General features: G+C 53.4%; 2 protein-coding genes, 1 long non-coding RNA gene and 1 pseudogene across 4 annotated transcripts; 2 read left to right on the top strand and 2 right to left on the bottom strand.

The window, feature by feature from the left end:
* Window positions 1-7979: 7979 nt before the first annotated feature.
* LOC119111672 (TBC1 domain family member 12-like) lies at window positions 7980-18956 on the bottom strand. Its single transcript, XM_037235478.1, is given in 8 exon segments — window positions 7980-8365; window positions 8826-9039; window positions 9696-9896; window positions 12404-12536; window positions 14448-14521; window positions 14523-14582; window positions 14890-15005; window positions 18926-18956. Coding segments are annotated over 8 exon segments (1029 nt in total). The 3' UTR covers window positions 7980-8165.
* Window positions 18957-23493: 4537 nt separating this feature from the next.
* LOC119112413 (ADP-ribosylation factor-like protein 6) lies at window positions 23494-29129 on the bottom strand (annotated as a pseudogene).
* A 665-nt stretch (window positions 29130-29794) lies between these two features.
* LOC119112725 (uncharacterized) lies at window positions 29795-32161 on the top strand. Of its 2 annotated transcripts, XR_005095769.1 has the most exons (4): window positions 29795-30015; window positions 30279-30554; window positions 31193-31367; window positions 32100-32161. It is a non-coding gene; the product is annotated as an uncharacterized LOC119112725 (long non-coding RNA). The 2 variants fall into 2 exon arrangements; XR_005095768.1 differs by lacking the exon at window positions 29795-30015 and having other exon boundaries at window positions 30074-30554.
* Window positions 32162-34403: 2242 nt separating this feature from the next.
* LOC119112427 (uncharacterized) lies at window positions 34404-55564 on the top strand. Its single transcript, XM_037236613.1, has 3 exons — window positions 34404-34583; window positions 35947-36081; window positions 54869-55564. The coding sequence occupies exons 1-3, from the start codon at window positions 34553-34555 to the stop codon at window positions 55024-55026; spliced, it is 324 nt and encodes a 107-aa protein (XP_037092508.1). The 5' UTR covers window positions 34404-34552; the 3' UTR covers window positions 55027-55564.
* Window positions 55565-62635: the final 7071 nt, after the last annotated feature.

Here is a 62635-nt window from a genome sequence, read left to right as displayed (position 1 = left end):
AGCTCAATTGCTTATAGTTAGAAGCCCTACAGGTATCTTTAACTCTCTACAAATTATTAGAACCTTCAGAACTGGGGTGTCTGCCACTTCCTTGGGAAACCTGCTCACAACAGTCTTCCCCTGGAATGCCACTATGATATGTAGTTATTGCAAATGATGCACAATGCCTGACCTTCATTTCAAGTCAACACAACTAATTTTATCCCATCACACTACAATATTTTGACATTACCTTGTAGAACAAAACCAATATTGTAAACACTTAAGAAAAGGCAAATATTTTCTAGTCACTGAATCATTATAGAAATAATGGAAATTCCAGAAATTGTTTGACCAACCATCCCTGTGATGACATGAGGAATGGAAATTTGCAGCATTCCCCATGCCTCCTTCATAAATAGACCTGTGGGCAGCTAGCGACAAGCTCTAAAATGATTATGCTTGCAGTAACAAATCAGAAGCAATTAATTTCATGATAGTTGCATGATATAATTTAGCAAGAAAGACAATGCATTTGCAACCGCGTCATTCCGCCTCCTACGAACATTGTCGGCATGCCCCAGCTGGGAGCTTCGATCGTACGAGACACACATTCGCTGCACCAATCAGAGCGCACGTTAATCGTCGGCGCATGCGCGAAGCCAGGCCGCGGCCATTACTGAAGCAAGAAGCAGACGAAAAGGCTGCGTTACCAACATTTCCCGATCGGTAAGTTTTCGTGAAAACGCCCCTAACATGGTCATAATATACACCATTTTGATCGCCATCGTTTGCTGAAATGATTGGTCATTAATTTGAGTGCCTTAGTTAAAGATGAAGTGAAAAAATCGTGATCTAGCGGGAGCTGCGCGGACGCGTCCACCCCCAGCGGGCATCTGCGCCAGCACGCCGCAACGTGGGCAGAAATTGCCGATTTTTTGCCATCACCGGGGTCGTACGACTGTAGAAAGCTTACATTGCTATCCTCGTCCAGTGCAGACAATAATCTCTTCTTGGACTTCCACTGGAGAATGCCGCATTAGGCCAGGAAAAGGCACAAAATCGCAGCTCCCCACCGACGCAGCCTCGCCGTCGCACTTCCATGAGACATCTGAATTGCGGCGCATTCTGGGGTAAAAATCCGTGGTCAGCTGATTATGCCAGTCGATCGGAAAAGGAAAAATGACGTCAAAACGGTGCTGAAGTTGACGTTATGACGTCATCGGTGGGTCTTCTATATATTACGTGAAGGTCGGTTGGTCGACTTTCGGGACTTGGCGGCCGGGCGGCGGGGTGGGATGGTCGTCGCTCTCTGTTGCGGGCGGCGTGGCCGCCTGGTGCCCGTTCGGTCGCTTGAAAATGGCGGATCGTGGAGGATCCTTCCAGTCAAAGTGGCATGGGTTTCACCTATAAAATTGTAAATAATTGTTTTTCAAGAATTGATTGTAGTATTTGTAAAGTAAAAACTTTTTCATGATTCTGCCGTCAATAATCGTTCGCGGCTGGGGTGCCCAGTCAGCTGCTAGGCTGATAGGCGTAGAACGGAGGACTGGAGGGTGGTGTGAGCCTTGGTCCCCTCCACTTCCGTCCGTCCATGGTTACGGGTCGGTCGGAATCCCCACGGCCCTCCACGTTTATGAGAGTGACGTAAAAGGGGGGTGGCGCCCCGATTGGCTGGAATTAGAACACAGATAAGCCGTGTCTGATTCGGTCTACCGGGGTTGGTTGCAGCTGGCCGGTTTTCGGCTCGGTGGGTTACCAGCTCTAAACACTGGCAGCTAACCACCAGCTGGATGATTTTTATCTTGCCAGACAGAATGGCAAACAAGGGGTAGCTATTTATATAGATTGATTATGCTGCGGCGCAACATGAGTGGCTGTAGATAATCGGACATCGTTTTCGAAATCTTGAATTTACGGTTTGCATGTTGATTATATAATATTAGGTGGATCACTCGGCTGTTCAAATCTGGTGAAGGTATGTTGGAATGCACGAACACACGCCACTATGAAGCTAGAACCGCGGTCTGAGGTGTCAGATGCGAATGGGATTTTTACCTGTTATTAAAAAAATGGTGTCTAGTTTCAGGCAGTCTGCAATAGTTTCTAGTTTTCTAGTAATAGTAGTTTTTAGTGAGCCTGCAATAGTTGCAAATGATCGAGAGGTACCCTGGATTTCATGTGGTGTATGCATGTCAAATCCCGCGGTTCTAATCCGTTGACATGGCTTGGGGGCATGTGTTTGTCAGACGTGCCTCCTCCCCACTGCTAACTGGGTCGGCAAGCGCCCCTGCGGCGAACCGGCTGATGCGGCTAGCCGATGATGGCGGCTGGGCTGGCTAGCCGGCTAGCCGCCAGTCAGCCTGAAAGCCGCTAGCTAGCCGCCTGAAAATTCCTCCCCAAGACCCCAGGTTTTCTATTAAAATTATTGTTTTTTTATACAGTTGTGTTATTGGACTCTTTACTTATCACCATAAATCGCACATTGCGCCCAGAGTTGGTTGATATTGATTAGTCTCAGGCAAAAAGTGTGTCAGTCGATCTTGTAACTGAATGGTATAGGAAAATGTTTGCGAGATGACAATACCTCATATCTGTATGATTATGGTACCCAGATCTCCATTCTAACGGAACCTCGCCAATGTGGGCGGCGTCTCAGACGTGACGCCGTCGGGCATCGTCAACGCCAAAGCCTTCCCACGCCATCAGCGGTGAATTCACTGGCCTGTTCAAACCGATTCGCCAGACGCTTGGCCGCGGACACTGTCGCGTTATGGGGGAGAGAGAGAGAGAGAGAAGAGAGAGAGAGAGAGAGAGAGATAGAGAGAGAGAGAGAGAGAGAGAGAGAGAGAGAGAGAGAGAGAGAGAGAGAGAGAGAGAGAGAGAAGGAGAGGGAGAGGGAGAGGGAGAGGGAGAGGGGAGAGGGAGAGGAGAGGGAGAGGGAGAGGAGAGGGAGAGGGAGAGAGGGAGAGGGAGAGGGAGGGAGAGGGAGAGGAGAGGGAGAGGGAGGGAAGGGAGAGGAGAGGGAGAGGGAGAGAGAGGAGAGACGAGAGGAGAGAGAGAGAGAGGAGAGAGGGAGAGGGAGAGAGAGGGAGAGGGAGAGGAGAGGGAGAGGAGAGGGAGAGGGAGAGGGCGGGAGAGGGAGTGAAGGAGAGGGAGAGGAGAGGAGAGGGCAGAGGAGAGAGAGCAGCTTTGGAGGCCCGAGTCCTCCAACATTCTCGGAAAAGGCAACACTAAGCTTATGGCGGTGCACGGAAAGAATTGAAGCATGGTGCTTCGGAGTCCCCTCCCCCCCCCCCCCCCCCCCCCCACCATTCTGGATGCAGTGGCGGGAACTTTGCCCTACAACCCTTGAAAACAAGTCCACTCCAACCATATGGTGTTGACCGGAAAGAACTAGCAAAAGTGGACCTTGACACGCACTCTCATGGCCATATCTGGCGAGACTCTGTCGTTTGCCTCGACCAATGCCCGCTCCCCCGACCAAATGCCAGTAAACCCATGTTTTTCACCTTACTTGAAGGATTTTATCTAATCGAACCGTTTGTCGTACGCGTTGCGTTACCCAAACGCCCGTCTGGTGTCACGTTGAGTGATAACTAGCCTCCAAGGGTGGCACCCTCCGTGTTGACTTTGCGATGATGCAAGATGTGATGTAAAGGCGGTGTCTGACCTCCCTTTCTCCTAACCTTACCTTACCTCACCTAAGCGAGCACGGGTCTCCTCCAGGAACCATTCGTCAACATCGAGTTCAGTGGCCTGCTCGGATCGTTAGGGAAGTGAGCAGCGGCGGGCCTTGCTCTCCTCGAGACACTATAACCCTCCCCAATGTTTTGTGTGTAATGTGGCGCTGCCTTCCAGCCCATTCTTGACCTTCAGCCGTCCCGGGAACATATCTACATATCGTGCCAGCAAATGGTGCAGCTTTTTTGGCTTTCGATGTTTTTTTTTTTGCCACGGGTTTTTGTTCTAGGCTTTTGCTCAGAAAGGAGCTATTTTGTAGGTCACATAGCCACCGATGTGTGTCGGCGAATTGACCGGGCACCGTCCGACCACTCCCGAAAGGCATGTCAGGCTGCCGGCAGCCAACAGACCAGCTCTTGCTCCAGAGGTTGTTCTGGGTTCTGCCGTTAGCGTCAAATCGCTACGGGTTTTCCATCGTCTCTTGGCATCAGAACTGAGTAGAGTTCGAGACCTCCCCTGTAAGTGGCAAGTGCAGGTGCAGGGCTTTTGACTGTCACTTCTGCCCCCTCGAAAAAATAACGTCTTCCGACTGCGATGGTGCTAGGCAACTTTTGATATTGCCAGGAATGCCATTCATAAATTGCGTTACGCATGGAAGGGAAGGGTTTCTTGGCGGAGCGTAATCGAAGCATAACAAGCGTAGGAGAGTTGGACAGCGCAATGTTTCACTGAGGAGTAGTTGCAAGCCATGCTGCAATCTTTTTTGAACAAGAGTTTGAACAGCGTGACCAGGGAAAGGAGTTGAAAAGTCGCCAAAGTTGTGTAACCCCTGTCCTCTTGCTAACAGTCGTCCAGAAATTGTTGACTTTCTGGGGAGCCACAGCCAGGTGTGAAAGCCATCACTATATTGTGGTTATTTTGATTGCTGTGACAATTCCGGTGGCGATGAACCACTTCATATCATTCCTTTCTGGCCCGGTAGGTTGCATTCATTTTGGTCGAACCCGAATTCATTCGAGAGATTTGCTAGATCGAGAGGCTGTTGGTTTTGTTGTCTGTCATAGGCGTGTCCCTGACGTCCGTGTTTTTTGTAACTCGATTGTGTTGTATAGGCTCGGCCAACCCTTGAATCGCATCTGTATCGGACCAAGCCGGAACTGTGCATTGCCGTCGGGGATGCCTCCTTCCCGGAGTAATGTGTGGCTCCATCCTTATTCTTTTCTCTCTCGGTTGCCCCGTAGTTTTTTTAAAAAACCTGGTTTTAGGGTTGTCGATACCATATTACGACATGGTTATACGTGCCTTTCTTTGCACCTCTCGCCATTTTATATCAGTCTGGTCCTCGTTACGTTAATTTATTTTTGGGGAGTGTTGGGCGTGATCTGGTGCTATTTACAGGAGTTTGAGGCACGCCGACTGCTGAGTACATATCACGTTTAGGGCGTTTTATGCCCGTGCTGCCGGACATTGTCAGAGCCCTGATTTCAGATGGGTTCCGGAGATCGTCTGTTCGAAAAACAGGCGAGATTCAGGCAGGATGATTCTGGCGGATGAGTCCCACCAAATGTTGTACGCATTATCACGTTTTAAGGCTGCAGTATTGCATCCTAGTCCATATCGCCGTTTTGTCAGCTGGCCATCCTTAACTCGTCTGCACCTTTCCTGTAGCGGCTTTAGAATCTACAGGTGGGAGGCAGGTGACTGCCGGCATTTTGATGGCATCTCTTTTCAAAGCGTTGAGCCTACACCAACAGCAGTACATTAGTGATCATCCATTGTTTGGCGTTCGTTTGTGATGAAAAGAGCAAGTGATAACCACAATTCTGCCATTTTTCAGATCTCGCCGTGTCAAATTTGTTATGTGCCTATTTAATTCAGTCCGTTATTCATGTGCAGAGCTCAGCTTGAAATCAATGGGATGGAGGGGGGGGGGGGGGGGGGGGCATCCACTCCTTCCCGTCATACGCGGCAATCAACGGAACCAATTTGGACGCTAGAGGTTGACAGCAAGAGCTCACGGCCTGAGCCTGGTCGCACTAAGAAATAAATTGAACAAATATTGGAAATTAGATTTTGAAGTTGTCAGAATTGTTGGTAGCTTACTAAAATGGCGCAATTGGTGATAAATTAAAACTTTTTCATGACCTAAACAAAGTTAGATCCGTAGCTTTCTTTTGCACTAAGATTTTGCATCCGTAACGAACCCAAAATCATCAGCGGATGGATTTTGAATAAGTGATGGGTGCATGAGCTAGGAAATGTGGGTACATCTATGCCGAGCTGATTGCAACAGCGCAAGTGCAACCTTGCGTTTGTCCCCGTACCCCATCCAGTATTTGCATCGGGTCCTGGGGAATGCCCGGGCCATCGGCGGGTATGGGATATACCACGTCGATCAAGACAAGGGCATGTTTGTCATGATGTTAAGATCAGTACAGAATCTGTACGACCAATCTGCCATCGGATGGCCACATTCCCTTCTCCGTATTCTCGCTAACATATTCTTCTTATTCTCCATATTCTCTTCTCTTTGTATTCTCTCCAACTTCTCCATATTCTCCATACTCTCACTAACGTGTTTACACCTGCCCTGTGACGTGAAAGTTCCCCCTCTGTAGCATTTCAACTATGTCAGAATGCCGGATACAATCTGTTCAGCATTGAAGCCGTCGATTCACCCTGCCACCATATCCTCTGATACATCCTTTACACGAATGAGGTATTCAATGCACATGCCACAATCCTTGGGCGTAGGGGATAGCGTGAAAACTGATTTCAGTTAAAAATCGGCTTTCGGCAATGCGAAGTTATCAGTCAGTGCACGCTTCTGGCAGCACCGCGACTTGGCCTGATGGGCCTCTTGTGAAGCAAGTTCTGAGGCGTCCCTAGGTAATGTAGTGCCCAAATGTGGTTGGGTAAATTAGATCGCTGGTGGAGAAAAAACATCAGCGATTTAGCCGGAATGATTCGGTGATGAGTCAGGAAAACCACAGGACACCGAATCGGTTCCTTGCATGAAAATAGATGACGGATGTCAGTGCGGCTGTAGCGTGTGATACGGGGGTGCCGCTCCTCATATCAATTTTGCCAAAATTTAATTTTGCTGCACCTTATCGGCAGTTCAGGTGGCGTCCTTTCCCCAGCTGTTCACGTTCTAACGTACATCTCCGACTTAGTTCACCTGGTGAAACCGCGTAAACCCAACCACTCACGTGGCGACGGTAATTGCAACCCAGCGTTCTGCGTCAACTTATCACATTTTCCATTAATGTCGATGGCTCCACTCGAGAATGCATGAAGACCCATTTTAGTCCAAAAACGGTAGATTCTTCCATGCCTACTTATGCAAGACTGAAGCGGAATCATATTTCTACTGAATTCCTGGCAATTTTCAAATGGTACCTTTAATTTTGAGTGCCGTCCAGCCGTCTCAAATGATCTGTTAGGTTACGACCTCAATGAGTCCTGTTTGGTGTAAATGTTTGTCGTTGCCTCTTACAGTTTAGTTGGATTGTGTTTCGGGCTGTGGGCAATGATAATGCCCTTGTCACAAGTTTGGTAGCATTGTGATCAAGTTAACAATGACCACACCCCGATTTAATTGCGTTTTAGTTTTTGCAGGCTACGACGTTCGCGTTTGTGATGCTGGGGTCTCGTCTGTGCTTCTTCGTTTTCGGTGCCCACTACAATAAACACGAAGACGATAACATTTGTCTTTATGCTCGGTAAATGGGATGCATGCTCTTGGCAATAATGACGTCGAATGAAAAAAACACCGCGAACATCCCATGGTGGTCATGAAGTATCTACATACACTACTAGATCGTTTTCAGATCGGGGTAAACGACCGATGGTTCGGTCAAGGCACGTCAAACCGGCGACACGCCCCCAGCGGCGTTGCGGACACTCCGGCGTACATCAGTGTCACGCTACGATCGCCACGCTGCGGCCCAAGCTGCAGCACCGGAAATAACACAGTAACAATCACATCGTTCGCGTATCAAACGGTCTACACTATCGTGCGGTTATTCCGGCTGTTCAAGCACCTGATGGTACAAATATATATCGGCCGGGGTATGCGGAGTATTCACGTGATCACGTACGGCTGACCGTGACAGAAGCCCTGGGGTTCCGGCGCAGGGTAAGCGTTCACCCGGCATGCCTCTCTGCTCTTCATATTACCTTCCTGTCGGCGTCGGCGTCGGCGTCGGCGTCGGCGTCGGCGTCGGCGTCTCCGTCTCCGTCTCCGTCTCCGTCTCCGTCTCCGTCCCCGTCCCCGTCTCCGTCTCCGTCTCCGTTTCCGTCTCTCCGTCCCCGTCTCTGTCTCCGTCTCCGTATCCGTCCCCTTGTCCGTCGCCGTCTCCGTGTCAGTCACGGTCCCGGCGACCGTCGCCGTCCCCGTGTTCGTCTCCGTCTCTGTCTCTGTCTCTGTCCTATCCCAGTCCACACCCGTTTCCGTCCTCGTCTCCACCCTTCTGAAGTCTCGGTCGCGATGTCTCGGTTCAGGGCGACTCAGTGGTCGACGCCTGTCGGTTGAGCTCCACCAGTTCGTGAAAGGACTGCTTGCCGATGTGGGTGTGCACCTTGCCGATTGACCTGAAGAGCGCGTCCGGACACAGGTCGTCGGGAAGGCCGGTCAGGAACTGCGCCAGGTTGATGAACTCCATGTCGCGCAACTGCTCCTCGTACAGGTGCAGAATACCTGTCGAGTCCGCAGAAATGTCAAACGGTCGCACCGTTGGATGGTGAAGGCAGATGACCTTATCGCACATGGATGCGACGTGGCCTGGCCGACGCAGCCTCGTCGGCGACGGGCGTAGACTCGGATCATTGCGCACGCTCAAGAACATACTGGTTGTGTTTTCCAAATTGGCAGATCGCCCTTGCGACGAATGTGTCGTCAAAACAAGCTGTTTCTTGCAAACTGTTCTGTTTACCAAGTGACTTGATAACCCACGTTCCATTCGTCATGCACGCGTCGCAGTACTCTTGATTTGAACAAAATCATTGCAAACGTAACATCTCTCCGTTCATGACAACCCGCTACACTAACAAGACGGGCAGTCACCGCCAGATCATCTGAAGCCCTCACCAGCACCGCGGCACCTCTGCCGCCGCCACAGCCGGCCCCGTGTGCACACGCCGTGCGACGGGGCACTCACCGAGCGCGGCGCGCGCCAGGAAGGCCTCGCCGTCCCGCATGAACACGTCCCAGATGCGGCAGGCCACGTCCAGCGGCAGCGACTTGGAGAAGAGCGTGTACAGCCAGTCAACGAGGTAGAGATGCGGCGTCACCTCCTCTACCTCCATGTGTCGCCACAGCTCCGGCAGGTTCTCTCGCAGCAGCGCCGTGTAAGTGGCGTAGTAGGCCTTCATCTGAGGGCGACACGGCAGGTTCAGGCGCCCGCTGGCCCAGGGGCACGCCAGGCCTGAGTGGGGAAAGGGGGGGGGGGGGGAGGTCGCTACAAGTGTGCAGCCAGGCCGACCCCGTGACCGATGCACCCAGCCGGGGAGACCACGCTGGGGGCGATACGTCGCGGGTTCAGAAGGCGCGCGTATGATGGGCAGCTATCGCAATGTCACCTCTATGGATGACGTGTCAGAAAACTGCCGCAGTGTTTATGAGGCAGGCATTGTCGGTACCTAACGTACAGCTGCAGAGACGCTGCCACTGCGTTGTCTCGCATCACTTCGGCGGAACGGGAGGTCTGAAGGTAGCCTACGCTGGTGCCACCGCAGAAATCAAAAGCAACACCTGCGATGTTGAATGTTAGGAAAACATCACGCCCTGAGACTAAGCACACTTCAACGTCGCACTCAGTAACACATTGCCACCACACATCGCTGTCCTGGTTGCGTTTCGGGACACCATGCGAACGAGCCCAGGACCAAGCGCTGCACATGCGAGCCGGGCGACGTCACCAGACCGACGGGCGCGCACACGTGCGCCACTGAGGCGCAGCTCTGTGATCGTCCGCACCCGCTAGCCCCGCCCTGCGCCCGACCTGCGAGCGCGCGCGGGCGGCGCTCACCATGCCGTGGTCCAGCTGGAAGAAGTGAAAGAGGAAGGGCCGGTTGAGCAGGTTGGCGAAGGCGACGAAGGCGTCCGGCGGGTCCAGGTTGAGCAGCAGCACGGCTGCGATGAACGACATGCCCTGGATGTAGCCGACATCGGGCCGGTAGCAGGCGTAGGCGCCCAGCAGCTCGTGCAACAGCTCGTGGTAGGGTCCGCCCTGGTCAACATGGGGTCTGGTCAGAGGGTGCGGCACTCCGCCGCTCACGGACGGCGGGATGGGGCCGCGGGACCGACGTCCCAGTGCCAGACCAGACCCGGTGGCCGCACGCCATCCGTACGGCTGTAGTCGCCAGGTGGGCATTCCTGATGATGCATCAAAACATCACTGTTGCTTCAGGATTGCATCACCGCTTACGTGGCGCCCATTGCACTAACCGTACGGTGTGGTAGAGTCGGGTGCTAATGACGACACAATTTGGCGAATAATGCTGTAAACTCACGACAAACGTTAAATGAATCTGGCTTTATCGTATGACATCGGGTCGTAGAGGAGGAATGCCATCTTTCGCGACTATCACCGGAATCTGGAGTGAGTGGGTGGCGCTTCTTTTTCATGCGTGACACTGGAAAGCGCACCTGGCTCGCCCATGGCATAAATAAGCGGATCATCCCCATCGTATCACGGAGGGCTGCTGGACCTACAAACCGCGCCTCCTGCTTCCGGTGCGACCACCACCATCGGCAGGCGGTCAATCGTGGGGTGCAGCGAGCTCGCAGACATGCAAACGTATCAGTAGTTCCGTTAGATTCATTCAGGGCAAGTTTGATATGACTACATTATTATAATGCTATTCATTGATACTCTTGAACCGAGTGCAGAGTTCGACGGGTTCGCGAAAGAAGAAAATTAGCTGAGGTCTACATCGACGACGTCTGATTTCGGCAAGTGCACGCATTCGAATTCCGGCCGGAAGGTGGCAGCAGGCCTCTGAGCCTTGCCGGGCGGGCCGGGCGGGGGCTGGTTCAGCAGCCCTCTGAGCCTTGCCGGGCGGGCCGGGCGGAGGCTGGTTCAGCAGGCCTCTGAGCCTTGCCGGGCGGGCCGGGCGGGGGCTGGTTCAGCAGCCCTCTGAGCCTTGCCGGGCGGGCCGGGCGGGGGTTGTTTGCACTCGGGTGTCGGGACGTCGCCTCGCCAGGCATGTCTGCTCGCCTCGCCGCTCGGTCCCCCGAGTCACCCAGTGGCACGAAACAAGCAGAGCAGCGATTCATGCCTAACGAATGCAATGATTTCCAACATGTCTTCTTCGAGTTCAGGTAACATTATAAGCCAGGGTGACATAAATGCTCATAAAAAGAAACATAAATGCTCGGAACAAACAGGAATGCGACTCTCCGAATCACGAAACGGTACATTTCCAGCCAGTCACACAACCGTGGCCTGAAACGGTACATAATAGTGGCCCAGGTGCAAGCAGATGGCCAACAGGATCACGACAGGTAACTCATCTCCCACCCCATCGCGCTCATATAAGTAACATATTTACTGGAGTCCCTATTATGCGCCGCTTTCATGCCCCCAGTTGGCATCTATTGCCACGAACCAGTCCGCACCGGACGTCTCCCAAAAACTTTCCTCCAGATCTTTAGTACGATTTTCTGGTTTTGCAAAATATGGCCCATGAATATGCTCTCAGCTATGATAAATTTGGTGACCGCAGTTATTCGTTTTTTACTGGAATGGCCGCAAGGGAACCACTCCCCTCCCCGCTCCCGCGCGGACAAAAGGAGAGCACGAACAGAAAACAAAATGTGCTCCCTTACAGCAAAAGAACTCTCTTGGTTTTAAAAAGGCAGCGATAGCGCCACTTTTTTCATCTAGAAGTCCTCCATACAAATATGATACAACTGAGAATGTCAACTTAAAGGCACCGACTTAGAGTGGGTATCCAGGAAAACAATCCTTGGTCCTAAAAAATAATATATATTATTCCGCTACCGCACTTGGTACCCGCTGCCCTGTGTTAATTGCCCGGAACGCGTTACCTAGTAATGAATTGCACTGTATACCAAGACCTACGCCTCACCCAATCATTGCGAGCATTCAGACAATCGAACTGTTTAGTCTCAGTTTTGTAGACAACGATTTATTTGGAATACTTGCTGCGACACTGAACATTTGACTCCCTCAGGCACATTGCCGCAGCCAGTCAGCAATTAGTCATTGGTTGGGGACAATGCCCCACACGATCTGCTTCAACAGATACCAGCGCTGTCACATAACTTGGTTACGCTGAACCACGGTACGTCGGCAAATTTCACAAACCCCGCCGATGGCAGACATCTCAGGCCAGCGCCCGACCCTGAGCTCCGAAGTGGCTGAGGTATCTACCAACCGCCTCTCCCGACGGGGGGTTCTGCTGAAACCATCCTCTGTAGCCCTCTCGAAGTCCGAAGTCGAAGGTCGGATATGAGCCTCTAGAACCATCACTTTCACAAAGAGATTGCGACAGTGAACTGCAGACATGGAGTCCGAACCAACACCTCAGGGTCCCATAAACATGGAACCCCATGGGATGCGGATCCAACCTTGGCATCCAGGCGCCTGTCTGGTGGGCTGGTCGCTCTGCCCAACGCCGAGCCTCGGAGGGTGGGACTGGCTCGGGATATACTCAGCGGGCAGTGGCGCTGTGTTCGGGCTGTGGGCTGGGCTTGCCGACCGGTCCGTACCTTCTGGAAGAGGCCCAGCTGGGGGAAGGTACGCGCCACATCCAGGCGGATGAGCTCGACGGAGCTCTCCTTGTCGCCGGCGCTGGTGCGCGGCCCGGAGCCGGCCTGCGCCAGCTCCAGAATGGAGAGCGCCCTGTGCGACGGAGAGCGTAGCTGTCAGCGTGCCGTCGATCGGACACCAGCGGACAGGCCGGCGTGAGGGGTCACCGGGGGCGGGGTCAGAGCGCGAGCCGTCGGGACAATGAATAGCAGACGCGATTCGGCGCGAGGCAGCAGTGGTGTCACGGCGCCGGCTGCCGGACCGTCGATCGGACACCAGCAGACAGGCCGGCGTGAGGGGTCACCGGGGGCGGGGTCAGAGCGCGGGCCGTCGGGTCAATGAATAGCGGACGGGATTCGGCGCGACGCAGCAGTGGTGTCACGGCGCCGGCGGCGGGACCAGTCGATGATCAGCGGCGCCCCGTATGACAGCACAGAAGTCAGGCCACAGAACAGCGCACTGGTGAATGGCACGGAACTTGCCACGCGGCCCACAGCACACCGTCGTGGCAGCGCTCGATTGGAGGGCGCGGATATCTGGGTTCCAAACGCGCGTTGCAGGGGAACTTTTCGCTGGTGACAAAGGGCCTGTCAAACCCCCAATTACACCGAACATGTGCCTCCTACGAGTTCGTGCAAGTTAATCCCTCATGACGCCTTCGTTCGGCAAGCCATCTGCAGCGCACCAACGGCAGCTCGACGAGCTCTTTTCCAAGCCCTTACTACCAGACCCAAAGGGCAAAAAAAACGGCGTCAACTTCCCTGTGGGAGCCCAATACCAATTTTTACCGAGGTCCAAAAACAGTTCGCGGGTCGTCCCGACCTATAGATAATCGACACAACTTTCTCCTGATCAGTCAACCCTATTTTTGCTGAGGTCTCCTAACCGTGAAAGGGAATTATCCACATTTGAACACATTTGAGATAGCGTCAGATATGGTGAAATAAGCCCACTTACTGGTATACCTTTAAGTGAAAAAGGCTGCTCTAGACAATGCGGTTCAATGCGGACAACAGCCAGTTTAGTAAAAAGGCTTTTCAACACGCTATCGTTTTGTTACGTGAACGTACCTCGCATATTATTGATTGAGAGCCAATTGACGGCCGTTATATCTAGAAATCGTGCTCACAAACGCCAAATAGGAACGACTCAACCATTCTGCTTTTTTGGCCTTGACCGCCGCATGGCCAATGGAATGGCAGAATTTGAATGCCGTTATTATGGCGTCATAGATGTCTGGGTGACCTTGACATAGTCTCCAGGAAGAATTATGCACATCTTCGCGAGCGTGTAGCTTAGAAACTAGAGTTGATCCTCATGGGCCGGCTAACATCCAGAGGGACAGCGGAGCTGAACTCTTGGCGACACGAGACTCTCCGAAACAGTTGCGCCCTCGGCCAGAGTTACGAGTGCCGGCGTCACACACAAGGCTCCAGCGTCAGACAAAGCAAATACCACCTCTGTCATCGGGTCACATGCCCAGCACGTCACGAGCCCCGTCACATCGGACCTCGAGCGGTGAAACACCAACAATGGGTGTCAGATGACACCAGTCCACCCAAGTCCCTGCCGGTTTCGAGTGGCAGATAGGCCCCGATATGCACCCGATAGCGCAAAACTACCTGAAACGGCGCTTGTACGCCTGCATGCACCTGCTTATGTTGGATCACGCACCCACGCTGATCTGCAACTGATACTGCCAGACCACACTACCGCTCCCCATCCACCAGAAAGCCTAGCGACAAGCATCACACGACACCCCTCGTCAAATTACACCTGCCGGTGTCTGATCACATCGGACCGTTTAAGGCTGAACTTTCCACCGGAGATCATCCGGCGGCCTGGAGAGTGGCGTCGGTGGATACCCTCGACTGACACATGCACCTGGCACCAGGTCGCCAGCTATGGGCGCGGCCATACGCATTCGACGCGTTCCACAGCCCCACACCGCCATCACGACCACCCGCGGAGCCGTCCGCTGCCGTCCGGGCCGCGTCCACTCACTCCTGATGGTAGACGCGGTACAGCTGAGGCGTGACGTTCAGGTCGTTGCCGAGCGCGAGCATCCAGACGCGGCCCGCGCACGCTCGGCGGCAGCCCGCCCCACCAGAGGTCGGCCACCTTACGCGTGTGCCGCACCTGCGCAGCACACGCACGCACCTACAGCGCTGGAGCCACGGGCGCCAGGGCGAACGGTTCACGGCTGGGTTGTGTTCACACCCTCCGTAAGGCAGTGCGCGACATAAACGTATAGCAAAAGTATAGCAGAACACGAATCCTGAGCTCAGCTTGGTTGTGTTGGCTTCCAAGGTTGAAAAATACAATATCGGGCTAAAGGTGACAAAAGATATTCACATAGGCGGAGTAACTAGTCCGTCGCTCTCGGATAAGTTACTTGCCAACACTAGCAGCCGCACAGGCAGTACAGCTGACGCATAAAACATACCTTGTTCCAATTAGGCAGAATGTCTTGGCTCCAGACTTTTGAGCTTTGTGCCAAGCTCTGCTCCGTCTTGAGCCGAGCCTGCAAAGCTTTTTTCCGTGACTTCGAGTTCTTTTGATCTGCAACAAATGGATTTGTCGTATTATTCATTCATGGAAACGCTTTCCCGGTGGTGGTCTCTAAAAACCTCCCCATTCAGCAGGCGGGGCAATGGCGTACAGCATGTTTACAAGGAAGCTAGACTGACAGCGTTGACAATTAACAGAGCGTTTTCACCTTTCCTCACGGCCATACAGATACTTGCATTGCAGGCACTTGACCCAGATGGATCTGCGAGGAGGCAGCTCGAACCGTCCATACCAGTAGTGCAGTGGTTAAAACACGCATCTGGGAGACCATAGGTAGAGGGTTCGATTCCAGCCGGGCCCGCCATTTCCGCCAAGGTGGGTGGCAGAGGACGTCACAGCCTCAGAGGCTGGGTACGTCGTAATGCCCAAATGGCAACAGCGAGCTCCTGAATAAACCGCCCTTCCAGTCATCTTCAGCTTCTGTACATTGGCGACATATCCCTCTAGACCGCCCAGATTGGCTGGCCCAGAAATGACAACAAAGGCGACATATCCCAGAAAAGTGGCTTAGGAAGGTCCCGAACAGGCGGTTTCATAGCCGCTTTTTTACTCACCTGCGGCCGGCCTGCATCGGTATCAATGACCAAATACTAATAACCATTTTGAGGCAACATTGGTTTAATTGCACGGGGCAGCCGCGCTACCCCGCTGCGTGCTACGTGAAACCCTCCGCGGGCCAGTCTGACAAAACACTGAAGGCGAAAATGACTGACGAAATGAAAGGACAGAAATTTGGTGTCGGATTCTGCCCGCAACAAGCTCTGCTTGGCAAGTCCTCTGGGCACACAGACAACCATGCACACCGCTAGAACTAAATTCGCAAAATAACGGTATCACAGCAGACAGTGGCTCGGTATGTAATGAATGGTTCGCCAGCAAGCCCACAGCACGCCCACACATGAAGAGAGACGACGGGCTTCCTTGCGTGGTTATCGACATCCGGCCCATGGGTTACCCAGTCAGCCGTTGCATTGTTTCGAGGTGGCGCGGCCAGATGGCAGGCCCGGGACATCCTCCCCTCACCAAACTTTGCCATTTGCACGTCAGCCGCCGACCTCTCGCAGAGTGCATGAACTTTGGCATGATGTCTGACTGATGCTAGCGGTTCGATGCCCGGAGGCTGAACCCGTCGAAGGACTGGTCTCGGAGGGCCCTCACTCACACGCTGCCAACAAAACCTAACACGCTAGAACCAACCCCAGAACCCCTGTCGAAGGACTGGTCTTCGAGGTCCCCTCCCTCACGCACCGCCAACAAAACCTAACACGCTAGAACCAACCCCAGAACCCCAGTCGAAGAACTGGTCTTAGAGGTCCCCTCCCACACGCGCTGCCAACAAAACCTAACACGCTAGAACCAACCCCAGAACCCCTGTCGAAGGACTGGTCTTAGAGGTCCCCTCCCCACGCGCTACCACCAAAACCGAGCACTCTAGAACTAGCCCCAGAACCCTCCGCCAAAGGAGTGGTCTCAGAGGTTCCTACCCCCAAGCGCTACCACCAAAACCGAACACGCTATAGCCAGCTCCAGAGCAGCATGCGCTAGCTCGTATTGGATTGATATTATTTACTAACACTTTTTATCTAAAAGCTACTAGAAAAGCACAAATTATCATGAAGTAACGCATCCAAGTGCTTTCAGGCACTTTTTGTTCAAAACTGTAAGAGGCACCTTTATCACCCTGGCCACGACCTGTCCCGCGAGGGTTAACACGCTCGCTTCATAACAACGTCTGATCGCAGCTTGGAAGGAGGCGGCTGATTATTGGCATACGCCATGACAAAACAATATGAGACCTGCAATCAAAAGGAGAGTCGTCCTTATAATGTCAAAACTGTTATTTAACGCGTGCATACGTTGTGTCAACCTTTTCAAGGCAAGCAGTGGCCTCTCCTAGGTCACGTGATAATCGACATAACGCCGCCCCTGGGACTGCAGACAAAGCGTGACACGGCTCCATCTTCACAGACGCGACGGTCGCATGATGACTAACCACTGCGAGTAAACAACGAGTAACAGGCCAGATGCCGCCAGATGAGCAGCAGCGTCGTAGTTATGCCGCCAGAGTATACAGATATGCTGATCACACTGCCCACCTACGACATCTATTTTTTGTTGTGTCGAAAGGCGCCGAAGGCCTCCCGCACAGCGCTGTTTCGTAACAGCGACAAGCAGTAGTCAGCGACGACGAGGTTTACAAGAATGATCATTGCATTACCATCGAAATTATCACCGCTTGATGTTGTTAGTACGGTCAGCTATTTACTTAGGAGCTTGGACCAGTCAGCCACATATGAGATCAGCCCATACCGTCGCTTGGGAGCCGTAACTCCCATGTCATGCAACACGTCAATTACCGTCCGTGTGATTAAAGTCTTACACCACCACAGTATCAAGCATGCGGGTCGCACTGAAAGGAAGCGTGCCACGGCCGTGCCTGAGCTGCGGCCGCTGGCGGGCGCCGCCCCCAGCCGTGCCCGCGCTGCGGCCGCTGGCCAGCGCCCGCCCCAGCCGTGCCCGGGCTGCGGCCCTGGGCCGGCGCCGCCCCCAACAGTGCCCGCGCTGCGGCCGCTGGCCAGCGCCCGCCCCCAGCCGTGCCCGGGCTGCGGCCACTGGCCGGCGCCGCCCCCCAACAGTGCCCGCGCTGCGGCCGCTGGCCAGCGCCGCCCTAGCCGTGCCGGGCTGCGGCAGCTGGCGGGCGCCGTCCCCAGCCGTGCCCGGGCTGCGGCCGCTGGCGGGCGCCGCCCCCAGCCATGCCCGGGTCAACCAGCGGTTAGGCCCACCCGACCTCTGCGGCGCGCTGCTCCAGCATCTGCTCGTGCTCGAGCCGGTGTCGCGTCTCCTCGCTGCTGCTCTTGGCCGGCAGGTTTGTCGCGGCCGCGTCTCTAGGATGAGGCCCTGGCTGCCCGCCTGCAGACCCGAGTGGCGGCGGCCGGGCCGGCTCGGCGAGTCGCCGGCGCTGCTCGCCAGGCTCGTCAGGCTCGTGCAGCTGGCCGTCGGCTGGCGACGCGGCGCGCTCAGGGTCACATGCGGCGCCGGCGGCAGACAGCATAGACTCAGCACGATATGGTCACGCGGTGACCAACGCAGGACAACGCGGCCATGCTCACAACGACGTGACATTACTGACTGAGGACAGTCGTAAAATGCATGGAGATATCGATAATCTTATCGATCCTTGTGAACTACGAGTCTATCAAGGCAAAAAACTGCTTTCATCACGCACATGATACAAAAGCTACACGAACAAATATGAAAAATACTTGATAAGACATACATGAAACACATTTATGGCACTAACACAAGTTGATCTTTTCAATGAAGTGCGAAGCCCGTCTTTGGTGAGAGTTTATCATGAAGAGGCCTTTACTGATACAGCGTTAGCGTCAATTAAAAATCATATTGCTCGAATTTTTCCTGACAATGGCCCGCTGGTCATACCGTTCAGTGGAATATCGATGAAACTGATCAAGTGCCTACTCTTTGGTACTACTCTTTGGTACCTGAGAGCTGCATGACTGTGCGTCTTAATCGGTCCAGTCTCTCTCGGCATATACCAAGACGAAGCACGTTCGAGACCAGGCTTAGGAGGCAAATTCGCCTGCTTCCCGTCCTCTGTTCACTGACAGTACATGGCCGGGGAGCGTTGAGGTCGCATACGGATATATATGCGCATATATAAATTTGGCCTCACGCCAAATTTACATCCAGAAGGCACGGTGGACCAGCCAAGCTGGAGAAAGTAACCCCTAAGCTGATAAAATAAGCCTCCGGGGCCCCGAGTACAGCGGCCGCATCAAAGTTACGTTAGTGCAAGGGTGCTTGCTGTCAGCAGCTTTCTGATTTGCTCGGAAATAAAGTCCTTGTCTCACCACATTCACTTAAGAAGGACTCGAACAAAACGTGCTTACCAATAGTGCGTGCGAAGCTCCTCCATCGCATTGGGAAGCCCTACTGAAGATTCCCATCCAGGAGCACTGAGGGACGGCGGGCCACTAGCGGGCTGAGAGTCTTTTGACCGCCAGGAGAACAGGCCTCTGGAACATGATTCAAACTAATATTAGACTGGTTAGGGAAATACATGATAACTGTTTCTGAAGACAGGCACAGAATTAATAAGAACGTAAAAGAACATCCAATCAGAGACCATGCTAGAAACCTTTACGTCTGCACGCGATAGTAAAAATATCAAAAAAGAGCCGTTAGAGGAGAGAATGAGAAAGTTCAAACACAAAAAAACAACGGTAAGAGGGAATACCGCTGCCAGACGGCTAGCTAAAAATGGCTGGGAGTTTGTTAACCTTTGGGCTTAGGGACGCGTCAACTGCAGCGGTCATTTAGCACCCGGCTGGTGCTGAAGGCTTGGCACGGCAAAGCCCAGGTGGGGAAAAGTGAAGAAAAAATACGAACCGAGGAAAAAAATGTAAATAACACAGGATCGAGTTATTCTAGGGAAATTCTGAGCGGCTGGCCGCGCACGCCTACACGAAGGCGAGAGGGCTGCCGACACTACCTGTCGGCAGCTGGCATAACAGGAAGGGTTGCACTAAGAAATTGGTTGACCCTAGGTCAAACACGGGGCCAGTTACAGCCAGTGCTGCGTCAGTCTCCACGAGGAGCGCAGTGGCCGAGGCCAACCGCTCACCGGGAGAAGAGACCGGAGATGCCGCGCTTCTTGGCGGCGGCGGCGCGGCCCGGCTCGGCGCCGGCGCCGGTGTCGGCCGGCCACTCCGGCAGCAGGCCGTGGTCGGTGCTCAGACTGGAGGTGCTGCTGAGCGAGCCGTCGGCGCGGCGCAGCGGCCGCGGCCGCCAGCGCGCCCTGCTGCAGCGTGCTGGACGGACTCTCACCCACACCGCTGTCCCGCTCCTCCTCCAGGCCCGGCTTCTGCTCGGCGGCCGGCGGCTGCCGCGCCGCCGCCGGCTCCGGGCTCAGCATCAGTCGCCGCGTGCGCCGGTCGTAGCCGATGCTGAGCGTGTCCAGACAGAGCACGCTGGCCGAGGGCGCCGAGCGCGACTGGTGGCAGCAGCAGGTCAGCAGCAGGGCCGCCTCGTCCGGCGGCGGCGGCGGCCCGCTCAGGCCCAGCTTGGAGCGATGCCGGCCTGGCGTGCGGCACGGGTGCATGCAGGTCGGCCACGTCGCACGTCTGACATCGGTGCTGGTACACGTGGCCTGCGTCGCCGGCGCCGCTCGACTCGGCGCCCGCCCGCACCTGGCACCGGCATTCTGGCGCGGCCGCCCTTCGGGTCCGGCCACGTCTTGTAGTAGGAGCGCGGCGACTTGGACTCCCCCAGGTCCACATTGCCACTGCTCATAGCTGAAAGTGGCAACCATTAATCACAAGGCATGCAGCACAGAAACCAAAATTATTTTTCTCTTGATCTGCTCCCCTGACTAGCAAATTATGTATGAAGACACATGGGACAAAGAACCAGCACCACCCAGGCTTGCGATAAATTCCACAACTGAAACAGTCCAGCATGCTCATACTTTTGTGGGGTAAGCCAAGCCTCAAGTGCACATCACAATGAGAGCATATCACATTCAGTATTTTGAACAATTGCATTCCAATTTTTTACATTATTAAGAGCAATTACTATTTTGTAATCACAATTACTACAAGCACTGATGACTACTATCATAAAATAATATCTATGAAAAAGGGTACCAATGATCATTGTCACAAATATTCTAAGAATCTTATTGATTGCTTGAATACTTAACACATCTTGTTAGTGGATCTTTATGTTTTATACATGTACATATGTGCACATGCATGTACAGCATTAACTTTCTGCTGCAAGTCCTTTACCTTATGCCTCTCAGTGACCATCTGATTGTGGATGAAGGAATTGCTTAAGCAATGCCACTGTTTGCAAACAGCTTTGCTCCAGGTAGCACAACTATGCAGAAAAAACTGTATCAGCAATGACTTCACATGTGACCCAATCCTATTGCTGTGAGGTAAAGGACATGTAGCAGCAGCAAATGACTTCTTTTTAAATTTCTATGCCATTTGAGATAGCATCTTGAAACTTTGTGCATGGTGCTTACCATGTCTACTCTACCTGAAACCTGTCTAATGAAGTTTAAAGGGACTTTCCAAGTCATTCTTTCCATTGTCACACACAAGTTATTTAAAACATTAAGATCATATGCTTCATGTTGATTATTCTCATTGTTGAATGCAGAGTAGAGACAGGGAGAAAATATTAACAGTTTATTCATGTTATAGAAAATCAGTTCCATTACTGTGATACAATAATTGCCTCATACTTTAAAGACTATTAAAAATAAGTTAAAGGTATCTGTACATCTATTATATGGATCTTCCTCAAGTAGTGGAATCAGTGGCACCCACCATTATCTGTCACCATATATAAAATTGGCATCTTGAAACTATGGATCTGTGTAAATCAAACCCTAAAGATAAATGTCTCTAAATCACCTGACATGTAAATCTCTCCAGACCAGAATGGTTATTTTCAACCCATTGCATCAACATAAAGATATAATATTCACACACAACTATTCAGCCTAGTTAGTTAGCTAGTGAGGTTTAAGGGCATATCAGCTGCGTTGGTTATATGCACCAAATATGTAGGCCAGATCTTACATCCACTGAACCCTGCATTCCATTAGTTGCTTACCATGTTCAGCCTTAGGTGAATGCCCCACTTTTAAAATTCCGAACATTCTGCACAGGACAGTGTAAGCATAGTAGAAACCAGCTGCAGTCCCTTCAGTGAAGTAGATACATGGATATACATCATGTTCAAAAGACCTCCTCCTACTGTCCATCCTAAATTTCACAGAGATTAAGGCAACTGCACCATTGTCCTTACTCCGCTTCTGCCACTCCCGCGTCTTGTTATCAAGAAACATCTGTTTTCCTCCCAATGTAGGCCCATTTACCACACAGTCAGCGGTTTCCTCGTACACACTGGAGCACAGCCTTTTCCAACTACACGCAGCCAGGTACCTAGTTTCGTCAGTGCTCAGAATAACAAGCATTCGTGAGAAATAGCAACAAAGGCTGTTCAGAGCGCTTACCCCAATCATCCGCCAACGACAACACCCCAAGACATGGCAGATACCACCAGCCTTCCACCACGCCCGCACGCACCAGTGTCTGGCATCTGGTACTGAGGCCTTGGCCAATGACACTGCGTCATAACTGCGTCTGCTGTTAAACGCTTCCATATTTGAAGTTTTACTGACAACCGAGGCTTTTGCTCACGAGTGCGCGCATACAGGCGCGGCAGGCCGAGGCACGTATGCGCTCGACAGAGGTCGCCGTGTGGTGAAGGTTTCGTATACAAGGTATCTTTCCTAATTTCACCAACCGTCCATATTACATTCACACGCACGAGCATCCATTGACATCAACATCCACCAGGAGTGACATTAGCATTTACCAGTTAGCAGTTAGCACTACTACGGCACCTCCAGTTTCCCAGAATGCTGAGCACTATCATATGAAGACGCATGTAAAAAATCGACTCCAAAGATGATTTGGCACCCCCACTTTCTGAAACGTTCCTCCACCTACGTGACGGGTAGCGAGTGTTTAAAGTGACCAAAAAAGTATTAAACGTACGTTCTCCATTAATGGATTGCCCATGATTGTAATTGCATGGGAAACATATCTCACGGTGCCCACAAAAGACCAAGAAATCAGACATACATATATTGACTCAAACTTTGCCAGCCATGCCACACACATACACATACACACACACTAACCTGACCAAGCCAAAGGACCGAATATGTTCTTCGTTCAGCGCGACTATCATTCACACAAAATTACGTCAAAAAGTAGCGTCAGTCATCCAACGACTGTAAGGACATTGGACAGCAAAACGTAATGTGAGGATGACATGACGCATGGCGTCCTTACAAACAGCACGATTGCGCGACCAAGTTATTTGGATGGACGAATGACAGGCACTCACGAACAGAGCGCTCAAAGGCCTATGAGCTCGTGTGCTTTGAACTACCTTAGTGCGGCACAGCTTTACGATATTAATTGCTTGGTAGTAACCAAGCTGAAACGCCCGCACTGTTCGGACACTGAGGCATCATGCGGCAAAACATCACCCGAGAAGAGATCATGGCGATACACACACCACACCCATCACCATCGCCCCAGAAGAGATCACTGCGACACGCACATGACACACCATCGCCCCCCCGAAGAGATCACTGCGATACGCACACGACGCACCATCACCCCAGAACAGATCACTGCGATACGCACATGAGGCACCATCACCCAAGAAGAGATGATCGCTGTACACCACCAACTGACCATCGGACTAGTGCAAACGAGCAGTACAATTTAACGCTACGGGCAAGGCATGTGTGACTAGATGTTGGGCTTTGGACGGATGGGTTACCACTGGCCGCCGCGCCTACGACAGACAGCGAGGTGCGTGCGCCAGAAGCGGCACGTTTGAGAAACTTTGCGCGTGTGAACAAAACGCTATCATCGGCACCATCTACCGGTCACGTCAGACGAGATCAAGCGAGCCGAGCCTCGAGAACATTGGCCGGCAGCGCACACAGCAGTCTGCCGCGCAGGGAGCTCGGTCCCAGTCCCCTGCCGGCACAAGTGCCCGACGCTGCCTCCACGTCACTTGTCCTTGGAGTTCTTCAGCTGCTGCGTCAGCCACTCGATGCCTTCGCTGAGGCCGTCGCCCGTGATGGCGTTACTGGCGCAGATGTGGAACTGCTTGTTTTCCATCTTCTCCAAGCCGAGCATCATGGTGACCTTGACGGAGGACATGGCTTCCTTCAGGTCCATCTTGTTGGCGAAGAAGAGTAGCGGGATGCGGCGGTCGCCGATGTCGGGGTGCTGCAGCAGTGCGTCAAGCTCGTCCTTGGCTACCACCATGCGCAGCTTGTCGCGCTGTCCACCACGTAGATGATGGCGTCACAGTCGCGGTAGTAGTGCTCCCCACGATTGCGGTATCGGCCTTGGCCTGACATGTCGAACGCACGTGAAAGACAGGTTCTGTGCTGGGGGCGGCAAAGACTCAGATCAGAGGAAGGGCCGCCTCTGTGTGCCCAACAACTTTCGGTGTATTCGCAGCGCTCCGGTGATCCAGTAATCCGGGTGCGGTACGTATAATCTTGTTTCCCGTTGCTTGATCGAAGTTAGATCAAAGGTGTGGGGGGGGGGGGGGGCGTGCCGTCACACAGATCAGGCTACACGCCGACGAGCAACGAAGTGTAAACAAATGTATGTAACATGCACCAAACTGCAAAATTTGTGGGCACATGCATAATACCACGTGATACTATCGCGTGCGTGGTACTCTGTACACACGTGACACTTTATATCCACGAGATACCATATACGTGCGTGATTCTATCACGTGCACACACAAAATGCAAATGTTTGCACGCGCAATTACTGTCATGAACATTACGGCATGTGAAAAGAAAACGCAGCAAATACGTTCCGCAAATATTTTGTTACGTCATGCAGACTGCAATTTTCTTGGTGCGCGGCGAATACACCTTTGAGGTTGCAGATGCTAACAGCAAAGTGCTTCAATGATGATAATGATGATTTGGGCTTTGATGACTGATGATTGATGACAATGGCAGTGATACGGCTATATGCCGTTCTCATTGTCTTCCTATTGATGATCCCCATTTCACATTCCGATACTAAAAACCTGAGGGTGTTCTTAACCCACAGAACATAATGTCATCCGTTTGATACGGCAGGTGCCTTCTGCCCAGTTGCTTTCGGCAGGTGCTAGCGGATTAGCATGGACTGAGTGAAAAATTGTGAGTAAGTGAGCGAGCAAGTAAGACAAGTCAAATATGCTCGACATTCAAGCAACATCACAATTTAAGAGCTACATGTAACATTTTGCGCGGTCCAACAGTTTTTCACCCGCACAAAATGACGCCCGGGCCTGTGTCACTAGGCCATGGCGAACACATACTCCCACATTCCCACCTAGAACCAGCCTGTCTGCGACCTGCAACTCACCTTTAAATTTCTCGACGTTGAAGCCCACCGTGGGCACGATGTCCGCGGGCCGCTCAAGGTCTGGCTTGAAGTGGTTCAGGATGGTGGTCTTGCCGCTGTTGTCCAGCCCGACCACAATCACGTTCACCTCCCGCTTCCGCAGCCCAGCGCTGTGGCCAGCACATTGAACAGCCCCATGACGCGCACCTGCTGCCTGCCGGCACATCGCGCGTGATGAAACATACATCACCTGGCAATGCCTTGGCACAATGCTGGATTGCATGTCGTTACGGATTAGATCAGATCAACACAGAATTGCATAAGTGGATACCCACGGACGAAAGCCTGAGCGCATTTGGTGGCGATGTCATTGGTGATCTTTGGTGACATTGGTGATCATTTCAGGCCCACCACCACTCACAACACTGCACATGGCGGCGAGCCAAGAGCTCAGGCACAGAACAACCGCAACAAAGTCAACACCCCGACGACGATGGCCTCACCGCGCTACCGTTTGAGCAGATGCGGATGGTGGACACCCATTGAGACATCGCACATGCTAAGCTCCGTAAGCAATACAGCACGGCCCAGACGACTTGTACCAGACCATCGTCGCCCCACACCTGGAGGTGCTTCAGATACAACACAAGCAAAAGTGTCGCAAAATACACATCGACCCGGAAGTCCTCTCTCCCACGATCGCGCAGCCTCACGGACGCACATCCCTACCGCTCCGAGCCAATGCAGACGCGGCGCTTCACGAGCCGAGGGGGGATGGGATTCATCACACCCCTTGTCTGTCCCACCGACTGGTCCCGAAATCCAGTGTGCACCCCCGAGTCCGATTCGAAGAAAGCCAGCCTCAACACTTACGTGAAGTGAGTGTTGTGATCGTACGCACTGTGGCGTTGTAAACGTAATCAACAAGCCGACAAGGCAAAGAACCACACCAGAAGCATCAGGCCTACACTGGAAGCACTTGGTACGCGATGGGCAAAGAATGCAGGTCCAGTTTTACTGGATGCAACGCCATCACGACGCCTTGGAACGGATCAAAGAACTCATAGCTCCCATGTACTGGCTTCCTTCAGCCCGGACTACTCCACCGAAGTCTGAGTAGATGGCAGCACGCCAGACGTTTTGAGACGCATCATTATGCAGCAGAATGGGGCCAGTGGGACTTGGTGGACTGTAGCGTTCCACAGGCGGACTGCCAGCCAAACCGAGCGCAACTACTTCCGAACCGAAAAAGATACAGGCGCCCTGGAGCTTGTGGTCCGTCCTAACCATTACATATCGCTAAGGACTCCTCAATTCACATCGTCGTGGAGCACATGCCGCTGGTCTCTCTCCTCAATGGAGCGCTCTCACCGCGCCCCATTGGGCGGAGCAAGACGAACATCACGGGGTGCCTGTATGTCACGGAGGGCTGCCTGGGCTGCGGGGGAGGTCAAAGACTTCATGCCCGCCATCCAGTCCCCAGCACTAGCGTCACGGGTGTGATGCCAGCCTCACGACAGCGAGCAGACCAAGCCGATGCCCGTCATCATCCGCACGAACACACGCCGCGCGAGGGTGACCATCAAGAGTGCGCGTGGAAACTGCGACCGACGTCAGCATGTGGCTGCTCCCCACCGCAGTGCAGAAGGGGATGTTTGACTGCGGATAATCAGTGAAGCATATTGAAAAGTGTCAATTTTCCCCCCTGCTGGCCATCATTAACAAAGTAATTATGATGGGTCATCATCTGATCCCCCTTGCAGCCTTGCAACCAGAAGCCATGTGTCTCAATCATGAAGCTCAAGCAGGGACAGTCATTAAAAACCCTCAGAGCCTCATCCTGCTAATATGCATACATCAAGTGGTAGAGAAGGAAGCGGAGTGCTACCCAGTCAGCCAGGCAGCTACTTCATCCCAAATATAGCTCTGGTTATCATGTCAGGGCTAACATGACAGCCAGAAAATACAATTGCATCAAAGATGCATGCAGCCATGCCCCCAACCACGTGATCTCATGCTACAGATACGTGGACCAAGTGGACTCCTACAATGGTCACCCCTTCAATTGGAAAGGATTTGTTGGATTTGCCAGATGAATAGGAATCCAACATCACCAATGCAGCAAAGGCCAGGCTGGTAGTGAAGTTACTCATGCTCACCATGCAGTCCAGCCAGCTAGAGCCTGGACATGCAACAAAAAAAGCACCACTGGCTATAGAACCACTGAGTTGGCCCACACCTTCAGATCAGGAGCCTGTCTATCAGAACCCATAGTCTCAGTATTTACCCAGTAGCTGATTCTGCACTGCTCAAATAACTTGGTGACTTATCACCAGCACCCACAAGATTCACTGTCCATTCCAGTACTGCCATTAAACATTACCCCAACAGTAACTGGTCTGCCTACTGCCCCATCACCATGTAGAAGGCAGACAGAAGCTGTGAAGCCACACTGCAGGATGCAGCAGTCTCCTGTCCTATCTGGCACCACTGATAAAAATTGTTGTCATGTAACCTGGCTTGCCAGTCACAACTAGTGCCTTATAACAGGGCTGGCCAGTAGCTCTACATGCATACAGCCCCAAACACATTCCTTCCCACATACCACTACACCCTTTCCAGACAAGCAATGTGATGTCTGTAGACAAGCATCACTGTCAGCTTGTGATGGAACCATGCATAATCTGTATTTGTCCATGATGAATCAAAATGGAAGGAGGATAGGGAGGGAGTTACATCCCAATGAATCATGTTACACTGAATGGCTGCTCTGGGCACAAAATAACCTCTGCTGTTGGCTTGCACTTGAGGTCCAATTATCATCACGAGAAAGCTACTCTGGGTCTTTTAAGGATGTGTTGCTCTGATATATGAATTTCCATGAGTACCAGGTAGTAGCCCTAGACCACACTAATAAATCATCATGTAAATGAGTGCCTGAATGAGACCACCAACCACCTGGGCAATATATCCACTTGTCTGAATGCTGCAATACCTTGCTCCTGCTCCTTATAGCAGCACTTGGCTACCAAGCCTTAAATTCTGGTGATTTCTCCATCTTAACTTTACCATGAAAACTACAATAAGCAAACTTGCTGGTCAAAGTAAGGTCAAGCATATATAATATTGGAACAATATGATAACCAAAAAAAATATTTCATGTTTTGGATACTTAGGGTCATAGTTGATGGTGGCTTACTTAGATGGCAGGAGGGACTGGCAAGGTTTGCCTTTATTCAGAAAACTGCATTAACACTATGTTTCATGGAGAGACACAATCATAGTTATTTAGGTTCCAAGGAAGAGTCTAGACAACCTGTTTTACAATCATTTACAATATGTTCTCCCTTTAAACAATGATTGATGCACAATGCTATTTTTTAACATAAGGTACCAATGTATACTATGACCGATACTTCTACACAAGATTGGTGCACTGACATCATTGTGCTATCTGCTAAACCTCATCCCCACATGCCCCAAAACCAGGCAAAGCCAAACAGGGCTCAATTTCAAAATTATTATTTATCATGAATCAATTGCTTTGAGTACATTTTTTGGCATTGCACTGATAACATCGCACTCCCTGAATCATCATCACTCTGCACTAAGTTGGTTGCTATCAATGCACCAACTTTACACCCTCTGATTTATAATGGACATACAGACATACACTGAATTTTTTGGTGCACACCAGACATAGTCAAGAAAGAAAAGATGAATTCTCACCAAAGGCCCACATGTACGTATATGTGACTTGAATACGTGAGAAAAAATTAATAAAGATAATATCCCAGTCAAGCATTCTACTAGTCCATGTAACCTTGCGATGCACTACAAGCAGCGATGCACGCGTCTCCAACGTAGGTCCCCTGACATCTTCCTTGAATCCAGAACTGAGTATAACGGTAAAGTCATAGTGCATAATGCACGCCATGAGGGTCAAATCGATATTTCAAAGCAGCCACATTCGCGATCGACAAAAGTGGCTGCGATTACGAAACTTAGAGTTTCGTTAGACTCACCTCACCAGACGCACTGATCTCTGTTTTCGGCTCTTCCACCTGTGACGGCAAATTTGCTAATACCACTGCTCTGCGAAACGAACTCCTTCCTCGGAATGTCAGGCAATGGCGGGAACTGGATCGCAGACGCTCGCCTCCGGATGCCCAACATCGAGCCCACATTACAAGCTCCTTCAAAATACCACATCTCCCTACCAAGGTTAGTTGGCAGCATTATTGCCATAGGGCATGCTTCGCTTTCCTGCTAGCTCGCATGGCCCACCGGATGCTGGACTGAAGACATTAGAATCTTGTTGATGCTGGAGAACCTTTTGTATTGTGTTTTTTCACGTTATTTAAATATATTATATTTACATATGTTACTTTATTTCTATTTTTCCTTAGAAAGGAAAATAGATTGGTGGCTGCAGCGCCTGCGATGGAAGAGCAGAGTCATTGGGTCATTCCGCTCCAGGGTTAAGAACTTTATCGCTGCGAATGTTCTTAATGCAAGAGAGGTTTTGTTTCAATGTGCTTCAACGTTTATTTTCTTTGCGTTTTCCTGGATAGCACAATGCCAGCTTAAACCGGTAATGCATTCACAATAAAAACGCTTGCGTCAAGCATCGCCAGGTGCAGCCTCCAGTGTTACACCTATATTTATATACTAGACACCTATCTGACCGTCTTCTGCTAAATTGGGTTATTGGCGCTGCTGTTATTGTAGGGCCTTGGCGCCGCCCAACCACGTGGATCGTCCAACCACTTCGGTGAGATGTGTATTGTTTGGACCGGTCGCGGCGCGCGGAATGCGTTAATGGCAAGGCGCGAAGAAAATCGCGTGCTGCATGCAGTGCTCGTATCTGGTCTTCTCGTGAAGACGTGCTGGTTTCTCTCAAGGGGAATTAGTGTCATGAAGTACACGCTGCATACCGCGTTTAGCGACGCTTTACAACACTACGATTTTGCCTATGCTCTGAGATTGTTTGGCACCAATATGTGAGATGTAAGGTTAGAAACATGGTGTGATTTGCTTTATTCAGTGCAAGACTGGTTCATCAGAAAGCTTATGATACCTGTAGATGGGTTTGGTCATCGAACCAAGCAAGTCATACATGGTGACAGTCAAGGTTGCTGATAGGCAGTCTTATGTTCACTATGATATTGTGCATTACCTTTGCATGATATTATAGTGATTGACAGCTATACACCTTTAATCAGTCAACTTACCATGGGATGGAATTGCACTGTCTGCAATAATTTTCTTTCAGCAGGTTGAAGTAATCTTCGGCTGAGAAGACATGTTACTGGTGTGATACTTTTTCAGTGAGCTAAGCTGTGCTCATGGGCATCCTTGGTCTGTCCTCATTTATTGAACAAAGGGCTAAAGTATTCTTTCAACAAGAGCATGTAGCGAGCTGCTTTTTGGTTATTGATGGAAATAATGTTGCTCACCACCTTTTTACAAATAGGGGCACCTGTGTGGGCTCAGGTACAGACTATCTTCAGTATGCCAATCAAGTGGAGCTTTTCTTCTCAGACTTGAAAAGGTATATGGTTTTGGAGTGAAGTACCTTCCTAAAACAAGTTTTTGAACCTCATACTCAAATGTGGTCTTTCATATTCATTTGCTGTGTGGGGTATCAGTGCTGATTAGATCCATGCAGTGGCATATTGATGTCTATCATTACCCATGGCTGATAGATAAATGGCTGTTGACCAAAAATAATACCATTAATGGGAAGAAGGTTTTGATGTCTCAGTAAATATTTTAACTCTGTGTTGTTCAGCTCTTAAGGTGGGCCAGTATGTCATTGGGAAGGTGCAAGAGAGAACCACAAAATTGGTTTGTTTTTGTGGTGCTTTAAATATCAAGATAGTACATACAAAAACTTTTAAGGTTATGCTACAGGAGATTCAGCAGGGGCATGATGAGTACATCTTCACTCATGCCAATGAGAGGCATATTAGGGGCATATGAGATCAAGAATTTGTTATTCAGCAGAATAATTTGTCTATGGAGTGGTACATGTCATAGGATTAAAACTGTTTTGTCACTTCTGGTCACAGTCCTGATCATTGAAATGCTGCATTGTTGCATGCAGGTCAAAGATACCAGAGATGAGCTTAAGCTTGTATGGAAGACATGTGGGATACAAATGTTTATGTTATTTATTCTATGTCGCAGTTGCAATATCATCCCAGTGGTCCTTCTGGATGGTGGAAGGGATAGAAATGATGCAAAACTTCCAAAGCAAGTCAGTCGCCTTAAAGAAAAGGTCTGCACATCTGTGCGTGCTTCAGCATCCAAGCATCATCAAGAACATGTGTTCCCTCCATTGGCCAGGACAGTATTTATTGAGGTAGGAGTAACATGCTGATGATGTCTCTGTTCTTGCCAACCAGCCCTGCAGCTAGGAGTAGTATTGTGATGATTGTCACCTACTTGTGCATACATTTCATTGTTTTGACTAGTACTGTGCTTAGCCCAGTAGCTCACATTGGGCTCAATTGTGCATACAGCTGCTAGTTGGATAAAGCTTTGTACCATCAGCAGCATGAAATTTGCAACATGTTCAGTTGATTCTTAGATGTTAGCTACATCAGGTGGCTGCTGGTGTTACTGTTTGACCCTCTGCTGGCAGGTATTGAGACACTGGATAGTAAATAGGATGCTTTACTGATGTACCTCTGTGGCTCTGGCATGCCCCCCCCCCCCCCCCCCCTCTGCTCCCAAGCACATGTCCAAATGTGTTGTACACTTTGTATGGATTTTGTGCATAGACACACACTTGAAGCTGCATAATAAAATCAGTGTAAAAGGCCAGCATGTAGCAAAATTCCATTTATCACCCAACATGGCCACCACATAGGTTTTGTCAATGCTTCCATGATCATGAATGTGTTCTGCTGGCTGGGGCAACCATTTACATCCTGCTGTGTGACCACATTACACAAAATGTCCAGCCATGTCCATGTCCTGCCATGTCCCTGTCCTCTGAAGCGCACGTGAGCACATCCCTGAGTCGCAACCCTGAGGCACAGTGACAGCCATCAGTATGACAGTCGGTGCCTAGGCCCGCCCCACTTGGCAGGCAGTGCGTGGCCTGGGCGTGGCACTGGTGCAGTGCCCCCGCGAGGCCGATGGCCCCGCCGCCGCGCTCGCGCGCCCGGCTCGGCTGCGCCGTGCTCACCGACGACTCGGATCTGTACGCGCTGGCGGTTCCGTGCGTGCGGCTGACGCCCTGGAAGCGGCCGTGCACGGCCCGGCGCGCCGGCGGGCCGGCTGGACCGCTTCCTCAGCTGCGTCGTCTTCCGGCCGGAGCGGTAGGTCGCGCGCCGCCGCTGGGTCCCGGGGGGCATGGTTGGCCCCAGGAGACGGGCTCGTCGTGCCTCGCTAGTCTCTGCGGATCTGTGGCACAAGCTGTTGTGCTGCTGCTGTTTGGACGTACTTTTAAACCGCTTGTATATCCCGAGGACACTTGAGTGCCCTCGGCATGCTGTCCAACAGCCACCCAATTATCGTTGACGTCGGAACGGGGCTATCGCCCGGTGAGGGAAAGCAACCGGCGCGTCAGATCCCGGCCTCTGCCTGTGACCTATGACCCTGACCTGCGACCCGATTGCGCCGCGGCAGGTTCCTGAAGCACTACGGCCTGTCGTCCCGCATGCTGCCCCTGCTGGCCAGCCTGCCCGGCAACGACGTGCTGCCGGCGGCCACGTTCGACCCGTTCTTCAGGCGCCTGTACCGGGCGCGCGGGCTGCCCGCAGGCGGTCGAGAACGGCCCGGGCAGCGGATCAAGGCGCTGCTTCGCTGGCTCGCCCAGAACACCTGTCCGCAGGAGGCTCTGGCCAAGGTAGGGCGCGTGGCCGGGGCCAGGCTAAGCCGTGTACCGTGAAAGTTAAGCTGTTTTTTTTTCGTAGGAAATCTTCGAGCTGTTTGCCAGTGGTCGGATGAGTTTCCTTCATGAATTTAGATGTGGCATTTCGCGTTGGTTTGTGGCGTCACTGGCATTTTATAGAGGCTATTTCAAGTTTGGTTTCGCTCTAAATGCAAGTGCAAGTGGCATATAAATTTGTGTGCTCTTAAAATTACTCACATAAGCTCATGATAAGCTATGATTCTTAATGCCAAAATTTACTGCAGGGGTCAGTGTCTGGAGCCTGTCTTACTTGCGTTTGATGGAAGGGAATGTTCTATGTGTGTATGGGAGTTTGAATTGAAATGGCCATCTTGAAGATGATTTGGTGCTGTTCACAGCCTTGCTCTTCTTAAGTCATAAACTTGTCTAGTTTCTTAGCTACGCGCCCGCGAAGATGTGCAGACTATTTCGAGGGCACTCAGACATCCATGACGCTACAACGTCACTCAAATCCCGCCATGTGATTAGCCATGTGGCTAGCAAGGCCAAGAAAATGCAATTGTCGAGTTGTTCATATCTAGCGTTCGTCAGCACGATTTCCAGATATGACGGCTCTCAATTGGCTCTCAATGTTGTGCAGGGCTGGATGACGTAGTCAAACAGTGGCGTGGGGAGCATGTTCACTGAACAGAGAATAGTGCTGTCGAGAGCGGCCGTTTCCACGTGAAAGTACACCAGTAGTTGCAAGTAAGCTTATCTAATCATATATTATACTTGCTTCAATATCTTCAAATAGGGAGCATTCCCTTTAATGCTCGCTGATCTTGCAGGTACTGAGCGTTCTTCCCGCAATAGATCGGGAGTCCGTAGAAGTCCAGGTGAACCTCGTAGGCGCCTCCATCGCCGACGCGTCGTTCGAGTTCCTGCGCGACCCGCTGCCCGGGCTGTACAAAGCCCTGCAGCGGGCGGACGACCCTGTCTTGTGGTCTGCCGAGAGTCGCGTGCCACCGCCGGCCGGCGCCGCCCCGCCGCCCTGCCTGGTGAACGCGCTGAGCGGCGCACCGGTGCTGCTGGAGCCTGCTGTGGAGGAGGTGGACCGGCCGGCCGCCGCGCTGACCGCCGCACCCCTGCTGGCGCGTCTGACGGCCGTGCTGGGCGCGCCGGCCCGGTCGCTCACGCTCTACGTCCGCCACGGCCGCGATGTGGCCGCGCACGAGGTGACCGCCGCCGGGCCGCCGCCTCCACCCCTGTCCGGCGGGCCACCGCCTCCGCCGCCGCCCGGCGGCGACCCGCATCGGCTTGAGCTGGCGTTGGCAACGCTGGAGCTGCGGCCGGCGGCGCTGGAGGCCGTGCCGCCGCCGCTGCGGCTACTGGCCGCCTCGCTGGTGGTCTGGCGCCGCGCCACGGCCGATCGCAGCCGCCGCCGCCACGTGCGCGCCGTGCTGCTGGGCTGCCTGGGGCTGGCGCCGGCCCTGGAGCTGGGGCTGGCGCCGGAGCGGGCCGCCGCCTGTCGGCAGCGGCTGGCGCCCCTGCTGCGGCCCCGGGCCGGCGCCCGCCGCCTGGCGGCCACGCACCTGCACTACGAGCTGCAGTATGTGCACCTGGTGGTGGTGAGCCTGAACGAGGCGCTGGGCCGGCCGCTGCCGCCCCGAGAGGTGCGCCACAGCCTCCACGGACCGCTGGCCATGAATCTGGGCTTTGACCGCACTGATGATGGTGAGTACATTTCAACACTGCAGCTCTCTTGCTCAAGCTGGAAGGTTTTTAAATGTGCAGTTTGCTAACATTTAGAAAAATGCAAAAGTGTTATCCAAATGAGGGCTTGAGTTTGTAGTGACATGGTCAGTAAGCTTGGGTGACAATTTTGTCATTGCTTTAGTCACTAGTAGTAACACTCATTGTGTTATATAACAGCCAAAATAACATGTGCCCAGCACCTAATGTGTTCATAATATATAAAATATCCAAAGTGCGTTTGCAATGTCCGAGTGGACATTTGATTTGTAGAATACAATGCAAACGAATATGAAATCTTAAAGGCTGGTAGAAATCAAGCAACGTAGCTTTTTCATACAGACGGGTCTGTCCGCAACCTCAAGCAAAAGACATTTACGTGATTGCATTGGTGCCAGTTTTGCTCCGTTGTGTACGACCAGTTTTGCAATCAAGAAACTGACCCCAAATATGACAACTTGGTTCTCCCTGTCTATGGCTATCGCCTGACAGTGTGCTTGTTTGTCGACCCTTATGAGTGATTCCGTCAGCTTTCACTCGGAGGGTTTGGCTCACTTCGCACTGCAAAGCCAGGACGATGTAAAGCATACACGACCCCCCCCCCCCCCCACATGGCATCTCGCGCGAGAAACAGTAGAATTAGTCGCGGCAGTGAGCTGTGTGTTGCTGTGTTGAGCTGTGTGTTGCTGTGTTGAGCTGTGTGTTGCTGTGTTGAGCTGTGTGTTGCTGTGTTGAGCTGTGTGTTGCTGTGTTGAGCTGTGTGGTGCTATGTTGAGCTGTGTGTTGCTGTGTTGAGCTGTGTGCTGCTATGTTGAGCTGTGTGTTGCTGTGTTGAGCTGTGTGTTGCTGTGTTGAGCTGTGTGCTGCTATGTTGAGCTGTGTGCTGCTATGTTGAGCTGTGTGTTGCTATGCTGAGCTGCTGACGTGCTTGTCGCGGTCTCCGCCGTCAGTCCTGTCCCGCGGCCCGGTCGGCCTTTGCCCTGACCTTGACCTTGACCTGTGACCTTGGCCGGCTGCTGCCGGGCCGAGCGGCGTGCGGTCTGGTGGGTGGGCGGCACGGCCGGGTCACCGCCATGAAGCAGCGGCGGCGCGCTGCCGGGCGGGCGGCCATGGCATCCGGCAGCTGTTTGCTAAGGGTTGCATGTAACGCATCCGCCGCGCACGGTGTCGTGGGGGGGGGGGGATCTTTTGTGACGTGGTCAGTGGGTCAGGCTCAGCAGTTTCTAGCAGTCATCGCGGGCTTCTGGACTCACCACGACAGCACCGCGCCGTGGCCTACGTCACCGAGATGGATCGGCGTCGGCTGGGCCCACCCACCGCCCCCTGACGGTGGGTCTCGTTCCAGAATGTACCGACGACGGTCCGTGGAAGGCCCTGCGTCTAGACGAGGAGGTGGGGCTGATCGTCGGAGCGGCGGCCGACGCGGTGGAGGCGGAGGTCGCCCTGCCGCCTGCGCACCGCCCGCGGCCCGACACGGCAGGTCAGTCCCCAACGTCAGCTGACGCTCGCGCTGCATCACGTGGTCAGACATGCTGTGGGAACACGGCTGGAGCACGGCTGTAGGTGTGGCTCGTTCAGAACTCTGGCAGCGGGACAAACACGCGCTGAAACGGTGTGCGCTCATGTACGTGTACACGCAAGGCCATCGTGTACTCACAAGTCAGCCGCCTGCGTCTCCACGCTCTGGTGCGTCTAATGTTCTGGAGGCTGGATGTTTCAGTGCACCATTGAATTGGCCCTCATTTAGGTGTAGGTGAGTGCCTTTTCACTCCCGTGCCGACGTACAACCGGGATGCACACACGGCGAGGGCTTAAAAGGCCTGGAGACCAAGTCGCGCAGCACCACTTTACAAATAGGTGGTTGATACGGCGCTTCTCAGTATGTTAGGCAGAGGCTCACCGGTACGCCGTGCTGTACCAGGTGCGGGTTAACGCAGTATTCGAGCTGTCGTTCATGCCTGCTGAGAGAAAGCGTCCCCGGGAGGCCAGCCGCTCAGTAATGCGGTGTCTGCTATCGCTGCGGCCGATCTGGGACGCTGGCCGTACACCCACGAACGCCACATGTGCGGCTACACGGATGCCGTGATCTGGAATTGATGACCCGATCGGCAGTGCGGCGGCAGAGGAATGAACGAATCGGGTTGCTGTGGCTTCAAATGACTTCCGCTCTGGCTCGGGTTCGAGGTTGGAATTGCTGGAAAGCGATTTTCGGAGACTACGGTCGAAGCGCGGGTTTCGCTTGCATTTTTCGCTTTTGGCTGCTTCCGGGTTTTTCCATTTCATTTTTCTTGGAGATGGCCGCCTCCGGACCATGACTTGCACTGAGAGTCTGATGGCGTATGGCGGTTGCCGACTCCTCTGAGTCTGCGGGGATGCGTCTTGTCACGGTTGTCGACGGCCGCGCCGGTGACCAAGTGACTGAGTGAGGCGTGCGATGCTTAAAGTGGGATTACATGTCGTCGATTCCCGCGTAATGTCTCATCGAGGTGCTGTTTGAACCAGCAGGTTCAGTGCACACTACCCGACGTTGGTCAATGTGTTTGTAGCATTTTGAATTCGCGTTTTCGAGGCACTGGGTGCTGCTGGGAGCACCGGGCTGAACTAAGCGCGTGGCCGGCACAACAGAGTCGCTGTGAACTGCGCGATCGACGGCAACACGGATCGTGATGTGTTTCGGTTTTCATACTTCGCGGAAAACTGTCGACACGCGCTGTGCATCGGCAACATCTAACAGTGGCATTGCGTGCCGAGCCTCACAAGCTGTTGTCACAGTGCTTGCAAACTTGCCGACGGCCATGCCATCCCAGCCGGCAGGGTGGTAACAGTCGGACAACGACCCTGCCTGTCCATTTTGGAATGAGTGGCTACACAATGAACCTTGGGCGGAGTACATTATGCACTGCCTTTAATGGATCAACATTTCCCCTTTTTTTCTGGCACAAAATTGATGTACCGGCATGTAATTTTGTAGTTGTTTGGAACAGAGCTTTTCCCGTGTGTCAGGACCCACGCTGGCCCCATGCCTATCCCAGCAGAAAGTGCCACAACCTCAACTATACATGCTGCGGAGTCTGCGCGTGACTTACCTACCAATATTCTCCACGCTGAGCGAGCTGCACCCTTCACTGAATGTATGGCCTCAGCAGTACACCTGTCAATGCCAATGCAGCGCTTGTTCTTGTTCTTGCTGGCTTAGGGCGCATAGCCTCTTGGGCCCAGGCGTCCGTCATCGTTGTGTTGTCCTAGAAGTTTGGTAGCGCAGTTGGCAACAAAGCTCGACCGAGGGTGGAAGGAATGTTTTGCATTGGTCAATAATTTTCGTGTAGGACACTGGTGTAGCATGGAGGTGCCATAATCGGTGTGTTTCTAGAAAGCTCGGTGTTAGATGTTCAGATCTATAATATGATGAGTGAACCAAAACAAGAGATCAAAAAGTCCGTTTTTTTGCCAGGCTCTTTTTATCACTTTCTTTTAACCACAGCTTCGCCACATGATAGACATTTCAGGCCAGAGTCATTAGTCAGTCGGTAGTCACAAAAAGTACGGTTTAACAAGACATTTGCTGGATAAGAAATTCACACATCTGCCATGCCGTTTACTCTAACGCATTCACGCACATTCCGCTGTCTTCTCCATGCTCATTCATACCTCATTCATGTAATCTCTTCCGCTTACGCACGCGCCCACATCACACATACACACATATGCTACACATAGTTCCTGTACCACTTCCTTGCTTCTCACACTTCTCATGCATTCATTCAGACATGGTACAAAGATATACCCGTAAACTTAATTTATACAGAAAATAAACGACTCATTTCAGACAAATAAAACAGTATAAGCAGCATGGCAACAGTCGATGACAGCAAATCAAAAATTGCACATGTTCAGTACGCGAAGGTAGCACTTCACAATCGTTTCAGCAGGTCGCAGTGTTGCACATATCTCAGCACTTCATCAATGATGTTTGGGAATTCATTTCCTATCAGAGACCTCACACAGAATTGTGCTCCTGACCGTTGACATAATGTTACCAACGATCGTCTTTCATTAGAATATACGGGACATTCAAGAAGGATGTGATGTACTGTAAATGGACATTGACAACTTTCACATTCAGTTTGGGGGTTTCTGTCTATCATATATGAGTGGGTATAACGAGTATGCCCAAGTCTCAGCCGGCACAGCACTATCTCTTCACGTCTGATTGCTCGCTTACAAGAAACCCAGCCTCCTACCTCTTCTTTGATGCGTGTTTAAGTAGTACTAGGGTTGTATTCTGTCCAATGTTTGTCGAACAATTCATGAACACTTCGACGTACTTCAGGGAAATAATCTTTAGGACCCATTTGAAAATTACACACGCCATTCAATCTAATACCCATGTTTGCTTGCGCATCCGCTGCCTCGTTGCCACGAATGGCTTGGGACCCAGACGACGATGATTGTGCTGCCCATTTCATTAAGCTGATGGACCATCTCATGGAAGTGGATCACAACTGGGTTGTCAGATATCGGGCTTCCCAAGGCTGTTACAACGGACAAAGAGTCTGTGCATATAACACATCTGACGATGCGATTGGTATGCGTATAAACCAGAGCCTGTAATAATGCAAATGCCTCAGCTATAAATACCGAACATCGTCCAAAAAGTTACCAATGGGCCGACTTGAATAGAACGGGCGCCGCCTTTTTCGCACGCCGCGCTTCAGCGAGATTTACACGATTCGCCTAGACACGGTGGCCTATCGAGCTGCAGCTGGCTAATTTCCTAAAGCTTTTCACATTGGCGCTATTAAAGTATTCCTCGATCGGTAACGTGCCCAATCTTGCATCCGAATGAAGATGACATTAATGTTTTCACACGCTACGGTTTTTGACTACCACCGTGGTCCATGCACGAGTGATCTATCTTTCTCTTCTCAAGTCAGGAAGCTGTTGAACGAGGAATGCATGCAGATTGAATGCAGAAATCCTTGCATAAGGGAAGGATTGAGCATACTGAACTGTTTCTTAAATTCAAGTCAATGCTTATGCACATAGTATACAGGCAGTTTTGCATGAAATGCTGACATACTAAACTTGCAAGTCAACTAAAATCGTATCCACGCCGATGAAAAGTTTTGCATTACCAAGGTTATTAGCAAAACGTTATCCATCCCTTCCTTACCATAGTGTCGTAGTTATCCTAGGTCGCGCATCAGGCAGGAGTGGACCTAATTTCCTGCTCTTCATGCTCAAGCTCAAGGGGTATGAGGCTTGTGTGGGAGAGAGGAGAGAGTCCCTTCACCTCCCGAACGTCGTGGTGACGCCTTGAAGGATAAATAGGATTTCATACATCTCTGGGTAGTTTTGTTATTTTCTATCTGTCCCATCCTCAAATGGTTTTGCGAATATTCACCCCTGACAACAGGTGCCACCATTGCGTGTAATGTACCCACTTAGTGTGAGGGAGGGCTAAGTTAACATAGCACCCCATTTTATTTACATGCAGCCGGCGTTCTAGGGCTGCAAAATATAAAGCCGTTCTTACCAAGATGTGGCATGAACCGTTGAATCCGTATCGGGCTTTGCTCCAGTTGAGACGTACCATCAGGAGCATATGGATATGATCCGATGAGCATACATCGGCTCGCTTCGACGGAGCATCCCCCGGAGCGACCAGCGCGCGCCCAGAGTGCGGAGGCGCACTTGCTGCTCCGGCGCGGCGGCATCCGCTTCCCCGTCGGCGTCGTCATCGGCACCCGCCGCCCGGATTTGATCGACGTGACGTGACCAGACTGCATGTCCCACGTCGACCTCGTGCGAGACAGGTCCGGATCCACTGCTGTCTTCCACTGTAGCCGCGCGTCCACACCGAGCCGCCGATCCGGAACTCACGGACTCGTCCTCCTGCAGACTGCTGTTGCCGCTCCCGCGCCGCGTGCAGAGTGGCATCAGCACTCGGGATGAGCAGATTGAGCCGGGTCCGCAGGCCTCTGCCGCACATCATCTCCGCTGGAGTGCGCCCGGTCACGGCGTGAGGCGACGAGCGATACGCCAGCAGGAACGTCGCCAGCGCTCGCTCAGCAGCGCTGCCCGCCTCCATCGTCGCCTTCAGGCCGTTCTTGAACGTGCCGACCGCCCGCCCCGCCAAACCGGTACGGCGCGACTCTGGTTTGCCGGATGCTGTTGGCTTCCACGAAGGTGCTGAACTCCTCGCTGACGAACTGAGGGCTGTTGTTGCTTACCACCTGCAGCGGCAGGCCCAGTCATGCGGGCATGTCCCGTAGAGCAGCCACCGTCCGCCCAGCTGTAGTCGACTTCATTGCCACCACCTCCATCCACTTGGTGTAACTGTCCACCATCACCAGGTAGCTGCTGCCGTAGATCGGTCCGGCGAAGTCCACACGCACCCGTTGCCAGGGTCCGCCAGCTGGCTCCCAGGGGTGACGGACTGAGTGAGGCGGCTCAGCTCGCTTAGCCGCGCACGTCGCACAGTCTCTGGCCGGGGCTTCCAGCTCCATGTCCAGACCCGGCCACCAGACGAAGCGCCTAGCCAGCTGCTTCATCCGCGCACAGCCACTCAACACTCAGCCACTCTCCCATAGCCTAAAACTCCTGCCGCTCCACAGCCCACTTAATGCTCGACTGCACCACACTTGTCAGCTCCCTACTGAGGTGGACGTAAGACGACTGGGGTACGTGCAGCCCCCCCCCCCCGCAGGGAGCCACGGGGCAGTATTATCCACGGCGGGCGGCTTGCCGGCCACGTTGCCGGCTACCCACCCCTTGGCAATAACAAACCCCGCACGGTCTGCTTCGTGGGGCATTTTAAGCGCACACCTCAGCGCGCGCTCGGTATCAATGTAGAGGGCATTGCTACTCTTCGCGGCCTTGCGAAAGGCCTCCGCAACACCGCGGAAAGTAGCAATGGCCCAGTCATCCCCGGACTGCGGCGAAAAGGATCGCAGAACAATGGGGACCAGTTTCCGCAGCAGTCCAAGGAGGAACAAACATTTCCAGCTGCGCGGCCAAATGCGCTGTTTTGTCGGCGACATCTGGCAGCGCAGCTGCAGCAGGCGGGGCCCCTACCGGTCTGCTGGCGATGATGGCCGGAGGCAGCGTCCTCTTTCTCAACCAGGGCATTTCCTCCTATAGAGATAAGAACGAACCCTGGGTTAAGTGACCGTAGATCGGTCGCCGCCCCCTGCATCTCGAACCAGTCGTCCGGCTGCATGCAGGTGCGGCCCCCTCTTACATTGCCGGAACCTTCGAAGGCTTTTATGCCAATTGAAAATGCCCCCCAACGAGTTCGTAAATCCCTCCCGCGATTGAAATTGTGACTCCTCGTACAATAGTATAATTTAAATGCCTCTACAGCTTTGTGTCTAGCGCCTAGCGAGCGGCCGATGACGGGGCCAATCAGCTCGTTCCAGCTGGAACTAACTGGCGTTTTTCAATCCTTAGATCTTGCTCTGTCTTTCTGCCTATCCACGTTAGGTTTCATCGTTACGGAACCCGCGAAAATGCTTCCTTATCGCATACGCTACGGCGTCATCGACGCCGGAGCGGCGTGAAACAGTGCCGTGGAATGTCACGAAGGAACACACAGACACACGCACACCACTAAGCTAGTTGTTAACATGCGTACGAGCTGGCGCTTTTTTAAACGATGTCGGGTTACCCTATTTGGAGGTATGCGACTCGCTGTCGACGCCATCTTTCAGAGAACAGGGTTTATTATCGCTGTAGGCTGTGTAACACCGATGCACTGCTGTCGAACTTCACCAATCTTCCTCCGCCTCTTACCACGGGAAAACGGCACTTCCAAACACGAAAACCAAATGCATTTAAAAAAACATCATTCTGTATTTTTCTCTTTGGGTCAAACATCCCGCGCACTCAATCACTCAACACAGATATCAATCAAACAATCACAAAACATTAAAACATCAGCCGGAACACCCACTCAGCTACTCACACACCACTATCACACCTAACCCGGATATACACACACTCAAACACTCTCAAATCCTACACCACCTCCTCCTCCACAGCCCACTTGACGCTGGCCTCCACGACACGGGTGCTCCACGACATAGCTCCCTGCCGAGGGCACGTAAGCCGACTGGGCTAGGTGCAGCCCGTCGTCTCCGTACACCTCCGCAGGGAGCCTCGGGGCAGCGCCATCCACGGGGGGTGGGTTGCCGGCCACGTTGCCGGCTACGCACCCCCACGGGGATTACAAACCCCGCAGCGTCCGCTTCGTGTAGCATTTTAAGGCCGCGCCTGACCGTGCGCTCGGTGTCAATGAACAGAGCACCGCTGCTCTTCGCGGCCTCGCGGAAGGCCGCGGAAAGCGGCAATGGCCGATTCATCCCCGGACTGCGGTACGAAGGGCCCCAGAACGATGGGGACCACATTCCGCAGCAGTCCGAGGAGGAAGACAACAAAGGCTGCGCGGCCAAATGCGCTGTTTTCTCAGCGGCATTTGGCGGCGCGGCTGCAGGAGGCGGGACCCACCGGTCTGCTGGCGACGGCGGCGGGAGGCGGCGTCCTCTTTTTAACCAGGGTGTTTCCCCCAATTGATATAAGCGCAAACCCTGGGTTCAACGCCCTTAGATTTGCCGCCGCCTCCCGCATTTCAAACCACTCGTCGGCCACCATGTCGGCGCTCCCCCCCCCCCCCCCCTCACACTGCCGGAACCATCGAAGGCTTTTATGCCAATTGAAAATGCCCCACCAAGTTCGTAAATCCCTCCCGCGATTGAAATTGTGACTCCTCCGGGCAAAACCCAAGGAGGGAACAATAAGGGAACAATTAAGGGAACAATGAGATTTCGTGCATCTCCGGACAGTTTTGATCTGTATCTGTCCCATCCCCAAATGGTGTTGCGAAATTGCGCCCCTGACAATAGGTGCCTTGCGTGCGATGTACTAACTTGGGGCGAGAGAGGGCCAAGTGAACATGGCGCCCCATTTCGTTTACATATAGCCGACGTTCTATGGTTGCAAAATATAAAACATTTCTTACCAAAATGTGGCACGTGCCGGTGAATCTGCATGGGCCTTTGCTCCAGTTGAGATGTACCATCTGGAGCACACGGATCGTATGAAGCGGAACTACGAATGCAATTGGATATGAAGTGAGAAGTGAAGAGGCCAACAACACATCCGCTCATTTTGGCATTTCCTTGATTGCTTTACATTGATGTCTTCAGAAGTTTATTTTATTTCATCGCGATGCTGCCCATTGAACATTAATATATGATCAACTTCACTTACAAGCGGACGTGTAATAAATGTACATAGTCACTGATTTACTTGTATGGAAGTCAGCAAAAGATGACGCCGTCTTCAGATGATACCAATTCGCTGGGGCCTCCAGCAGAAGATAGCCTGCATTCAGTTGTATTTTAGTATCGTGATGGCTCCTATCATTAACACCACAAAAAACGACGTAGCGGGCAAGGTCCATCATGTTCACACCACGCAGTCAGCTCGCGCGACGTGTCGACACCGACATGTCAACGCACTGGTCGGGCGCGCTGCTCGCCGGAACAAGGCCATCGAGTACAGCAACCGGTAGCATTGACGGCAGGAATCACGTGTTTCTCGCGCGGAGGTGGCCAGCATGGCACAGTTACGTCGGTTCCAGCAATTCCGGCAGCGAGTGTCACCACATGACGCACGTCGGGAGTACCCGAGGATTCATATACGGTGGCAAAGCGGCAGGTACAGGCGTCAGCTGCTCCTCCTGAACACGGCACACTGGCCACCACGGTAACATATACAAAGCATGCATAACTGGAGCAGTGACTGACATTACCGCACAGGACCGTCATGAATTTGGACTGTTGCAGTGGTAGGCAGCTCTTTTAACAACACGTCCGGTGCCGGCACAGTCCGCTACGGCCACAACACAGTCTGCGGTGTAAAGTTGCCAACAACTACCGGAGGAGCCGTCGATAAGGTTTAGGTGCACTGGTCGTTACCGCAACTGAAGCGCGTAGTGGTCCCGGGCCGTGATGTTTATGGAGCGCTTTAGGTTGATGGACCAATCGTCGTTGCCATGGGGTGCATTACAACGTATTAAGTGTGGTCATCCGAAAGATTGGCGGCATGTACAATTTAAATGCCTCTACAGCTTTGTGACTAGCGCCTAGCGAGCGGCCGATGACGGGGCCAATCAGCTCGTTCCAGCTCGAACTGACTGGCGTTTTTAAATCCTCAGATATTGCTCTGTCTTCCTCCCAATCTACGTTAGGTTTCATCGTTACGAAACCCGCGAAAATGCTCCCTTATTGCATACGCTACGGCCGTCATCGACGTCGGAGCGGCGTGAATAGCGTCATGGAATGTCACGAAAGTTGCACTCGTGACGTGCAAAAATGCCGCTGCGATCAGTGCAACCGTTTGCGCTGTGTGTCTCACCATTAAATCGGGACACACAGACACACGCGCACCACTAAGCTAGTTGTTAACATGCGTGCGAACTGGCGTTTTGTTTAAAACAATGTCGGGTTACCCTCTTTGGAGGTATGCGGCTCGCTGTCGACGCCATATTTCAGAGAAAGGGGTTTATTATCGCTGTAGGCTGTGTAACGCCGATACACTGCTGTTGAACTTCACCAATCTTCCTCCACCTCTTACCACGGGAAACGGCACTTCCAAATACCAAAACCAAATGCATCTAAACAACGTCATTCTGTATTTTTTCTTTGGGTCCAACATCCCACGCACTCAATCACTCAACACGCATATCAATCAATCACAAAACATTTAAGACATCAGTCGGAACACCCACTCAGCTGCTCACACACTACTATCACACCTAACCCGGATATACACGCACTCAAGCACTCTCAAATCTTACATCACCTCCTCCACAGACCACTTGACGCTGGTCTCCACGACACGGGTCAGCTCCCTGCCGAGGTGCACGTAAGCCGACTGGGCTAGGTGCGGCCCGTCGTCTCTGTACACCTCCGCAGGGAGCCTCGGGACAGTGCTTTCCACGGGGGGTGGCTTACCGGCCACGTTGCCGGCCACCCACCCCCACGGGGATTACAAACCCCGCAGCGTCCGCTTCGTGTAGCATTTTAAGGCCGCGCCTGAGCGCGCGCTCGGTGTCAATGAACAGAGCACCGCTGCTCTTCGCGGCCTCGCGGAAGGCCGCGGAAAGCGGCAATGGCCGATTCATCCCCGGACTGCGGTACGAAGGGCCCCAAAACGATGGGGACCACATTCCGCAGCAGTCCGAGGAGGAAGACAACAAAGGCTGCGCGGCCAAATGCGCTGTTTTCTCAGCGACATTTGGCGGCGCGGCTGCAGGAGGCGGGACCCACCGGTCTGCTGGCGACGGCGGCGGGAGGCGGCGTCCTCTTTTTAACCAGGGTGTTTCCCCCAATTGATATAAGCGCAAACCCTGGGTTCAACGCCCTTAGATCTGCCGCCGCCTCCTGCATTTCAAACCACTCGTCGGCCAACATGCCGGTGCGCCCCCCCCCCCCCCCTCACACTGCCGGAACCATCGAAGGCTTTAAAGCCAATTGAAAATGCCCCCACCGAGTTCGTAAATCTCTCCCGCGAAATTGTGATTCCTCTGGACAAAACCCTGAGGGTTCAATAAGATTTCGTACATCTCCGGACAGTTTTGATCTGTATCTGTCCCATCCCCAAATGGTGTTGCGAAATTGCGCCCCTGACAATAGGTGCCTTGCGTGCGATGTACTAACTGGGGGCGAGAGAGGGCCAAGTGAACATGGCACTCCATTTTGTTTCCATATAGCCGACGTTCTAGGGTTACAAAAGATACATCTTTTCTTACCAAAATGTGGCACGTGCCGATGAATCTGCATCGGCTTTTGTTCCAGTTGAGATGTACCATCTGGAGCACACGGATCGTGTGAAGCGGAACTACGTATGCAATTGGATATGAAGTGGGCAGCGAAGAAGCCAACGACACATCCGCTCATTTTGGCATTTACTTGATTGTTTTACATTGACGTCTTCAGAAGTTTATTTTATTTCATCGCGATGCTGCCCATTGAACATTAATATATGATCAACTTCACTTACAAGCGGACATGTGGTAAATGTACGTAGTCACTGATTTACTTGTATGGAAGTCAGCAAAAGATGAGCCATCTTCAGATGATGCTAATTCGCTAGGGCCTCCAGCAGAAGATCGCTTACATTCAGTTGTATTTTAGCATCGTGATGGCTCCTATCATTGACACCACAAAAAAACACGTAGCGGGCAAGGTCTACCAAGGAGGTGGCCAGCATGGCACAGGTACTTCGGTTCCAGCAACTCCGGCAGCGAGCGCCGCCACATGACGGTTCCGGCTGTGTTATGGGCGGTTCCATTTCTGTGTCTGAGGACGAGCCGGCTTCTCGCTGCTTCGACGTAGCCTCTTGCGCGGCGCCCTGCGCCGCCGCCACTGACACCGTCGGCCCTGTCCCGGCACCGGTGACGCTGAAGTTGGCCGCACCGCTGTCCGGGACAGACGTGGTCCCGGGGCGCCGGTGCCCGGCGGTAACGCTGAAGTTGGCCGCGCCGCTGTCCGGGACAGACGTGGTCCCGGGGCGCCGGTGCCCGGCGGTAACGCTGAAGCTGGCCGCGCCGCTGTCCGGGACAGACGTGGTCCCGGGGCGCCGGTGCCCGGCGGTAACGCTGAAGCTGGCCGCGCCGCTGTCCGGGACAGACGTGGTCCCGGGGCGCCGGTGCCCGGCGGTAACGCTGAAGCTGGCCGAGCCGCGTGGGACAAGACGTGGTCCCGGGGGCCGGTTGCGGCCGGCGGTAACGTGAAGCTGGCCGCGCCGCTGTCGGGACAGACGTGGTCCCGGGCGGGCCGGTGCCGGCGCGGGGTAACGCTGAAGTTGGCCGCGCCGCTGTCCGGGACAGACGTGGTCCCGGGGCGCCGGTACCGGCGGTAACGCTGAAGTTGGCCGCGCCGCTGTCCGGGACAGACGTGGTCCCAGGGCGCCGGTACCCGGCGGTAACGCTGAAGCTGGCCGCGCCGCTGTCCGGGACAGACGTGGTCCCAGGGCGCCGGTACCCGGCGGTAACGCTGAAGCTGGTCGCGCCGCTGTCCGGGACAGACGTGGTCCCGGGGCGCGTACCCGGCGGTAACGCTGAAGTTGGCCGCGCCGCTGTCCGGGACAGACGTGGTCCCAGGGCGCCGGTACCCGGCGGTAACGCTGAAGTTGGCCGCGCCGCTGTCCGGGACAGACGTGGTCCCAGGGCGCCGGTACCCGGCGGTAACGCTGAAGCTGGCCGCGCCGCTGTCCGGGACAGACGTGGTCCCAGGGCGCCGGTACCCGGCGGTAACGCTGAAGCTGGCCGCGCCGCTGTCCGGGACAGACGTGGTCCCGGGCGCCGGTACCCGGTAACGCTGAAGCTGGTCGCGCCGCTGTCCGGGACAGACGTGGTCCCGGGGCGCCGGTGCCCGGCGGTAACGCTGAAGTTGGCCGCGCCGCTGTCCGGGACAGACGTGGTCCCGGGGCGCCGGTACCCGGCGGTAACGCTGAAGCTGGTCGCGCCGCTGTCCGGGACAGACGTGGTCCCGGGGCGCCGGTACCCGGCGGTAACGCTGAAGTTGGCCGCGCCGCTGTCCGGGACAGACGTGGTCCCGGGGCGCCGGTACCCCGGTAACGCTGAAGCTGGTCGCGCCGCTGTCCGGGACAGACGTGGTCCCAGGGCGCCGGTACCCGGCGGTAACGCTGAAGCTGGTCGCGCCGCTGTCCGGGACAGACGTGGTCCCGGGGCGCCGGTACCCGGCGGTAACGCTGAAGCTGGCCGCGCCGCTGTCCGGGACAGACGTGGTCCCAGGGCGCCGGTACCCGGCGGTAACGCTGAAGCTGGCCGCGCCGCTGTCCGGGACAGACGTGGTCCCAGGGCGCCGGTACCCGGCGTAACGCTGAAGCTGGTCGCGCCGCTGTCCGGACAGACGTGGTCCCGGGGCGCCGGTGCCCGGCGGTAACGCTGAAGCTGGCGCGCCGCTGTCCGGGACAGACGTGGTCCAGGGCGCCGGTACCCGGCGGTAACGCTGAAGCTGGCCGCGCCGCTGTCCGGGACAGACGTGGTCCCAGGGCGCCGTACCCGGCGGCCGGCGGAGAGTGCGCTGCGGGCGGTGACACAGCGGTGACATGCTGATCCAGCGTCGGCCGGCGCCGGCTGCACTTCAGGTCTCACTTCCAGGTGATTTGGTCCTTCTAGCTTTCCGATGTCTCCCTTCACGACATCGCTGAAGTCATCCTCCACTTTCAAGGTTGTTGACCTGCACGAAGTTGTCCGTTTGAACATTGATCAAGTTCATCTGCTGGCTCGCTCTCAGGCCAAGCAGTGGGGTCAGGTTTCCTTCATACACTAGGAACTCGACAGAGTACAGTCGTCCGTTCCCGGTTTTTTTTCATAACCCTCCTGCACACACCTTCCGGCTTGAAGTCGCCTTGTCCCCATGTGCGGAGCATCTTGTTGGTGGGCAGGGTGGATGTGGCGCACTTCGTGGGCAGCAGGTTGATGCGGGATCCTGTGTCAATCTGGAACTTTACTTCTTCTCCATCAACCATCATGAGACACTTCACGTCTTTCCCCCTGGCCTTCCTTTCCACCTTCATCATGTTGACCCATTCAGGCTCTTCAACAAGGGGGGTCTCTATCTTGTCCATGATTTCTTTCACTGTTCTGTCCTCCTCCGTTGAGTCAAACTGGAGCCCATTGTAGGCTTTGATGGCATCATCTGCCAACAGGTTCAGCTGGAGTGCTGCCTGCACCTCTCTGCCTAGGCTGTCGACCTGAGAGGATAGTATACGAGGACCATGTCTGCTTGAAAATCTTCCAATTTTCTACCGTATTGCCTGCCAGTGAGAATGGCTGAGGAGGGCGAATGCCTAGAATAGCTACAGGTCTTCGGTTTTCAGTTTCATCGGAAGTTGACATTTTTCAGTCCAGTTCAAAGCTGTGCCACGTTTGCCTCAAAATCTTGGGACGGTCGCACTCGCCGTTCCCGTAGGCATCGTCAGCGATTGCTGGCGACTTCTCGCTTGACACCCCCGATATCTGATCAGGCCCAATACGCGCTCGGGTGCCTGATGCCCTGCAGGGGCGTTTACTGTCCGCCGGCGCGGTATCCTCCCGCCCGGCGACCCGTTTCCGCCCGGCTGCGTCCCACGCGCCCTCCTGCGAAAGGCAGAGGAGTGTTTCCAGCCGGGGCGTACACGACCGCCTGAACAGTGTTCAGACGGTCGGCCTTCAAAACTTCGACTTGCCTCACAAGGAAGCGATTAAGTTTTAAAAGGACGGAAGCCTGATGGGCGCCGTAAACCATTATCAGCATAGCCCCCGAGCGAAGGGGTTTGGTCCCCACCATCTCGCCAACGTAGTGTTCCAGCTCGCGGCGGATTGCGAATGGGTTTAGTGTGTCAAAATTTTTGGTGTCTATTTTTTTATTAAAACAAACGATGACCCGTCCGGCGGCTCAAGCGACGGGGGGGGGGGGGTTGCGGGCTCCACGGCGAGGGGTGGGTCCCAGATCGCGGCGCGATGGGGGTGGGGAGGGAGACTCTGGCGGCATGTTGGATGTTTTTTGTGCTTGGTGCTGTGTCTGCGTGTTTCTTACAAGTGAGTGCTGAAGGCGATCAAGTGCGGCTTAAGGCTGATAAAGCGTAGACTTCAGGCCTGGTAGTGTCGCTGAAGGCTGTGTGAGTACCTCACGGATTTGGTGAGACGGAGACACGAAACGGAAAAAAAAAACATCGGGCGATATGAACCACAGATCACTCAACCTTTCACAAGAACAAGAACTCTCTACCTTTTACAAGGACACCGTCCACGAGAAATTAAACTAACCCGACGTCGAAGACAACGAGGAAAATATAACGTAACCCCGTGTGAGACGCTTCGTCGTGTCCAGGCGGGAGTCGCGCTGGCAAGTGTGATCTTGCCGGCACACTGGAACTGTTGCGCAGGCGCGTGGCAACACTTCTGACTTCTGGCATCGCACCGCGATCATCGCGTTCAAAGGATTCTGATGATTCCTCGTCAAGCTCCAAATATTCACAATGCCACATTTTACCCGCGGAAACGAGAAACGCCACGCAGACACCATAAGGTGCAGGTTGCGTTAAGTTTCCTGCCGCCACCGTCCGTACCATCTGAGCACGAAGTGTGAGCAACTAAGTGTGATCTGAAGGTCCACTATGCAACGCGGTTTGTCTGTGGCCATGCCTTCATACCAGCGTGCTTCCAATGTATGTTTTTTTTCCGTCGCAGCGCCATAGAAGTATGCTGGAACTGTCGTCCCTCAGGATAATGAAACATGTGGGACCAGTTCACGCGCACTACTTTCCAATGCTGTTTCGCCTTTGCTCGTCGCAACTTCTTTTTCGATTTTCTCAAAAGTATCTCCTTTTCTCTCACGAACGCGGGACATGTGCGGTCAAACACAGTGTGTGGTGTTTGGTCCTTACCACAGTTGACGCAACAAGGTTGGTTAGCGGTGCAGTTGTCACTCAGGTGGGTCGTGGACGAACACTTGCTGCACACTGGCTTGTTGTGACAATGGGGTTTCGTATGGCCGAACCGTTGACATTGGAAACAACGCATTGGGTTGCGAACAAAAGGATGGACTTTCACGCGGGCATAGCCCACACGGATATCTGATGGTAAATCTGGACGATTGAAAGTGAGAATGATGTTCGTAGCATTAAGTTCTCCTCCTCTCCTGACCAGGATTCTACGCGCGGCGGTTACGCCGAACTTCGAAAGCTCCTCGACGATTTCGCTCTCACTTACATCACGAAGGTCAAAACAATTTACGACGCCTCTAGATGAGTTGTTTTGTGTTGTGTGGCGTTACTGTCAAAGCCACGGTTTTCTGGTGTTTCCCATTCTCATCACGAATGCTATAAATGAACTCCTTTGCTTCCATTGCACGCTTAGCCTCCAGATTACTGGCGAACTCTACCTCGATGTTGCCATCCCTCAGCTTGTCACATTTCGTGATGTCTCCAAACTTGTCACAGCCGTTGCGTCGTTGGAACGGCGACAGGGTGGAAAGATTTACAGCTCTGCTGGGGAAAATCAGAATCCGAGGGCAAGGGGGGACCGAATCCTCCTCGCACCCGGGCCTCAGCGTTGCCCGACCTCCTTTCGGGGGCCGGGTGTTTGTTGTGTTTTGAGAAGCCATGCAATTTTTGTCAAGCATTCGGCACCGGGGCTCCCCACCCACCACGGAGCCCAGCTGGGGGACGGCCCAACACTCCCTCGGGAGGTGGTCACCGCCAGGGCTACCCCGGTGCTATACGGGGCGAACGACGCCTCCCACACAGCCAGGTGTAACCGGGGAGACCCCTCCCCGTCCTGACCGCGGTTCAGCGCCGCCGCCCCTTGACCCCTTAAGCCGCTGCGCGCGGCCAGGCGCCCCAAGCGGAGACCCGCAAGGAGCACCCAACCGCAACGCGAGCGACAGGCCGCTAGACCTGTGTGGGGCCCCACGGGCCCCCCACGCCCCCGGATATTCTGGCCAAGGTGGGGTGTTGGGACGCTCCGTGACTGACCCGCACGACGCGCCCCTCAGCCACCAGGATCCGATCAACCCGGGGACGCGGGCGAGGGGGCACGGCGACCCCTATAAACGAGGATTAGGGGTGACGAGTGGGCAGGATGCAAGAAAGCGGATAATGGGGAGGGAGCGGGCGGGACAAAGAGCGGGAGCTCACGTACCGGCAGGGTCGCTACGCCCTGAGGGGAACAGCTTGCGCAGTCCACCCGTTACCGGAGCTGGGATCCGAGGGGGCGCTAGTCCCCTACACCGACCGAAGCCGGTGCCCCTGCGAGGTGCGCTAGTTCCACCCAGGGCCATTGAACAGAGTTCCACCCACGACTGCGTCCATTTGCATATGCTTGCCGTTTCTTCCAGACATTGCCGATCCTGGTCTTCATCGTTGCGAGATTGCACCCTTTTCACCATGATGGTATGAGGTTTCTGCCAGGACGCCCATAGCGTCATTAAAAGCGTCATCTGATCTTTTGCTTCTCAATTGACCCCTTTGTGAAACGTGATGACCGGTCCGTTGGGCTCCAGTGGCCAGCGCGGGAGCACTCGTGGGCGAAGTCGTAGTCGGCGCAGCAAAACCCGACATTGTCGTTGCATTTGTGTTTCGCCAGCGGACGGCTTACGCAGTACGCGGGCGGTCCGTTCTCGGCCATGTCAGATGCTCCCATTGGTACCGCGGTCGGAGCTCACCACAACATATAATCAACAACTGTATGCCTCCCTGACCAGTTTGCTTGCGGGATTCTCGTGCTGAGGTGCATGACCGATTTATTTATGCTGAGGCACTCGAGGCGTTTGCTGCCCTGCTGCCCAGCACCCTGGATCGGCTCTGCGATGAGGGCGTCCACATCTGTGATCTCGATGTGTACTGGCTTACTGTGCCGCTGTATGGCTTGCTGTGTTGCTGTGTGACTCTCACGCACTGTCACTGTAAGGAAAACAAACTGATGCCCGTGCACGATCCCCCTCATACAACGGCTGACGCTGCCTGCCTGCTCCGTCAAGAAAGCAGGTGTTAAAATCCCCGCCAGGTTATCATCAGGATTCCTTCCTCAAATCGTTCCCCGTAGAAGTGGTGCCCCTTATTTGTCATCGTCCATCTGCACCGCGGCGTGTGTAATCTGATGCATTTTCGCGTAATTTGATAAGACAACGCCGGCCGTCTCCACAAGAGCAATCTTCTGTGCGCGCTTGCGGGCGAACGCCTTGACCCTTCCGGGTCATCATCCTGTCACATTCGGATGTGATCAAACTCAACTACCTCACGCAAACTCAGCTGCTGTTACCGCATGTTGGTGGATGGTGGTTGGGTCGCGGTATCGATCAGGCACAATATTGGACTCCCAGTCAAGCCGGCATCCTCGGTAACGAGCTCGCGGACTCCGCTGCGGGCGAACGTGCCGTGCGCGCGTGTGTACTTCTTCCAGCATGTAACTGTCACCGAGTGGGGTTGTGGTTTCTGCAACCCCATTGGCAGCTCTCTTAGAGTTTACAAAATATCTTAAGAATGTCCGCCGCACCAACAGGCAGCGGCGCCTTAAGCTCGGCCCGGCAGAAACTGCCTGCATATTTGTTTGTGAAGACTACATGTACCCTTCGTCTTCGCCTCCGCCACCAGATGTCTGTCTTCTGTCCACAAATTTCGTGATTCTTGCAACCCTTCAATACGTAGCCTGTCACCCTGAATTACCATCACATGGGAAAAGTTGGAAGTGGGGAGGCAGATGCTTCAGCGAGGGCGGCTGCATGTGTGCGCAGGCCAAATGCCATTTATGTACCTGCTCGAGATATCAGATCGGTATTCTTTAAGCCTCCTCCCACCACCGAAGCCGCTGCCGAGAAGTTCCGCTCGAAAGGTTTCGTTGGGGCCATACAGGTGAATGCACGCGTTCTTTTTTACGAAACAGAACAGTTTGATAGATGATATGTGGAAACGGTGGTCTGTTGAATGAGGCGTGGTCTCTTGTCGGCGCTTCAAAACGGAAAGACGTCAATTTTTTACTCCTCCTTGGGCTGATAGGTCCATGCGCATGTTGCAGCATCGCAAATGTCCTCACCCTCTAAACACACACGTACTTAGCAATTGTATATGCTGGGCCTCCTTATATGAAGGTGCAACGCTGGAACCTGTATTGAGGGGCGCAAAATAACCTCGTTGTCCAAGTGCCCTTAAACAAATACCATCAACACCTTCACCATTAAGATAAGTGGCTTCGCACAGCGCAGCTACGCCACGCAGGGTAACCGGCCGACGAGTGCGCTGTCTCCGATCTGTACTGTAGCGTGACAGAGCCAAGCGCAGTGACACCCAGCGGCTGCAGGTGGTGAGGCGTGTGGGGCGACAGGCTCCGTAAGTTAACGGCTCACTGCCGAGCAAGGTCAAGAACATCATGAGACACGTGACTTGGGAGGTTTTCCGCCAGCTGCCGGGGTTTGGCTTCAGCTCGACCCAGGGCGGCGCCGACCCGCCCGGTCGCCGTGGCTCGGCACCAGTTTAGCCGCCACTGTCTGCGCTGATATCCCACTGCGACCATTGCGTGGATGAACGCCTTACTGGTGTGCCCTTTGTAACATTGTCTGAAGTAATCGTGTACGGGTAATGATGATGATGATGGTGCTGATGGACTTTTCTGTGTATTGGCTTGGAACTTACCTGTGACGTACCCACGCCGCACAGTGGCGCCGTGATCACCCGTCTAAAGCTGGGTATGTTTTCAGACGAAGGCGTCTTAGACCAGTCGGCCTGCTCTTCAGCGTCTGGAGGCCCTCAGATCGTGCCGGCGGCGGCGGCCGCTCGCGGGGCTCGAAAGCGCAAGCGGCCCCGTACCAACTCCTGCGTCCGAAAGAAGAAACGTCGGAGCAGCAAGCGGCGGTGAACGAGGCATCCGCTCAGTGGACCGTCTGTATCCGATGGCGTGCTTCGCGTGTGTCATGTGGACCTGTGGAACGCAACCAAGTTCCGTTCAATCGTAGCTGGGGAGGCGAATGCAAGTTAATGAGCCCTTGGATAGTAGCATTCGCTTCTATGCTTTAGATGAGCGCGCCTCTGAAAGTAAAACATGCGAGGTCATTTGGTAAGCTGGCAATCGCTCGGCTTCACAAACATATCTCAAGCGTATCTTTCCATTATTGGTAGTGTTTGGTCAGATTGGAAATATTGCGGGAAGAATGGAGGCGTGCAGTGTTGTTTTGTAATTTTGGTACTGTGTGATTGACGCCTTCTCGGAGATGTGTTGGACGGTGCTGTGATAACGTAGGTTATGTCACGCTGTAATGTCAGTTAGCGATAAAATCAACTAACTTTGTGTTTGGATGCACCTCGTATTGAATCCGCTCGCTGTTCTGTGACTTCGATGTTTGAATGATCGCATCGGCTTTGGTTTCGTCCCGGGAAAATATACAAATATAAATTATGCCGAGCAACGAATCAGTACGCTTTAACGTTATAGGCAAAAGAAGAATGAATTGCGCCATCCACAGGACTGCCCTGTGCAGTTTCTGCAGGCTGGCACAGTTCCCAGACCATCCGACTTACGAAGCGGCGTTTTCGCTGAGCATACGAAGCCCGTTTCAGCTTCAACGCTCACGACAAGCTTCTCCTTTTCGTATCCGCGTGCGGTCAGTTCTATGTGAGCGGCTTAAACTTACGATGCGTCGTCAGACTTCTCCCATGGAGATTGCTCTTAGGGAGCTCACGTCGCCAACAGTGGATTTTTCAGTGTTAGGCATGCGAAAGCAACGCGTGCTTGCAACGGAACTAAAGAAGCAGAGCCTTAGAACGCAGTAAAAAAGCGTCCGTCTAAAAGTCCTGACCTCTCAAGGTCACCCTTCAAGGTCAAACGCGGAATCAAAGGACGGGGAACTTTACATGAACCTAAAATTACCGGCGGATTTTTACGTACAAACATCAGAACATTTACCACAGAGAGAGCTAGCGTCCGTCAAAAAGTCCTGACCTATCAAGGTCACCCTTCAAGGTCAAACGTGTGCTCAACCGATGGGGACCTCCATATCACCCAAAAATTACCGGCTGATTCTAAACTTGAGGACATCAAAATAATCACCAGAGAAAGAGCTAGTCAAAAGCGCCCGTCAAAAAGTCCTGACCTCTGAAGGTTACCCTTCAGGGTCGAACGCGGCTCAAAGGACGGGGAACTATATCATCCAAAAATTGCCAGCCGATTTTAAACTCAGACATCAAAATAATCGCCGGAGAAAGAGCTAGTCAAAAGCGTCCGTCAAAAAATCCTGACCGCTGAAGGTCACTTCAAATTCAAACGTTGGCCTAAAGGACGGGGAACTAACTCCATATCACCCAAAAATTACCGCCCGATTTTAAACTTAAAGACATCAAAATAATCCACCCTGACATCATATGCCACGGCGGCCAAGGCCCATGTTCCACCTGAGGTCTCCTTCGACCAGATGACTGGAACGCAGTTCATTAAACTGCTTACATCGTTCGGGCTGTCGGTTGTACCGGCGTCTCAGGTGCACGCCACAGCATCGGCAACACTGTCGTCCCCCGTCTCGTTGGCACCTTGTACCCCCTCTGAGGCACAGGCCAGCGCGCCAGTTGTTACCTCGCCGCCCCACCCCGCACCAGCCGAAAGCAATGAGTGGGCCGTGGCCCGCCGGGGCCGAACCTCTCGGTCTTCGCCAGTAAGCGCGCGATCACCGGCTTCACAGCCGTCCTCCCCAGGAGCATCACGTCGTACAACCCTGAGTGAGACGATGGGACGGAAACTGGACAACCTTGAGCGCCAAGAGGCGGAGAGACGGGCGCGCGAGGCAAAGCGTGCACGCCTTCAGGAGCAGGAGAGGGCAAAGGCAGCCAGTCAGCTGTCGGGTGCGGGCCCCGGGCCTGCTCCCACGGGGGAGGTAGTCCCACCTCCCCGAAAGCGTGTGGAAGCTCCCTCAGGCCCCTCCGACTCGCGGAGAGACCCGTCTATGGGTGCTCCACCACCACCGCCGCCTAGGACCACGGCGTCGCCGGCGCCGGCTCAGTTTAGGACGGGGCGTCCGGAAAAGCGTGGACCTCGGGTTCTGACGACAAAACCAACAACCATGGGCCAGGCTCTAGCGCTGCTGAGTTCTTTTAAAACCTTACAGTGCTTCTAAAGCCTCTTCATTCAGTCAGTTTTACAGTGGAACTGTAGAGGTGTAAGGTCAAGCACCCAGGACTTGCAGACAGTTTTAAGCGCGCACTGCCCGGTAGCCGTGTGTCTCCAGGAGACCAAGCTGGCGCCTGATGCGGCCTTCAGCCTGAAAGGGTACACTACCTTCCGCACTGACATGCCAACAGACACCGTTGCTTACGGTGGCGTTCTTTTGGCTGTACACCAAAGCGTACCTACGCGGCGTCTGGTGTTGAGAACAGACTTGCAGGCTGTCGCAGCAACGGTGAATTTCAACCGCTGCACCATAACTGTCTGCTCTCTCTACTTGCCACCTGGGGTTTCATTTCCATCTGGAGGACTGCGAGAGTTAGTCTCTCAACTTCCTCCCCCTCTACTCGTTTTAGGCGATTTTAATGCACATCACACTGTGTGGGGGTGTGCTTCCACGAACACTCGCGGGAGGCTATGTGAGGCTCTCGTGCGTGACGAAGGTCTGTGCGTTTTAAATACAGGATCAAGAACGCATTCTACATTGCCATCCGGACAATCGTCGGTGCTAGACCTGAGCATTCGTAGTCCGCAGTTGGTACCACACTTCACCTGGGATGCTTCAGAGGACCCCCTTGGAAGTGACCATTTTCCGGTCTGGGTTCGGTACCGTGGTGGTACTGTTCTTGGTACTCGACCTCAGCGTTGGAATTTCAAGAAGGCGGACTGGAGGGGATTTGAGACTCGCCTGGACGAAACGTTTTCCAACGATTTCGACTCTGCAACTCCGACTACGGAGGAATTTACGTCTCTCGTGTTGGATGCGGCGAAAGGATGCATTCCGCGCACCTCCGGATGCCCTCGTCGTACCCCTGTACCTTGGTGGAGCGACGAGTGTCGCGACGCTATTCGTGCACGTCGGAGAGCTTTTAGGGCTTTTGACCGGCACAGCAGCACATTAAACCTCTTGGCTTTCAGGCAAGCACGCGCGGCCGCACGCCACACTATACGAGAAGCGAAACGTGCATCGTGGCGCAGCTACGTCAATTTACTAAATCGCCACACGCCGACGTCACAGGTATGGGGCCGCATTAAGCGAATCGCTAGACTGCATCCAGCAGTTTCCCTTCCCGTACTGCGAGTGGGAAGCCAAGACATCACTCACCCAAGTGATGTGGCAGAAGCCACTGGGGAAGCCCTGTCGGACCGTTGCCGAAATGGCACCTGCGATCCACGGTTTTTGCGGCACAGGGCACGATGTGAAACTTCGCAGGTTAATTTTTGTACAGATGACGTCCTGACGTACAACAAACATTTCACTGTGATGGAGCTTCAGGCGGCCATTCGCTCGCTGCGTAGTGTAGCGGAGGGGCCCGACCTCATCCACAATGATATGATACGGCATTTTCCTCCCCGTGTACTACGAGCGTTGCTGGCAGTTTTCAACTACATATGGGTGTCAGGTAACTTCCCGCCAATCGGCGAGAAGCAATAGTAGTGCCTATTTTAAAGCCCGGGAAAAGTGGGACGAACGCTCTTGACTACCGCCCGATCGCCCTCACATATTCGCTTTGTAAGCTCATGGAAAGAATGGTGAATGTGCGGCTCTCGTGGACTTTAGAACGCCAGAACTTTTTCACGAATGCTCAGTGCGGATTTCGTAAGAACAGGAGCACGATCGACCATATCTTAACTCTTGATACCGCAGTGCGAGCCGGATTTAGTAGCAAGCGTCATACCGGCGCCATCTTCTTTGACATAGAAAAAGCTTATGACACCACATGGAGACATGGAATTATGATGAAGTTACTCGATTGTGGCATCCGTGGTCACATGAGAAAGTTTTTACAAAACTTTCTGACTGACAGATTCTTTCGGGTGCGTGTTGGTTCTCATCAATCCGACAGGTATCCACAGGACAATGGTGTGCCTCAGGGCAGCGTATTAAGTGTCATTCTTTTCGCAGTGATGATAAACGACATAGGGGACACGCTTCCACATGGGATCAGCCGTTCTCTGTTTGTAGACGACTTCGCTATTTGGTGTAGCTCATCGACCACTCGCACGATGGAGCGACAGCTGCAGCTGGCTGTCACACGTCTGGAGAAGTGGAGTGTGCTCAACGGTTTCCGGTTTTCTACATCGAAGACAACTGCAGTTCATTTCTGTCGTCGTCGCCGTCACTGTCCTGATATGGAAATCAGGCTGTATGGGCAACGCGTCGCCAATGAGAATACCGCGAAATTTCTCGGTGTACGCTTTGACCGACGCCTAACATACCGTGAGCACATCAGAAATCTCCGCGACAAATGTTTAAAATCTCTTAACATCCTAAGGTGCATCCTTAACGTCATACGGTGCTGATAGGAGGACACTCTTACTCCTATACCGCTCCCTGATTTGTTCAAAACTTGGCTACGGCTGTTTTATCTACGACAGCTCATCAGACCTGATCAAACGTACTCTGAACACGGTGCATCACGCCGCACTCCGTATCGCCACAGGGGCTTTTCGGACATCGCCCATAGACAGTCTTCTGGTGGAGGCTCACGAGCCCCCACTAGCATTGCGAAGGCAGATGCTGGGACTGCGCTACACGTGCAAGCTGGCGCAGTTCCCAGATCATCCCACCTACAAAGCAGTGTTTTCGCGTAGCTTACGAAGGCTTTTCCTACGTCAACGGTCACCTAAAACTTTTCCCTTCTGTGTACGAATGAGAGAGCTTTTAGATGCGAGCGGCCTGAACCTACGGCGTATCATCAGACCTAAACCCATGGAGACTGCTTCTTGGGAGCTAGCATCGCCAAGAGTGGATGTCTCTCTATCAAATATGCAAAAGCAACGTGTCCTCATGACGGAACTCAAAGGCGCAGCCTTAGAGCACATGGCCTCCTTTGACGGGTACAAGATGACTTATACAGATGGTTCGAAGACGGATGCAGGTGTAGGGTGCGCTTTTGTGTGCAGATCCACCACACGGTCATTCACACTGCCTTCACACGCGTCGGTCTACACTTCCGAGCTTATAGCCAATAGCAAAGCTCTCTGTTTTGTTGAAGTGGACGATAGCAATCTGCATTTAATTCTTTCCGACTCCTTGAGCAGCCTGCTGGCTGTTAGCGGCTTCTCCCCGTCGAATCCACTGGTTCAGGACATTCAATCTCGTCTTAGCTCACTGGATCGAGCAGGAAAAACGGTCGTTCTATGCTGGATCCCAAGTCACGTGGGGATATGCGGAAATGATCTTGCTGACGCGGCAGCAAAGCGCGCTACGACAGGGACTAGAATTCCTATAACACCACTACCTGCTCAAGACATGCACCCCGCAGTGTCGCTGTTAATGCAGAAGCGATGGCAGTTGTACTGGAACTCGCTGAGCGCCAACAAGCTGCAGTCGGTGAAACCCCGCATTGGATTATGGCAGTCGTGCTTTCGGGACAATAGGGTGGAAGAAATTGCCCTTTGCCGGTTACGCATAGGTCACACATATGCTACGCACCGTCACCTGCTATTGGCTGCCGGCAGACCATGCTGCGGTCGATGCTCTGATCCACTGACCGTGCATCACGTACTGGTCGCTTGCCGCCACCTTACTGCAACGAGAGCGCAGTTTTTCGGACGCCACGTCCAGAGTCGCACGCTATGCGACTTTTTAGGGGATTCTTCGAACATCGTCGGGTTTGGTGAAGTGCTCCATTCCTTCGCGCTATAGATTTTCCTGTTATCTTCTCATCATGATGCTAGGGCCGATCATCATGGCTCTATAGGGTGACCTGATTGATGCATTTCTCTGATTGACGGCTCTGCATGAATCGATAGTTATGGGCGCTGCATGACCTCTAGCAGTCGATGCGCCCTAAAACTCCAAATCATCATCATCATCACATCAAAATAATCACCAGAAAAAGAGCTAGCGTCCGTCAAAAAGTCCTGACCTCTCTAGGTCACCCTTCAAGGTCAAACGCGGGTTCAAATGACGGGGAACTTTATATCAACCAAAAATCACCAGCCGATTTTTAACTTACAATAATCAGAGCATTTACCACAGAAAGAGCTGGCGTCCGTCAAAAAGTCCTGACCTCTCAAGGTCACTCTTCAAGGTCCCCCGTGAGGCACCACCTTTCCGTGGCGGGAGGATTGCGTGCCCCAGTGATCCTGCGGGCGGTTGGGGAGGCTTGTAAAGCGCCCCTTCCGGCCAAAGGGGAGGGGCCAGACGAAACGTGCCTTCCGCAAGGACTCTGACTCGTTCAGAGTAGGGCTTAGCAACCCCTCGGTCCCAGCTTTTCAGTCTTATCTCGGTCTCGCCGTACCCCGTTGGATCCACAGGTAGCGATGAAGGGATCCTGGTCACTGGGGGAGTCGCCCTGCGGGTCAGTCGGGGCAGCTTACCTACACGTGGCTTTGGCCCGAATTTGTGATCCTGCGGATGTCTCGTGAAGTCTTCACACGAGGAAATCGGCTGGTCAGGCGTCGTGTTTTCGTGACACTGGCTTGGAGGCAAGCAGGTCATGTGATGGGTGTTGGGGGGGGGACCTGCCGGGTGCAGTGTCTGCCCCCTGACACCATCAAGGGGCCGTACCTCGGTTTGTTACCAGGGTGCCTGGTTAGCACCTGCGAACCGAGGCACTGGCGCCCGCGGACTCGTGCCCGGCGGCTCTCGCAGCAACTCTTGGCACACTGGTCTGCGTATAGTGTGCAGGTAACCCTGGCGGCTCCTCTCTTAGAAGTGGGCCGTCCCCGTGTTGTGTTCCATGGTGGGCGGGGAATCAGCTCGCCGAATATAAACACATGCTTATGGACACTATCATCAACCAACTCCCCCCTCCCCCCCCCCCCCAACCCCGACCGTCGTCCTGTGCCACTAACCCAGTTTCTGGTCGTAAGATCCGCCAAAGTAGATGACCAAGGAAGAACAACACCGCTCCTACTGAACCCATTTCAGCGCCAACAAGCATTTTCAAAAATCGGGACACCCAAGGATGTCTTTTCGCATGCGGATGGAGGCATAGAAGTGTATTTAACAGACGAACGCGAGATCCAGCGCATGTTCAAAACGACCACACTCATCTACAAAGTACGAGGACAGGGAGAGATTAGGGCGTCCGTATCGGTGCACCCTCACCCCTCCAAGAACTACTGCAAGCGTGTGATTACTTGCCGGAACCTTCGCGGTGTGAGTGATGAGGATGTTGCTGAGAGCTTGCGTGAGGAAGGAGTAACGGCGGTGAGACGTATCAAGAGGAGAGAGAGAGGAGAACTGACCGATACTGATTCGATTATTCTGACGTTTTGCTCTGCCAGAATGCCAGATAGGGTCCGCGTGGGATATCAGTCGGTCCCTATTAGGGTCTATGTACCCGATCCAGTCCGATGCTAC

The sequence above is a fragment of the Pollicipes pollicipes genome, unplaced genomic scaffold (assembly GCF_011947565.3).
Source record: "Pollicipes pollicipes isolate AB1234 unplaced genomic scaffold, Ppol_2.1 Scaffold_7261;HRSCAF=8764_pilon_pilon_pilon, whole genome shotgun sequence".
NCBI classification, from domain to species: Eukaryota; Metazoa; Arthropoda; class Thecostraca; order Pollicipedomorpha; family Pollicipedidae; genus Pollicipes; species Pollicipes pollicipes.
The sequence above is the reverse complement of the archived record's forward strand: the minus strand, read 5'-3'. Positions and strand labels throughout refer to the sequence as shown.

What these genes read in the sequence shown, in the direction of transcription:
- LOC119112427 (XM_037236613.1), top strand. Translation starts at nt 34,553, where the DNA reads ATGAATCTGGGCTTTGACCGCACTGATGATG. An exon ending in CTTTGACCGCACTGATGATG is followed by an intron (nt 34,584 to 35,946) that starts GTGAGTACATTT and finishes GTCTCGTTCCAG; the next exon opens with AATGTACCGACGACGGTCCG. An exon ending in CCCGCGGCCCGACACGGCAG is followed by an intron (nt 36,082 to 54,868) that starts GTCAGTCCCCAA and finishes GTATGTTTTCAG; the next exon opens with ACGAAGGCGTCTTAGACCAG.